The sequence below is a fragment of the Scyliorhinus canicula genome, chromosome 12, assembly GCF_902713615.1.
Source record: "Scyliorhinus canicula chromosome 12, sScyCan1.1, whole genome shotgun sequence".
NCBI classification, from domain to species: Eukaryota; Metazoa; Chordata; class Chondrichthyes; order Carcharhiniformes; family Scyliorhinidae; genus Scyliorhinus; species Scyliorhinus canicula.
The window spans coordinates 160,742,135-160,814,223 of NC_052157.1; the positions used below are offsets into that span (position 1 = coordinate 160,742,135).

Genomic DNA, 72,089 nt, shown 5'->3' on the forward strand with positions numbered 1-72,089 from the left:
GCCAAGGCCCTACCCCTAGTCCTGTCAGCCAGCTACACCTCCATCCCCCTTCCCAAAAACCCCCCAACCACTCCCTCTCAAAACCACCTCTCTGTATATTCCCCCCTGTCCCCCCATTCACACCTCCCATCAAAACCAGTCTCCACATACCCGGCCGACCGTGCCCCCCCCCATCGCTCCCGTTCACCAGGAAACTCCAGTTTGTGAGCGAGGTGGCCCTGCCAGAACCCCGCCCGCCCCCACATACCGAGTACAAAACCAACAGAAACCGCCCCCCCCAACCCCCCCCCCCCATACCCAGCCCCCCCCCCATACCCAGCCCCCCCCCATACCCAGCCCCCCCCCCCATACCCAGCCCCCCCCCCATACCCAGCCCCCCCCATACCCAGCCTTTCTAAACCAACCTAACATGCTAAACTCCAAATAAAAAAGGGGAAAAAACTCCAACACATTATCCCGATGTCCCCAAACCATAACTTCCCAACCACAACACACGAAAACAAAGTCCAAACTCAGTTCAATCCCAATCCTTCGGCCTGGCGAATGCTTCTGCCTCCTCCGCTATCTCAGCTTTGCCGGGTAGACCACCACGAACCGCACATTGTAAAACACGATGTTTGGGAGCTCTCTGGATTGGCTGCTGAGGGGGCTCTCTGGATTGGGTGCTGAGGGGTGGGGCTCTCTGGATTGGGTGCTGGGGGGGGCTCTCTGGATTGGGTGCTGGGGGGGCTCTCTGGATTGGGTGCTGGGGGAGGGCTCTCTGGATTGGGTGCTGGGGTGCTCTCTGGATTGGGTGCTGGGGGGCTCTCTGGATTGGGTGCTCTGGGGGGGGTGGGCTCTCTGGATTGGGTGTGGGGGGGCTCTGAGGATTGGGTGCTGGGGGGGGGGGCTCTCTGGATTGGGTGCTGGGAGGGGTGGGCTCTCTGGATTGGGTGCTGGGGGGGCTCTCTGGATTGGGTGCTGGGGGGGGGCTCTCTGGATTGGATGCTCTGGGGGGGCGCAGTCCAGAGAGCACCCCAGCACCCAATCCAGAGAGCCCACCCCCCCCAGAGCACCCAATCCAGAGAGCCCCCCCCCAGAGCACCCAATCCAGAGAGCCCCCCCCCCAGAGCACCCAATCCAGAGAGCCCCCCAGCACCTAATCCAGAGAGCCCCCCAGCACCTAATCCAGAGAGCCCCCCCCTCAGCACCCAATCCAGAGAGCCCCCCCCCCCCAGCACCCAATCCAGAGAGCCCCCCCCCCCCCCAGCACCCAATCCAGAGAGCCCCCCCAGCACCCAATCCAGAGAGCTCCCAAACATCGTGTTTTACAATGTGCGGTTCGTGGTGGTCTACCCGGCAAAGCTGAGATAGCGGAGGAGGCAGAAGCATTCGCCAGGCCGAAGGATTGGGATTGAACTGAGTTTGGACTTTGTTTTCGTGTGTTGTGGTTGGGAAGTTATGGTTTGGGGACATCGGGATAATGTGTTGGAGTTTTTCCCCCTTTTTTATTTGGGGTTTAGCATGTTAGGTTGGTTTAGAAAGGCTGGGTATGGGGGGGGGCTGGGTATGGGGGGGGGGGGGGGGTTGGTGGGGCGGTTTCTGTTGGTTTTGTACTCGGTATGTGGGGGCGGGCGGGGTTCTGGCAGGGCCACCTTGCTCACAAACTGGAGTTCCCTGGTGAACGGGAGCGATGGGGGGGGGGGGGGGGGGGGGCACGGTCGGCCGGGTATGTGGAGACTGGTTTTGATGGGAGGTGTGAATGGGGGGACAGGGGGGAATATACAGAGAGGTGGTTTTGAGAGGGAGTGGTTGGGGGGTTTTTGGGAAGGGGGATGGAGGTGTAGCTGGCTGACAGGACTAGGGGTAGGGCCTTGGCTCGCTCGTGGTGTGGGGCCAGCGGCCATGCTCATGACTGAAAGGAGGGGGAGGGGGAGGTTTGAGAGACCCCCAAGTCCGAATGTTAACGTGAAACATGTGGGGGTTGGGAGGACCGGTGAAGCGGGCAAGAGTTTTTGTGCATTTGAAGAGCTTGAGAGTCGACGTGGTGACGTTGCAGGAGACCCACCTGAGGGTGAAGGACCAGGTTAGGCTTTGAAGGCTTGGGTGAGTCAGGTGTTCCATTTGGGCTTTGATAGTAGAGCCTGGGAGAGAGAGGGGGCGGGGGGGGGGGGGCCGAGCGGTGTAAGAGAGTGAGGTTTCAGATGGAGATGGTGGTGGTGGATCAGGGAGCCAGATACGTTATCGTAACGGGTGCTTTGGAGGGGGGATTGGTGATATTGGTTGTTGTGTATGCCCCGAACTGGGATGGTGTAGTTGTCTCTGGTGGGGCTCTCTGGATTGGGTGCTCTTTCGGGGGGGGGGGGGCTCTCTGGATTGGGTGCTCTTGGGGGGGGGCTCTCTGGATTGGGTGCTCTTGGGGGGGGGGGGCTCTCTGGATTGGGTGCTCTTGGGGGGGGGCTCTCTGGATTGGGTGCTGGGGGGGGCTCTCTGGATTGGGTGCTGGGGGGGGCTCTCTGGATTGGGTGCTGGGGGGGCTCTCTGGATTGGGTGCTGGGGGGGCTCTCTGGATTGGGTGCTGGGGGGGGGCTCTCTGGATTGGGTGCTGGGGTGCTCCCTGGATTGGGTGCTGGGGGGGGGCTCTCTGGATTGGGTGCTGTGGGGGGGCTCTCTGGATTGGGTGCTGGGGTGCTCCCTGGATTGGGTGCTGGGGGGGGGCTCTCTGGATTGGGTGCTGTGGGGGGGGGGGGGGCTCCCAAGCAGCAGCACCCCCCCCCCCCCCGTGGGGAAAAAGCTGCCTCCATGGGTAACACCCTCTCCCCTGCACTTTGAGGAGTGGCCACCGGCGGCGCTGATAGGCTCAGCCCCTGGGTGACACCCTTAAAGGGACAGTCCACCCTCCCGGGGGTGGGGGGGGCAGGGTCCGTGCGCTGCGGGTAAAATGCGGCTCCGGCGCGGGGGGGGTGGGGGATGGGTCAGACCCCGCCCCCCACTCCCCCCCTGGGTGGTCACTGGACCTGGCCACTGTGACGGCAGGGAGGCTGCTAGTTAATCATAACCAGACCAGGTTAACCTGGTCAAAGGGGCAGTCACTGCGAGTGAAAGCTGTGAAGTTTAGAGGAGCGATTAGCCTGCGAACTTGGAGCCAAGTGAAAGTCACTGGAGTGGACAGTCAGGAAGAAGGTCCGGCTACTGACCATCCACAATGTTGCCCATTCTCACCCACCTCCGCAACTACCGAAACCCATTGCTCCTGGCCATCCCTGTGATCATCTTCATGCCTCTCCCAATTGTTGGCCGAAGCACAGTAAGTTGCAGTCCCTGGGCTTGGCTAACCCATTGCTGCAGATTGGGTATTCAAGGTGCTGGGTAGATGTGGGTTGTTGTTGTTGTTGCCAGCAGGAGGTTCCTGTTGACCTGATGTGTGTTTCCCTCTCCCACAGGAAGCCTATTGTGGATTTATTGTCCTTGTGATGGCTGTTTATTGGTGCACTGAAGTCATCCCCCTAGCTGTCACCTCCTTCCTTCCCATTTTGCTCTTCCCGGCGTTTGGGATCATGGAGTCCAGAAAGGTAAGATCCAGTATTTACTCTGTTCTCTCTGAAATCGATTCTCTGAAATTGACCATCAAACATGGAAGAGATACAAGATTACATCAGAGGCTCACTGTCATCTCCATCCTTCCCTAAAACAACGAGGAATAAGGTGATTCCTCTGCCTGCTGATTGGTTAGACTAATGGCCAATAGCCAATAATCCAACATGGGACTGGCCAGCCGAATGACTACATTGGGGGAACTCCAAGAGAAGGTTGATCTAAACCCAAGCCTGCTGCTAAACATGGAACTTACCTGTTCCTCACCTCCCACTGGCCCCAGTGTGAATGGGGATCGCTGACCATAACCCACTGGCCCCAGTGTGAATGGAGATCACTGGCCATAACCCACTGGTCCCAGTGTGAATGGGGATCACTGACCATAACCCACTGGCCCCAGTGTGAATGGGGATCTCTGGCCATAACCCACTGGCCCCAGTGTGAATGGGGATCTCTGACCAGAACCCACTGGTCCCAGTGTGAATGGGGATCACTGACCATAACCTACTGGCCCCAGTGTGAATGGAGATCACTGGCCATAACCCACTGGCCCCAGTGTGAATGGAGATCACTGACCATAATCCACTGGTCCCAGTGTGAATGGAGATCACTGACCATAACCCACTGGTCCCAGTGTGAATGGGGATCACTGACCATAATCCACTGGTCCCTGTGTGAATGGAGATCACTGACCATAACCCACTGGTCCCAGTGTGAATGGAGATCACTGACCATAACCCACTGGTCCCAGTGTGAATGGAGATCATTGACAGTAACCCACTGGCCCCAGTGTAAATGGAGATCACTGACCGTAACCCACTGGTCCCAGTGTGAATGGAGATCACTGGCCCCAGTGTGAATGAAGATCACTGACCATAACCCACTGGTCCCAGTGTGAATGGAGACCACTGACCATAGCCCACTGGCCCCAGTGTGAATGGAGATCACTGACCATAACCCACTGGCCCCAGTGTGAATGGAGATCACTGACCATAATCCACTGGTCCCAGTGTGAATTGGGATCACTGACAGTAGCCCACTGGTCCCAGTGTGAATGGAGATCACTGACCATAACCCACTGGTCCCAGTGTGAATGGAGATCACTGACCATAACCCACTGGTCCCAGTGTGAATGGAGATCACTGGCCATAACCCACTGGTCCCAGTGTGAATGGAGATCACTGACCATAACCCACTGGTCCCAGTGCGAATGGGGATCTCTGACCATAACCCACTGGCCCCAGTGTGAATGGAGATCACTGACAGTAGCCCACTGGCCCCAGTGTGAATGGAGATCACTGGACATAACCCACTGGTCCCAGTGCGAATGGAGATCACTGACCATAACCCACTGGTCCCAGTGCGAATGGGGATCACTGACCATAACCCACTGGTCCCAGTGTGAATGGAGATCACTGACCATAACCCACTGGTCCCAGTGTGAATGGAGATCACTGACCATAACCCACTGGTCCCAGTGTGAATGGAGATCACTGACCATAACCCACTGGTCCCAGTGTGAATGGAGATCACTGACCATAACCCACTGGCCCCAGTGTGAATGGAGATCACTGACCATAACCCACTGGCCCCAGTGTGAATGGAGATCACTGACCATAACCCACTGGCCCCAGTGTGAATGGGGATCACTGACAGCAACCCACTGGTCCCAGTGTGAATGGGGATCACTGACCATAACCCACTGGCCCCAGTGTGAATGGGGATCACTGACAGTAACCCACTGATCCCAGTGTGAATGGAGATCACTGACCATAACCCACTGGTCCCAGTGTGAATGGGGATCACTGACCATAACCCACTGGTCCCAGTGTGAATGGAGATCACCGACAGTAACCCACTGGTCCCAGTGTGAATGGAGATTACTGACCATAACCCACTGGCCCCCGTGTGAATGGAGATTACTGACCATAACCCACTGGTCCCAGTGTGAATGGGGATCACTGACCATAACCCACTGGTCCCAGTGTGAATGGGGATCATTGACCATAACCCACTGGTCCCAGTGTGAATGGGGATTACTGACCGTAACCCACTGGTCCCTGTGTGAATGGAGATTACTGACCATAACCCACTGGTCCCAGTGTGAATGGGGATCATTGACCATAACCCACTGGTCCCAGTGTGAATGGGGATCACTGACCATAACCCACTGGCCCCAGTGTGAATGGGGATCACTGACCATAACCCACTGGCCCCAGTGTGAATGGGGATCACTGACCGTAACCCACTGGCCCCAGTGTGAATGGGGATCACTGACCATAACCTACTGGTCCCAGTGTGAATGGGGATCACTGACCATAACCCACTGGTCCCAGTGTGAATGGGGATCACTGACCATAACCCACTGGCCCCAGTGTGAATGGAGATCGCTGACCATAACCCACTGGCCCCAGTGTGAATGGAGATCACTGACCATAACCCACTGGTCCCAGTGTGAATGGGGATCACTGGCCATAACCCACTGGCCCCAGTGTGAATGGAGATTACTGACCATAACCCACTGGTCCCTGTGTGAATGGAGATTACTGACCATAACCCACTGGTCCCAGTGTGAATGGGGATCACTGACCATAACCCACTGGTCCCAGTATGAATGGAGATTACTGACCGTAACCCACTGGTCCCTGTGTGAATGGAGATTACTGACCATAACCCACTGGTCGCAGTGTGAATGGAGATCACTGACCATAACCCACTGGCCCCAGTGTGAATGGAGATTACTGACCATAACACACTGGCCCCAGTGTGAATGGAGATCACTGACCATAACCCACTGGCCCCAGTGTGAATGGAGATCACTGACAGTAGCCCACTGGCCCCAGTGTGAATGGAGATCACTGACCATAACCCACTGGCCCCAGTGTGAATGGGGATCACTGACCATAGCCCACTGGTCCCAGTGTGAATGGAGATCACTGATCATAGCCCACTGGCCCCAGTGTGAATGGAGATCACTGACCATAACCCACTGGCCCCAGTGTGAATGGGGATCGCTGACCATAACCCACTGGCCCCAGTGTGAATGGGGATCACTGACAGTAACCCACTGGTCCCAGTGTGAATGGAGATCACTGACCATAACCCACTGGTCCCAGTGTGAATGGGGATCACTGACCATAACCCACTGGTCCCAGTGTGAATGGAGATCACCGACAGTAACCCACTGGCCCCAGTGTGAATGGAGATCACTGACCATAACCCACTGGCCCCCGTGTGAATGGAGATTATTGACCATAACCCACTGGTCCCAGTGTGAATGGGGATCATTGACCATAACCCACTGGTCCCAGTGTGAATGGGGATTACTGACCGTAACCCACTGGTCCCAGTGTGAATGGGGATCACTGACCGTAACCCACTGGCCCCAGTGTGAATGGGGATCACTGACCCTAACCCACTGGTCCCAGTGTGAATGGGGATCACTGACCATAACCCACTGGCCCCAGTGTGAATGGAGATCGCTGACCATAACCCACTGGTCCCAGTGTGAATGGGGATCACTGACAGTAACCCACTGGTCCCAGTGTGAATGGAGATCACTGACAGTAACCCACTGGCCCCAGTGTGAATGGGGATCACTGACCATAACCCACTGGTCCCAGTGTGAATGGAGATTACTGACCATAACCCATAGTCCCAGTGTGAATGGAGATCACTGACCATAACCCACTGGCCCCAGTGTGAATGGAGATCACTGACCATAACCCACTGGCCCCAGTGTGAATGGAGATCGCTGACCATAACCCACTGGTCCCAGTGTGAATGGGGATCACTGACCATAACCCACTGGTCCCAGTGTGAATGGAGATCACTGACCATAACCCACTGGTCCCAGTGTGAATGGGGATCACTGGCCATAACCCACTGGTCCCAGTGTGAATGGAGATTACTGACCGTAACCCACTGGTCCCAGTGTGAATGGAGATTACTGACCGTAACTCACTGGTCCCTGTGTGACTGGAGATTACTGACCGTAACCCATCGCAGTCTTGTTTTTAGCAAAAGAAAGTGTTTTTCTTGCCTCAGGATGGTTAGCACTCATCCACATAGCCTCCCTATGATGTCCCTCTGTGTGATTTCTGTTCCAGGTCTGTATGCAGTACATGAAAGACACCAACGTCCTATTTCTTGGTGGGTTGATGGTAGCCGTAGCGATTGAGCATTGGGAGCTCCATAAACGCATCGCACTGCGAGCCCTCCTCGTTGTGGGTGTCAAACCAGCTCTGTAAGACTCCATCTACTGTTTGTGCAATATTGTTAAGGATGGCATCAAGCTCACAGTGAACACTAATGCTTAGAATTAGAGAGGGGGATGATAAGACAAGGAATAGCTCCCTCTGCAAACATTCCAGGAGAATATCAGGCCCTATAAATGTAGATTATTCAAGGTCTGTTGGGGCCGTGGGTTGGGGTGGGGGGGACGGTGCACAATGGTGGGTGGGTCAGTGAGCAGGAGAGATGAGGTTCAGCCTCAGAAACCCCTGAAGCAATGTAGCCTCCAGTCTGTTTGAGATGTTGGGTAAAAACCCAGAACACAAGATATTTACCCACATATGGTCCAGGCTGTTCCCCACATTGATATCAGAGCTGAACTTCAGCAAGGAGTTAATGTCCAGAGGGAGGGGTTTTGATGGGTTAATACTCAGAGGAGGGGCTCCGGTGTCCAAATAAAGGGTCTCCATGGGTTACTAGAAAAAGGGGAGGGCTTTAAGGAGTTGGAAGATATTTTCATATTGTTAACCGTCTTGCTTCTGACCTTTCAGGTTAATGTTGGGGTTCATGGGCGTGACAGCCTTCCTGTCCATGTGGATCAGTAACACAGCCACAACAGCCATGATGGTCCCCATCGCAAAGGCCGTGCTGGACCAACTCAGCTGCACTGAGGAGGAGGCAGAAAAGATGGATTTAGAAATGTCTGAAGATGAAGCGGCTCTGCAAATAAAGGGGTCGACTATTGATGTGGAAGCAGGTCTCTAGCTTATTGAGCACTCATTTAATAAGGTGTCTTGGAGGTTTCTCACTTTGCTCCCACTCCCTCGGCCTAGCCTGCTCTTCAGAGACATTCTGACACCGAGGAGACCATTCAAAGTCAGAGTGGAAGCAGCTCAATCATTGTGTAGATGTCTATCAGTGATGAGCACTATCAGGGCAGTGAGTCAGATTGGGGAAAACGCGCTGTGTAATATAAATGGAAATATTCATGAACCCCCGCCTCCCACTGTCTTCCCTACTGCATCTTGGACGTCCAGTTCAGTCTCAGAGTGAGCGATGGACACACTGGCCACTGGTTCAGTGTTTACTGTTCATTAAGAGTTCAGGGGGACCCACAGGTTATGGAGGGCAGGCAGGAAGGTGGAGTTAGGCTTACAATCAGAACAGATTTTATTGAACGACAGAGTAGGGCCTCACGGTAGCATGGTGGTTAGCATCAATGCTTCACAGCTCCAGGGTCCCAGGTTCGATTCCCGGCTGGGTCACTGTCTGTGTGGAGTCTGCACGTCTTCCCCGTGTGTGCGTGGGTTTCCTCCGGGTGCTCCGGTTTCCTCCCACAGTCCAAAGATGTGCGGGTTAGGTGGATTGGCCATGCTAAATTGCCCGTAGTGTAAGGTTAATGGGGGGATTGTTGGGTTACGGGTATACGGGTTACGTGGGTTTAAGTGGGGTGATCATTGCTTGGCGCAACATCGAGGGCCGAAGGGCCTGTTCTGTGCTGTACTGTTCTATGTTCTAGACTCGAGGGGCCGAATGGCCTCATCTGCTCCTATTTCTTCCTGGTCCCCTGGCCATGATAGTGTGTTGCGCCCCCCCCCCCCGGTGGTGCTATCGCATCATCTGCCCAAATCGTGTTTGACTCGAGAGTTTGTTCCGCTCTGGGGTCATGGCTGTGACTATTTTTTTGTTCTCTCCACCCTGCAGAAGATGAGTCTCCGGATGAAGAGATGCAAATCCCAGAGAAGAAACCAAATGCTTCCACAATCACGATAGAACCCCATAACAAACGTGAGGCCAACATGTACAAAGGGCTGACTCTGTGCGTCTGCTACGCAGCCAGTATCGGTGGTACGGCAACTCTGACTGGCACGGGTCCCAACCTGGTGCTGAAAGGGCAAATCAACCAGTGAGTGCTTCATTTTACGTTGTGAAAACAATTCCATTCGGGTTGTACTCCTGTGGAATGACCTGTTAGTCACTAAGCTGTGCCCCCGATTGAATCAGTCCAAATTCATATGATTTCTCTGAAAATGAATTTCCTGAATGACTGGTGTCAGTGTGACTCAGGGTTCAAATCTCACTCCAGAATCCAGGCCGACACTCCCACATGTCATGAATGTAGGAATTGGTATATCTTGTATTCTATATCTATTGCAGCAAGAGTTTGAAAATGCTGAGTTACGGTATTTGTTGCAGTAATATTGCCAAACGACCTAGAATATGGCATCCAGACTGTGTGCCTGCTAAAGCTGTAATTAACAGGTCATAAAATATGAGGTCATGATTGATTCGAACCATTTACTTGTTTACATATAGATGGCTAAAGGAATAATGTTATGGGGTGCAATGTCATTTCATTCACTTGCCTCGTTGCCGCTGACGAGGTATCACGACGAGGCTGTTGAATCTTACGAGGCCTCTTGCAAGATTCGTGACGTTTGAGATGTCTCCCAACTTTCAACCCAACCGTGCGAGATGTCACAATCTGGTTCTCGCTCACACAGATCGGCATATTTCAGTGATCCATTGGGCTGCCGGGATGCCCAAATGGCACTGCCAGGGCGGCAGGCACTGTTGCGTGCCCTTGGAAGGGGGGTGAGGGGGTTATGAAGGGCAGGTATGAAGGGGCCTCATAATGGTTGGGAGGGTGAAGGGCGGGGCCCTGAAAAGGGGGGTTCCCCTCCGCAACACCATAGCAGGGTAGCCTCACTTGGAAGGATTATCATAGATTATCATAGAATTTACAGTGCAGAAGGAGGCCACTCGGCCCATCGAGTCTGCACCGGCTCTTAGAAAGAGCACCCTACCCAAGGTCAACACCTCCACCCTATCCCCGTAACCCAGCAACCCCACCCAACACTAAGGGCAATTTTGGACACTAAGGGCAATTTATCATGGCCAATCCACCTAACCTGCACATCTTAGGACTGTGGGAGGAAATGCTACCGTGCTGCCCTTGTGGGGTAATGTCCATTTGTGCGGGCGGTACCATTGTCCATGGATTGGGGGGTGGGAGAGACGACCCTGAAGCTCATTTAGAGATTGGAGCACCCTTTCAAAATGGCGGCCGGAACTCTGAGCAGCCGGTCTCTAAGAGTGGCCTCGACCGCGGAGAAACTCCCCAAGACTCAAAATGACTAAGTGGGCACGATTTTCTGGCCTTGTCATGCTTGGGCGAGAGAGCGACAAGACAAGGCTGTTAGATTGTGGGAGAGGCTGGAATGGGAATCGCCCAGGGCACCGATCTGTTTGCGATCTAACCTGCCTTCTTTTTGCGAAATCAGGATCCCACCGTGGCAGGGCAAGAACCAAGAATCACCACGTAATGCCACTCTGCACCCAATTACCGGGAGTGACCCCCTATCTAATGGCCTCCCCAGCACGTGGTCATGTAGGCACCAATTAGTACTCTGTAAAAATGTGAAACTGGTGGAGGGGCTGCTGTGGGGATCTGAGGATGTAAGTAACCATCTTCACTCACAGGCAATGAACCCAGGGGCAGTGGGGTTGCTGGCCCAGGGCTCGGAAGGCAGGGGGGCTGCCATCAGGGGGAGGGGTGAGTCTCGCGTGGGGGTGTTGGTGTCTCAGCACCAGCTGGTCCGCCATGCCATCCCATGGATTGTGTGTACCCATCATGGGGGCAACCCCAGCCCCTTGCCTGTCCGTCCCATTGACCACCCATAACCCCACTGACCGCAGAGGCCTCTGGCTGCGCGGCGATAGGCTGTCGCTCATTGGGAATTGGCAATCGTAGCTAAGTGAGCACTTCCCACCTCCCAAATGGGGCCGCATGGGTGGGCGGGCCATGTAGCCCAGCATCCCAATCAGACCATGATCCTGAACAACTGCGGGAGGGAAAACCATAGACTCAGCAGCCAACATGCCAACACCCAGGGGCTGGGCGCCAGCACCGGGGACATTTCCGCGAGCAGAGGGTGGGTGTGTGCACTGGGGGGGGGGGGGGGGGGGACCAGCGACCGGTACAGATAACGTTACGTGCAGGTGTCTGGGGTACAGGGTCTGGGGTACAGGGTCTGGGGTACAGGGTCTGGGGTACAGGGTCTGGGGTACAGGTGTCTGGGGTACAGGGTCTGCGGTACAGGGTCTGGGGTACAGGTGTCTGGGGTACAGGGCCTGGGGTACAGGGGTCTGGGGTATAGGGTCTGGGGTACAGGTGTCTGGGGTACAGGGGTCTGGGGTACAGGGGTCTGGGGTACAGGGGTCTGGGGTACAGGGTCTGGGGTACAGGGGTCTGGGGTACAGGTGTCTGGGGTACAGGGTCTGGGGTACAGGGTCTGGGGTACAGGGGTCTGAGGTACAGGGTCTGGGGTACAGGTGTCGGGTACAGGGTCTGGGGTACAGGTGTCTGGGGTACAGGTGTCTGGGGTACAGGGTCTGGGGTACAGGGGTCTGGGGTACAGGGGTCTGGGGTACAGGTGTCTGGGGTACAGGTGTCTGGGGTACAGGTGTCTGGGGTACAGGTGTCTGGGGTACAGGGTCGGGTACAGGGGTCTGGGGTACAGGGTCTGGGGTACAGGGGTCTGGGGTACAGGGGTCTGGGGTACAGGTGTCTGGGGTACAGGTGTCTGGGGTACAGGGTCTGGGGTACAGGGGTCTGGGGTACAGGTGTCTGGGGTACAGGTGTCTGGGGTACAGGTGTCTGGGGTACAGGTGTCTGGGGTACAGGGTCGGGTACAGGGGTCTGGGGTACAGGGGTCTGGGGTACAGGGGTCTGGGGTACAGGGTCTGGGGTACAGGGGTCTGGGGTACAGGGGTCTGGGGTACAGGGGTCTGGGGTACAGGGGTCTGGGGTACAGGGGTCTGGGGTACAGGTGTCTGGGGTACAGGGGTCTGGGGTACAGGGGTCTGGGGTACAGGTGTCTGGGGTACAGGTGTCTGGGGTACAGGTGTCTGGGGTACAGGGTCTGGGGTACAGGGGTCTGGGGTACAGGTGTCTGGGGTACAGGGGTCTGGGGTACAGGGGTCTGGGGTACAGGGGTCTGGGGTACAGGTGTCTGGGGTACAGGGGTCTGGGGTACAGGGTCTGGGGTACAGGGGTCTGGGGTACAGGGGCCTGGGGTACAGGGGTCTGGGGTACAGGGGTCTGGGGTACAGGGGTCTGGGGTCCGGTGACCAAAGGCTGCAGCCGGGGGTTGCGTGGACCGGGCATGTCGGATGGCAGGGGATGTGAGGTGGGCGCGTGGGGGAAGCAATGGGGGGTCCGGGTTGGGAGCTATCGCTGCCTATCAGTCTGTCACCCTCTCTAATGCCTGACAGATATTGAATGAGATGGACGATATCTTGGACCCCGGAGAGGTTGCCCTTGTGGCGCTGTTGGCAGGCCAGGTGGCCAGACACTGGCGAAGGTGGCAGCAGCAGCCGCATCGACAGAGGTTTGGGGCGGTGACCCAAGTGTGGGGGCCGGCCTCACACCCTGAGGACCCTGCTGTCCATCAGGCAAGGGAAGGACCCAGAGGGCAAGGCCAGCCATGGCCCAAGGTATACGGGCATCGCCGGTCTTTCGAACAGCGGGTGCCGCTGGAGGCTCCGCCTCGACAAGGGAATGGTGCAGCACCTGTGCCATGTCCTTGAGGAGTTGGCACCACGTGGAGGAGGAGGATACCCGCTCCCGGTGGCCGTCAAGGTCGCCGCAGCCCTGAGGACCATTCCAGGGCTCAAGCGGGATTTGTGCAGCATCGCACAGCCCACCAGAGCATCTGTGAGATCACGGTGCCCTGTATGCCCAGGCAACAAACTAGGTCCAACAAGACGGCCGGGCAACAGAATTCTCTGCCATCGACGGGATGCCCCCTGGTCCAGGGGGCAATAGGTGGCACACAAGGGGTCCCACTCGCTGAACATTCAGCTCGTGTGCGACCACCACATGAAGATCATGCACGCGTGTGCCCGCTTCGCGGGACAGTCAGGCATCCCCGGGACCACTCCAGGATGGCCAGTTGGGGGATAAGGGATACCTGCTGAGGATCTGGCTAATGATGCCAGTGCGGAGACCGATGTGGAGACCTGATACAACGAGGCCCAGGTGGCCACGTGGGCTGTCACTGAGCGGTGCACGGACTCCTCAAAATGCGGTTCCGATGCCTCAACCCCAGTACACCCTGAAGAGGGTCACACACTTCGTGGTGTCTGCTGTGCCCTCCACAACCTGGCACAGCAGCGGGGCAACGTGCTGGGGGCGGAGGAGGAGGAACATGTGGCCACCTCGGAGGAGGAGGAGGAGGACGAGCAGGCGCCGGACCCGGAGGGGCTGGAGGACGAGGCCGGGGGGGGGGGGGAACCTGAGGGCCAGCCGGAGGCTGCAGGACCGGTGGCAGTGGGGAGAGTACGACAAACCCAGAGGCCGGGGTGACCCTCATCCTCACCCACTTCACATAGGGCGTGGCTTCATCCATCATCTGACGTCCCCCCCCCCATCACCCTGCTCCACCCTCCCGGGGCCTGTGTGATATCACTCCAGGGTGTTGGCACCATCAGTGGATCACTGGCGAGGTCAGGGGTGGGTGATGAGAACCCGCAGAGAGATGAGCATTGGTGCTCCTCAATCTATGCCAGTGTGCTGAGTGCCCGCTCACCCCATCACCTGCTGACGGTGTGTCAGGGCTGCCATACCCAGGCAGCTGGATCAGCCAACCTGCCAGAGGCATCATATTCCCCGGGTGGGACGTTTCTCAATGCTGTGTGTGTGTGTGTCTCCAACTGTCCCGAGCCCCTGATGGTGCTGCCCCCACCCCCCCACCGCCTCTCAAACCCTCCCCCCATGCCTACAGCCCCTCTCATCCCACCCTCGACCCCCTCCCTCCCTCAGTGCCCTCTCAGTGACCTTCGACAGCCACGTCTAGGTGTGTCACCAGGAGGCAGAGTCACGGTGGCGGCTACATCCCGTGGCCTTCGCTGCCCCTGGAGGGCTTCCTCCGCGGGGTATTTGGGGAGGCTGGCGGCAACCACCTCCAGTCCTTATGGGTGGCTCTGGTCCCAGTGCCCCATTCTCCCGGTCGGTACCCATGGGGCCCTGGGGACCACCTCGGTAGGAAGGGGCAGCTGGATTGAGCCCTGGCTGCCCCTGTATCGTGTGGCCCTGGCGGCCCCCCCTGATAGTGTCAATGCCCTCGGTGATGGTCCTCAGTGACTGGGACACGTTCTGGAGTGCCCCGGGAATGGCCACCTAGGTCTGGGTCACGACCCCAGAGAGCTGGACATGCTGCCGATGACATAGCCAGCGCACGCCTCGGACGCTATCGCTGATGCTGCCGGCATCGTGCACCAGGTCGCCACCCTGGCAGTGTTGGCTGCCGTGTCACGCACTGCCAGCGCTATCTCCTGCGTCCCGTAGCCTCTGGGATGCCTCCAATCGGCTATCTATCTGCTGGAGTGTTGCTGGCACCCCCCCCCCCCCCCCCTCTGAATATCATATACGCCCCCGATCGACTGCAACAGCTCTGGGTAAACCTGGTTGGCAGCAGGGGTGGACCACGTTGGATGGAGTTCCTGCAGATAATGGACATGTGGCCAGTGAGCAGGATGGGTGGGTAGGCAGGCGTGGGCAGCACTGCTGGACATGGGTAGGTCAGGGCACGTTATGGTGTTGGGAAGGAGTGCTGCCAACCCACCTATATGGCCCAGCGGAGGTTGTTGATCTTACGGCACTGGGTGATGCTCCCAAAACTGACTGCCACTTCCTCCCAGGTGGCACTGGCTGCCCTCCTGCACCATCGGGGGAACAGGGCATCCAGTCTACACCCGACCCTGTCCAACAATCTGGCCATATCGGCATCCCATAATCAGGGGGCTGATCTCCTCAGTAGCAATGCTGCCAGCTGTGTGCTGCTCCCCTTTGTTGGTAGGGAGCTTGGTGGGTGCAGTCCCAGCCATTACTGAGGGAGCCCCGCACTGTCAGAGGGTCAGTACTGAGGGAGTGCCGCACTGTCAGAGGGTCAGTACTGAGGGAGTGCCGCACTGTCAGAGGGTCAGTACTGAGGGAGTGCTGCACTGTCAGAGGGTCAGTACTGAGGGAGTGCCGCACTGTCAGAGGGTCAGTACTGAGGGAGCGCCGCACTGTCAGAGGGTCAGTACTGAGGGAGTGCTGCACTGTCAGAGGGTCAGTACTGAGGGAGTGCCGCACTGTCAGAGGGTCAGTACTGAGGGAGCCCCACACTGTCAGAGGGTCAGTACTGAGGGAGTGCCGCACTGTCAGAGGGTCAGTACTGAGGGAGTGCCGCGCTGTCAGAGGGTCAGTACTGAGGGAGTGCCGCACTGTCAGAGGGTCAGTACTGAGGGAGTGCTGCACTGTCAGAGGGTCAGTACTGAGGGAGTGCCGCACTGTCAGAGGGTCAGTACTGAGGGAGTGCCGCACTGTCAGTCAGTACTGAGGGAGTGCCGCACTGTCAGTCAGTACTGAGGGAGCGCTGCACTGTCAGAGGGTCAGTACTGAGGGAGTGCTGCATTGTCAGAGGGTCAGTACTGAGGGAGTGCCGCACTGTCAGAGGGTCAGTACTGAGGGAGTGCCGCACTGTCAGAGGGTCAGTACTGAGGGAGTGCCGCACTGTCAGTCAGTACTGAGGGAGTGCCGCACTGTCAGTCAGTACTGAGGGAGTGCCGCACTGTCAGTCAGTACTGAGGGAGTGCCGCACTGTCAGAGGGTCAGTACTGAGGGAGTGCCGCACTGTCAGTCAGTACTGAGGGAGTGCCGCACTGTCAGTCAGTACTGAGGGAGCGCTGCACTGTCAGAGGGTCAGTACTGAGGGAGTGCTGCATTGTCAGAGGGTCAGTACTGAGGGAGTGCCGCACTGTCAGAGGGTCAGTACTGAGGGAGTGCCGCACTGTCAGAGGGTCAGTACTGAGGGAGTGCCGCACTGTCAGTCAGTACTGAGGGAGTGCCGCACTGTCAGTCAGTACTGAGGGAGCGCTGCACTGTCAGAGGGTCAGTACTGAGGGAGTGCTGCATTGTCAGAGGGTCAGTTCTGAGGGAGTGCCGCACTGTCAGAGGGTCAGTACTGAGGGTGTGCCGCACTGTCAGAGGGTCAGTACTGAGGGAGTGCCGCACTGTCAGAGGGTCAGTACTGAGGGAGCGCTGCACTGTCAGAGGGTCAATACTGAGGGAGTGCCGCACTGTCAGAGGGTCAGTACTGAGGGAGTGCCGCACTGTCAGAGGGCCAGTACTGAGGGAGGGCTGCACTGTCAGAGGGTCAGTACTGAGGGAGTGCTGCACTGTCAGAGGGTCAGTGCTGAGGGAGCGCCGCACTGTCAGAGGGTCAGTACTGAGGGAGTGCCGCACTGTCAGAGGGTCAGTGCTGAGGGAGCGCCGCACTGTCAGAGGGTCAGTACTGAGGGAGCGCCGCACTGTCAGAGGGTCAGTACTGAGGGAGTGCCGCACTGTCAGAGGGTCAGTGCTGAGGGAGCGCCGCACTGTCAGAGGGTCAGTACTGAGGGAGTGCCGCACTGTCAGAGGGTCAGTACTGAGGGAGTGCCGCACTGTCAGGGGGTCAGTACTGAGGGAGTGCCGCACTGTCAGAGGGTCAGTGCTGAGGGAGCGCCGCACTGTCAGAGGGTCAGTACTGAGGGAGTGCCGCACTGTCAGAGGGTCAGTACTGAGGGAGTGCTGCACTGTCAGAGGGTCAGTACTGAGGGAGTGCTGCACTGTCAGAGGGTCAGTACTGAGGGAGTGCCGCACTGTCAGAGGGTCAGTACTGAGGGAGTGCCGCACTGTCAGAGGGTCAGTACTGAGGGAGTGCCGCACTGTCAGAGGGTCAGTACTGAGGGAGTGCCGCACTGTCAGAGGGTCAGTACTGAGGGAGTGCCGCACTGTCAGAGGGTCAGTACTGAGGGAGTGCCGCACTGTCAGAGGGTCAGTACTGAGGGAGTGCCGCACTGTCAGAGGGTCAGTGCTGAGGGAGTGCTGCACTGTCAGAGGGTCAGTACTGAGGGAGTGCCGCACTGTCAGAGGGTCAGTGCTGAGGGAGATTCCCAACAATATAAAAGAAAAGACTTGATAATCTCAGCAGTGCAACACACTCTATTCATCTGCCTTACCCGTTAGACTCCTTGCATTAAAATAAATGCCATCCAGCTTTGCCGTTTTGCCTTGTACCTTAAACTGTCCATCTCCGCTCTGCCTTCCAGACTGACGTGCTTTTTCTTCTGTATTCGGCTGTGCATCCCCCCCACTACTGCGTCTCCACCCAGTATCCCTTCCTGCTGCCAAAATAGTTTAATGTGCCCCCCCCCCCCCCCCCAAAACAGCACGACTGCCATGTTGGAAATCTACCGTCCTTACCCGGTCTGGCCTACACGTGACTCCAGTCCCACAGCAACGTGGCTGATTGTGAACCTGCCTCGGGAATGGCCAAGCGAGGCCTTCAGCTGTATCCAGGAAGGTGATTCACTGTCACCGTCTCAAGGGCAATTAGGGATGGGCAATAAATGCTGGTCTCAATGCTCCTGAACAAAGAATGAATGAAGAGAAAGTTATTGGGTTTTCACAGTAACTTCATCTCCGTGTTAATGTGAGCCTGCTTGTGACTGTAATAAAGATTATTATGATCATTATTGTATGAAACAATATTTTTAAAGATTTTGTATTGACCTTGTGTTTGTGGTTTTCAAGGATATATCCGGATAACGGAGATGTGATTAATTTTGCCTCGTGGTTCGGATTCTCGTTCCCCCACATGCTGATCGTTTTTGTTCTCTGCTGGCTGTGGCTGCAGGTTTTATTCCTGGGAGTCAAGTAAGTGGCTGTTTTTTTTGAAGGACATAGAACATAGAACATAGAACAGAACAGGCCCTTCGGCCCTCGATGTTGTGCCGAGCAATGATCACCCTTCTCAAACCCACGTATCCACCCTATACCCTTAACCCCCCCCCCCCCCCCTCTCCCCCTCTAACCTTACTTGACACTGAAGGGTTTTTAATGCTGCTGTGGCTCTGAGGGTGAATCAGCCCGACATAGCCAGTTACAGAAATGTATAAGTAAATTGCAACAACAACTTGCATTTATATCACACCCAGAATGTTGGATCACATCCCAAGATGCTTCACTGCAGTGATTATCAAACAGAATTTTGCACCAAGCCCCCCCTTAGGGGAAATACGTTAGGACATGTGACCAAAAGTTTGGTTATAGAGGCGGAGTTTATGAAGTTCCTGTAAAGGACTAGAGTGAGAGAGAGGGTTGGGGGGGGGGGGGGGGGGGGGGTGGAGTGTGGAAATTCCAGAGTTTAGGGTTAAACACAAAGCAGGGTGGAATGCACAGCGTAGTGATTATAGTCGGGGCCTTGGGCAAGAGGTCAGGGTTAGAGCAGCTCAGAGATCTGTGTGGGAGGTAGAGGTGAAGGATATAGAGGTGACGACACAATGGTATGAAGGAAGCACATTCCAGCAGCACCTACTACAGCTGCCCCCTCAGGCAGCAACTTGGGAAGTGATCCACATTTATTCCCACCACATTCAAAGCAAGAGGACCATCAAATCCCAGCCTGAGAGAGATCTCCCATCCCAGCTGCAAAGATCCTTGGAAAATCTCCCATTGTACCATTGATGCACTATCAATTACGACGAGACGAGAGTCGAGAGTAATTGAGGCTTTATTACGCAGAGATGTGTTGCCTCCCGCAGCTGCTGCTGAAATGGCTACAGCTCGGTGAACACACACATTTATACTCCGCCTACTGGGCGGAGCCAGCAGGCAGGGATCTACCCCGTACCTGTAGTACAGGAGCCTTACCGTATTACATCTCGTATGTGATATATACAACAGTGGTGACTACCACAGTACCATGGCCAGAAATCCTGGAAACAGCAGTAATGACCCGTTTGCACCATTTTCCTGGGAAATAAATAAACCATCCAATGGGAGGCCCTGAAACTATCAATGAAATGAAAGATGCCAACATGAGGTTTTAGGGACAGGGTTTCCGGCCTCGTGGTGGGAATGGACTGAACACAAAGTTCCGTCTTCAGACTAACTAAATGAGACAAAGTCAGAAAACATTTATTCAGATTCCCGGGAAATTAAAGCTTCTAATCCCGGGCTGTACCTGTCCTGGGAGTGTTTGATGGGGACAGTGTAGAGGGAGCTTTACTCTGTATCTAACCCCGTGCTGTACCTGTCCTGGGAGTGTTTGATGGGGACAGTGTAGAGGGAGCTTTACTCTGTATCTAACCCCGTGCTGTACCTGTCCTGGGAGTGTTTGATGGGGACAGTGTAGAGGGAGCTTTACTCTGTATCTAACCCCGTGCTGTACCTGTCCTGGGAGTGTTTGAAGGGGACAGTGTAGAGGGAGCTTTACTCTGTATCTAACCCCGTGCTGTACCTGTCCTGGGAGTGTTTGATGGGGACAGTGTAGAGGGAGCGTTACTCTGTATCTAACCCCGTGCTGTACCTGTCCTGGGAGTGTTTGATGGGGACAGTGTAGAGGGAGCTTTACTCTGTATCTAACCCCGTGCTGTACCTGTCCTGGGAGTGTTTGATGGGGACAGTGTAGAGGGAGCTTTACTCTGTATCTAACACCGTGCTGTTCCTGTCCTGGGTGTGTTTGATGGGAACAGTGTAGAGGGAGCTTTACTCTGTATCTAACCCCATCCTGTCCCTGTCCTGGGAGTGTTTGATGGGGACAGTGTAGAGGGAGCGTTACTCTGTATCTAACCCCGTGCTGTACCTGTCCTGGGAGTGTTTGATGGGGACAGTGTAGAGGGAGCTTTACTCTGTATCTAACCCCGTGCTGTACCTGTCCTGGGAGTTAAAGACGGACAGGAGCTGGTGTCTCCACAGGCTGTGTCTCTTCCAGCTGCCCTGACAACCACGAGGATCTCCTTGAGAATCCTCAAGGAAATCTTTGGGTCCCTCCGGCTGTGATTCCCTCCTTCACACACAGGCCTTTGATAACAGGCATCTCCAACACCCTGGGAATATTGGGAATGAGGGCTCTCCGAGGGAATCTAATGCTGCCGAGAGATTTTTAAGGGTGAGGAGATCAGATCCATCAGATTGCGGTCTGAGTAATGAGTATGATGTCTGTACAAGTGGCACATTTACGATCCGCGGCCTGACGTCCATGAACAGGCCGCCATCCTTCCCCATAGAGATTTAGAAACCAATAATGTCAATGGGATGGAACTGATAAAATGATTTTGTTTTGAATCAGTTTTCGGGAGATGTGGGGATGCGGAATTCCCCGCACCTCGAAGGAGAAGAGAGCTTACAGTGTCATTCAGAAAGAATACAGCAAGCTGGGGTCCATGAGCTTTGCTGAGAAAGCTGTCCTCATCCTGTTCGTCTCATTGGTGGTCCTGTGGTTCACTCGAGAACCTGGCTTTGTCACAGGTTGGGGAGAAGTCCTTTTCGACAAAGGTGGCAAAGAGTGAGTATTGAAGACAGTGCAACAGAACCTAAGGTTGGATTGTAAACAGGTAACCACATCTTCACTGTGTTTGCAGCGTGAATTTCTATCGCACCTTTCCCCAACTTAGAAAGTGCAGTCACTGTTCAAATTTGCAAACAGGGCAGCCTATTTGTACACAGCAAGATCCCATAAACAGCAACATGATAATGACTCAGACAATCTGCTTTTAGTGCGTTGTCCACGAATAAATACTGACCTGAGACACTGGACAGAATTCCCCTTCCTCTTGTTCCAAGAGTGGCCATTGGATCTTTTACTTCCAGTTACCAGGTCAGACAGAGAAAATAGTTTAACGTCTTGTTCAAAAGACGGCACCTCCGACAGTGCGTCACTCCCTCAGTACTAACCCTCTGACAGTGCGGCACTCCCTCAGTACTGACCCTCTGACAGTGCGGCACTCCCTCAGTACTGACCCTCTGACAGTGCGGCACTCCCTCAGTACTGACCCTCTGACAGTGCAGCACTCCCTCAGTACTGACCCTCTGACAGTGCAGCACTCCCTCAGTACTGACCCTCTGACAGTGCAGCACTCCCTCAGTACTGACCCTCTGACAGTGCGGCACTCCCTCAGTACTGACCCTCTGACAGTGCGGCACTCCCTCAGTACTGACCCTCTGACAGTGCAGCACTCCCTCAGTACTGACCCTCTGACAGTGCAGCACTCCCTCAGTACTGATCCTCTGACAGTGCGGCATTCCCTCAGTACTGACCCTCTGACAGTGCAGCACTCCCTCAGTACTGACCCTCTGACAGTGCAGCACTCCCTCAGTACTGACCCTCTGACAGTGCAGCACTCCCTCAGTACTGACCCTCTGACAGTGCAGCACTCCCTCAGTACTGACCCTCTGACAGTGCGGCACTCCCTCAGTACTGACCCTCTGACAGTGCGGCATCCCTCAGTACTGACCCTCTGACAGTGCAGCACTCCCTCAGAACTGACCCTCTGACAGTGCAGTGCTCCCTCAGTACTGACCCTCTGACAGTGCAGCACTCCCTCAGTACTGACCCTCCAACAGTGCAGCACTCCCTCAGTACTGACCCTCTGACAGTGCAGCACTCCCTCAGTACTGACCCACTGACAGTGCGGCACTCCCTCAGTACTGACCCTCTGACAGTGCGGCACTCCCTCAGTACTGACCCTCTGACAGTGCAGCACTCCCTCAGTACTGACCCTCTGACAGTGCAGCACTCCCTCAGTACTGACCCTCTGACAGTGTAGCACTCCCTCAGTACTGACCCTCTGACAGTGCGGCACTCCCTCAGTACTGACCCTCTGACAGTGCGGCACTCCCTCAGTACTGACCCTCTGATAGTGCGGCACTCCCTCAATACTGACCCTCTGACAGTGCGGCACTCCCTCAGTACTGACCCTCTGACAGTGCGGCGCTCCCTCAGTATTGACCCTCTGACAGTGCGGCACTCCCTCAGTACTGACCCTCTGACAGTGCGGCACTCCCTCAGTACTGACCCTCTGACAGTGTGGCGTTCCCTCAGTACTGAACTCTGACAGTGCGGCACTCCCTCAGTACTGACCCTCTGACAGTGCAACACTCCCTCAGTACTGATCCTCTGACAGTGCGGCACTCCCTCAGTACTGACCCTCTGACAGTGCAGCACTCCCTCAGTACTGACCCTCTGACAGTGCTGCACTCCCTCAGTACTGACCCTCTGACAGTGCAGCACTCCCTCAGCACTGACCCTCTGACAGTGCAGCACTCCCTCAGTACTGACCCTCTGACAGTGCGGCACTCCCTCAGTACTGACCCTCTGACAGTGCAGCACTCCCTCAGTACTGACCCTCTGACAGTGCGGCACTCACTCAGTACTGACCCTCTGACAGTGCAGCACTCCCTCAGTACTGACCCTCTGACAGTGCAGCGCTCCCTCAGTACTGACCCTCTGACAGTGCAGCACTCCCTCAGTACTGACCCTCTGACAGTGCAGCGCTCCCTCAGTACTGACCCTCTGACAGTGCGGCACTCCCTCAGTACTGACCCTCTGACAGTGCAGCACTCCCTCAGTACTGACCCTCTGACAGTGCGGCACTCCCTCAGTACTGACCCTCTGACAGTGCAGCACTCCCTCAGTACTGACCCTCTGACAGTGCGGCACTCCCTCAGTACTGACCCTCTGACAGTGCGGCACTCCCTCAGTACTGACCCTCTGACAGTGCGGCACTCCCTCAGTACTGACCCTCTGACAGTGCGGCACTCCCTCAGTACTGACCCTCTGACAGTGCGGCACTCCCTCAGTACTGACCCTCTGATAGTGCGGCACTCCCTCAGTACTGACGCTCTGACAGTGCGGCACTCCCTCAGTACTGACCCTCTGACAGTGCGGCACTCCCTCAGTACTGACCCTCTGACAGTGCAGCACTCCCTCAGTACTGACCCTCTGACAGTGCAGCACTCCCTCAGTACTGACCCTCTGACAGTGCAGCATCCTGGTAAATCTCTTCTGCACCCTCTCTAAAGCCTCCACATCCTTCTGGTAGTGTGGTGACCAGAATTGAACACTGTACCCCAAGTGTGGCCTAACTAAGGTTCTGTGCAGCTGCAACATGACTTGCCAATTCTTATACTCAATGCCCCGGCCAATGAAGGCAAGCATGCCCTGCATCTGTCAATCTCAGCCTTGAACAGCACGGTAGCATTGTGGATAGCACAATCGCTTCACAGCTCCAGGGTCCCAGGTTCGATTCCGGCTTGGGTCACTGTCTGTGCGGAGTCTGCACATCCTCCCCGTGTGTGCGTGGGTTTCCTCCGGGTGCTCCGGTTTCCTCCCACAGTCCAAAGATGTGCAGGTTAGGAGGATTGGCCATGATAAATTGCCCTTAGTGTCCAAAATTGCCCTTAGTGTTGGGTGGGGTTACTGGGTTATGGGGATAGGGTGGAGGTGTTGACCTTGGGTAGGGTGCTCTTTCCAGGAGCCGGTGCAGACTCGATGGGCCGAATGGCCTCCTTCTGCACTTTAAATTCTATGTAAACTATCTATGTAACATGCTTAACGACCCAGCTTCTACACCTCTCTGCGGTAAAGAATTCCACAGATTCACTGCCCTCTGAGAGAACGCGAAAGTTGTAACAGCTTTGGAGGAGTTTCTGGGAGACATACAGCCCATTGTTTCACAGGGAAATCCAGCCAAGAACAGATTTGGAGAATGAAGCTGAAACCAATCTGTTGCCTGGGCAAACATGAAGGCATGAAAAAGCTAGCCTTAGTGAACTGGCAATTTCGGTTAAGGGATAGATCAATAGAGATGCAATGGCAAACATTTAAGGGAATATTTCAGAACACACAAAATAGATACATTCCTGCAAGCAAGGAAAATTTCAAGGGGAGAAGCCACTATCTGTGGTGAACTAAAAAAGTTAAAGATAGTATCAGACTTGAAGAGAAATCGTATAATTGCGAAATGCTGGTGGCAGGTCAGAAAATGGACAGAATATTCAAAAATCAAAGAACAAGTAACAGATTAACAAGGAGAGAAAGCTAGCTGAAAATATAAAGACAGATAGTTAAGGCTTTCTAACCTTATTTCAAAATGAAATGAGTTAACAATGTGAGTGTTGGCCCTGTATAAAGTGAGCCTGGGGAAGTAATAATGGAAAGTAAGGAGATAGAACATGCAGTGCAGAAGGAGGCCAATCGGCCCATCGAGTCCACACCGATCCACTTCAGCCCTCACTTCCACCCGATCCCCGTAACCCAATAACTCCTCCTAACCTTTTTGGTCACTTAGGGCAATTTATCACGGCCAATCCACCTAACCTGCACGTCTTTGGACTGTGGGAGGAAACCGGAGCACCCGGAGGAAACCCATGCACACACGGGGAGAACGTGCAGACTCCACACAGACAGTGACCCAGCGGGGAATTGAACCTGGGACCCTGGCGCTGTGAAGCCACAGTGCTATCCACTTGTGCTAGCGTGCTGCCCGAGATGGTAGATGAACTGAACAGTTATCTTGCATCAGTCGGTCCCAGGGTTCGATTCCCGGCTTGGGTCGCTGTCTGTGCGGAGTCTGCACGTTCTCCCCGTGTCTGCGTGGGTTTCCTCCGGGTGCTCCGGTTTCCTCCCACAAGTCCCGAAAGACGTGCTTGTTAAGGGATTTGGACATTCTGAATTCTCCCTCTGTGTACCCGAACAGGCACCGGAATGTGGCGATTAGGGGCTTTTCACAGTAACTTCATTGCAGTGTTAATGTAAGCCTACTTTTGACACTAAAGATTATTATTAAAGATTATTCTTGGAGGATACAAGTAACATCCCAGAAATAGCTGTAAATCAGGAAATAGAAGGGGGGGGGAAGGAATTCAGGAAAGTTACCATCACCAGGAAAGTGGTACTGAGTAAATTGTTGGAGCTGGGGTTGACAAGTTCCTGATGAACTTCATGCTGGGGTCTTGAAAGAAGTGGCGAATGAGGTAGTTGCTACATTGGTTCCAAAATTTACAATATTCGGGGAAGGTCCCATTAGATTGGAAAATAGTGAGTGGAACTCCTTTATTCAGAAAAGGGAGAGGGAGATGGACAGCAGGAAACTATAGGCCAGTTACCCTAACACCGCGTTCTTCAAACTTTTTTTTTTCCGGGGACCCATTTTTACCAACCCGGCCAACCTTCGGGACCCACGCCGGCCGACCCTCGCGACCCACGCTGACCGACCTTCGGGACCCACGTTGGCCGACCTTCGGGACCCAACCCGGCCGACCTTCCCGACCCAACCCGGCCGACCTTCGGGACCCAAGCCGGCCGACCTTCGGGACCCACGCCGGCCGACCTTCGGGACCCACGCCGGCCGACCTTCGGGACCCAAGCCGGCCGACCTTCGGGACCCACGCCGGCCGACCTTCGGGACCCACGCCGGCCGACCTTCGGGACCCACGCCGGCCGACCTTCGGGACCCACGCCGGCCGACCCTCGCGACCCACGCCGGCCGACCTTCGGGACCCACGCTGACCGACCTTCGGGACCCACGCTGGCCAACCTTCGGGACCCACGCTGACCGACCCTCGCGACCCACGCCGGCCGACCTTCGGGACCCACGCTGACCGACCTTCGGGACCCACGTTGACCGACCTACGGGACCCACGCCGGCCGACCTTCGGGACCCACGCCGGCCGACCTTCGGGACCAACACCGGCCGACCTTCGGGACCCACGCTGACCGACCTTCGGGACCCACGCCGGCCGACCTTCGGGACCCACGCCGGCCGACCTTCGGGACTCACGCTGACCGACCTTCGGGACCCACGCCGGCCGACCTTCGGGACCCACGCTGACCGACCTTCGGGACCCACGCTGGCCAACCTTCGGGACCCACGCTGACCGACCTTCGGGACCCACACCGGCCGACCTTCGGGACCCACGCCGGCCGACCTTCGGGACTCACGCTGACCGACCTTCGGGGCCCACGCCGGCCGACCTTCGGGACCCAATCCGGCCGACCTTCGGGACCCACGCCGGCCGACCTTCGGGACCCACGCCGGCCGACCTTCGCGACCCACGCCGGCTGACCTGCGCGACGCACACGGCTGGCCTGCGCGACCCACCATTTTCTCTTACCTTGTTTGCTGCTGACAAAAATGGAGGAAATGGTTTTGGGCCCCTTTGGCCCTGGTACAGGCCCCTCCAATGGAACCTGGTGGATGAAGGTGAAGCCTTCCGGTGTCGGAAAGTCTGGAGTCTCCATCCGTCCAAAGTTCTGCATTTTTTCCTGTAAAATTTCATCAAATAAAACCCCCCCGAACTTGTAAAAAAAAATGAGTAAAATAAATCAAAAAAATAAAAATTAAATGAATTAAATAAATGAATAAAAACCACTACAGAACTTGTAAAACAAAAAGCTGCAACCGTTTTTTAAAAATGCGGCCGCTATTTGTTTAACATGTTCGCGGAATGCGCATGCATTTTGCAATGCAGGCAAATTTTTTTTTTTAACATGTTGGCGGCCCCTTGCAGCCGCCGTTGTGCGGGGATTTGCGCGATCGGAAGCGCCGCGGACAATGGCTCCGCGACCCTCCCCCCGACTTTGAAGAACACTGCCCTAACACCACCTCTCATAGGAAAAATGGGAGAATCCGTTATAAAGGATGTTATAGCAGAGCATCCAAATAAATTCACGGTAATCGGCCGGTTATCAGGTTTTGTGAAAGGGAAATCATGTTTAAACATTTATTTAAATTTGTTCATAGAATCATAGAATCCCTACAGCGTGGAGGGAGGCCATTCGGCCCTTCAAGTCTGCACTGACCCTTTGAAAGAGCACTCTACCTAGGCGCAAATCACCTACCTTATCCTTGTAACCCCACCAACCTTTGGAAACTAAGGGGCAATTTAGCATGGCCAATCCACCTAACCTGCACATCTTTTTTGACTGTGGGAGGAAACTGGAGCACCCGGAGGAAACCCACGTAGACACGGGGAGAACGTGCAAATTCCAAATGACAGTCACCCAAGGCCGGAATTGAACCTGGGTCCCTGGCGCAGTGAGGCAGCAGTGCTCCCGGAGGTTGAAAAAGTGACGTGCTGGGGATAAAGAGGAACAAGCAGCAGTTGTACAAAACTCTAGTACGGCCGCATTTGGAGTATTGCGTACAGTTCTGGTCGCCTCATTATCACCGACATGGAAAAAACTAAAGGCCATCTAACCTACACTATGCCCTTATCATCCATATGCTTATCCAATAAATTTTTAAATGCCCTCAATGTTGGCGAGTTCACTACTGTTGCAGGTAGGGCATTCCACGGCCTCACCACTCTTTGCGTAAAAAACCCACCTCTGACCTCTGTCCTATATCTATTACCCCTCAATTTAAGGCTATGTCCCCTCGTGCTAGCCACCTCCATCCGCGGGAGAAGGCTCTCGCTGTCCACCCTATCTAACCCTCTGATCATTTTGTATGCCTCTATTAAGTCACCTCTTAACCTTCTTCTCTCTAACGAAAACAACCTCAAGTCCATCAGCCTTTCCTCATAAAATTTTCCCTCCATACCAGGCAACATCCTGGTAAATCTCCTCTGCACCCGTTCCAAAGCTTCCACGTCCTTCCTATAATGAGGCGACCAGAACTGTACGCAATACTCCAAATGCGGCCGTACTAGAGTTTTGTACAACTGCAACATGACCTCATGGCTTGATCATTTTAAATCTGAGATTGAGAGATTTTTGTTAATCCAGATCGAAAGGAAATGGGGAAACGGTAGGGAGATGGAGTTCGATCATAGACGAGCCACGATTGCATTGAAAGGCAGATTAGTGTCTCCCTGTCCTGGTGTTCTTCATTAATGTGCTCTGAGGTCAGGGACAAGGGTCTGTACTCGATACCAAGTGAGTGGGGGAAATTGAAAGGGAAAAAAAAAATAAAGGACAAGAGTTAACTCAACAAGGCCAGAATAATGAGAATTCCTGATAACAAGGCAGCCACAAATGTCACACGATCCAGAGAGAGAGGTTGTGGGAAATGAATGAGTGATACCTGGACGCATCTTACAGCAGCATCACTGAGCTCAAAGACTGGGTGTAAGGGACAGAATGTGGAGGAGATCAGATGTGACTGGGTGTCTACAAGCGAAGCCGTGTATTAAGAACTAACTAATGTCTGCTTCTCTGCTGGCGGAGCAGATACAGCCTGCAGCCTGCCTCACACTTTGCATCCAGGGGATTTTTTTATTCATTCATTTGCAGGATGTGGGCTTCACTGGCGAGGCCAGCATTTATTGCCCATTGCTGACTGCGCTCGAGACCACTGCAGTCCCCGTGGTGTAGGTACACCCACAGTGCTGTTAGCGAGGGAGTACCAGGATTTTGTCCCAGCGACGGTGAAGGAACGGACGATATATGGTGGGGTTCCGGGGGGGGGGGGGGTCCCCAGGTGATGGGGTTCCGGGGGGGGGGTGGGGGGGGGGGGGGGGGGGGGGGGGGGGGGGGGGGGGGGGGGGTCCCAGGTGGTGGGGTTCCAGGTGTTTGCTGCTCTTGTCCTTCTCGGTGGTGGAGGTCATGGGTTCGGGAGGACCCTTGGTGAGTTCCCGCAGTGCATTTTTTGATGGTGCACACGGCTGCCAGTGTGCACCAGTGGTGGAGGGAGTGAATGTTGAAGTTAGTGGGTGTGGTGTCAGTTAAGCGGGGCTGCTTTGTCCTGGATGGTGTCGACCTTCTTGAGTGTTGGAGCTACACTGATCCAGGCAAGTGGAGAGTATTCCATCACACTCCTGGCTTGTGCCTTGTAGATGATGGACAGACTTTGAGGGGTCAGGAGGTGAGTTACTCGCCGCAGGATTCCTAACCTCTGACCTGCCCTGGTAGCCACAGTGTTAATGTGGCTGGTGCAGTTGAGTTTCTGATCAATGGTAACTCCCCCCAGGGTGTTGATAGTGGAAGATGCAGTGAGGGTAATGCTATTGAATGTCTCTCCTGTTGGAGATGGTCATTGCCTGGCATTTGTGTGGCATGAATGTTACTTGATGCCCAATACAGGATATCCACCCCAAAATCTGCCCCAGGTGCAGTCTCGAAATGACCAATAATGATGGGACCCTGTTTAGTTTCCACCACACATTTCCCGCTGGAGGCACGACCTGAGATAGGGATTCAATACCTTGGGCACTTGTCATGTCAACTAAGTGGTCATTGTTCTTGTGTGAATCCAGTTGAGGGATCACAGCTAAGTGCTGTGTGGGCAGTCACAGGGTTACTGAGCTCATTGCCGATCTTGTCTGGGAACTTGATGCTGAGTGAAGCCTCAGCCAGCTTCCTCTGGAGGCACTGGGGGGAAATCAGCAAAAAGATTCCGGAGATAACAGTCAAAGTCTCTGTTGAGCTGGAAGGACACTTGGTTGATTTGGACGAGGTGCCTTGTTCCAGAATGTGCTGCCTGGCCCTGAACCTCGGCCTGTTCCTTCAAACCGTCTTTCGCTCTTCTGAGCCTAATTGACACGCAGCTCTAGGCTGTGGCCCAAGGCACTGATGGCCAAATGGACCTCGGCCAGGATGCAGCAGAAAGCCGGAGGGGGGGGGGGGGGGGGGGGGGGGGGGGGAGGAGAGCAGGACTGAAGCAAGAAGTGACTGAGGCTGAGAGTGTCAAATAGATCCGCTCTGATGAAGTTCAGAGTGAAACAAAAAAAATCTAAAACTCTGGAGGTTGAATGAATTTGGAACGAGCTTTGTTTTGTGCCTGTTTCTCTTCTTGAGACCGGCTTACTGTTGTGGACTGTGCCAATGCACTGGCTGCTGTCCAGGACCGTACCCATGTGTGTGCTTGGAGGCTGGCAGGGAGGCAAACTCTTCATGTTTCTGTGCTTTTGGAAGCTTTGACTATTTACATTCCCGGTGCAAAAGCAGATTGTACAGAGCGTGGGAACAGAACGTTTACTCTGTGGCACTGGGACAGATATATCCCACACGGAGTGCAACTCATCAACCCACTCCCCCCATAATCCGCACTTCAGTCACAGATACTGTTAATGATCAGGGCAGCGAACATTTTATTGATTCTTTAATGCTCCACATTACGCTCAGTGACTCGGCCAGTTGTATTTCTCATCCACCTGTCATAAACCTGTTAGTTCCAACAAATCTGACGTCAATAACTTCCTTATTTCAGGTACGTCACTGATGCCACTGTGGTACTTTTCATCGCTTTCCTCATGTTCATCATTCCATCACAGAGGCCAAACTTAACACCCTGGAGACGGTCCAAGACAATCTCGAGCGAGGGCATGAAAGGTACGTGCCCGTGACAGGGACAGCACGGGGTTAGATACAGAGTAAAGCTCCCTCTACACCGTCCCCATCAAACACTCCCAGGACAGGTACTGCACGGGGTTAGATACAGAGTAAAGCTCCCTCTACACTGTCCCCATCAAACACTCCCAGGACAGATACAGCACGGGGTTAGATACAGAGTAAAGCTCCCTCCACACCGTCCCCATCAAACACTCCAGGACAGGTACAGCACGGGGTTAGATACAGAGTAAAGCTCCCTCCACACCGTCCCCATCAAACACTCCCAGGACAGGTACAGCACGGGGTTAGATACAGAGTAAAGCTCCCTCCACACTGTCCCCATCAAACATTCCCAGGACAGGTAAAGCACGGGGTTAGATACAGAGTAACGCTGCCTCTACACCGTCCCCATCAAACACTCCCAGGACAGGTACTGCACGGGGTTAGATACAGAGTAAAGCTCCCTCTACACTGTCCCCATCAAACACACCCAGGACAGGTACAGCACGGGGTTAGATACAGAGTAAATGTCCCTCTACACTGTCCCCATCAAACACTCCCAGGACAGGTACAGCATGGGGTTAGATACAGAGTAAAGTTCCCTCTACACCGTCCCCATCAAAACACTCCCAGGACAGGTACTGCACGGGGTTAGATACAGAGTAAAGCTCCCTCTACACTGTCCCCATCAAACACTCCCAGGACAGGTACAGCACGGGGTTAGATACAGAGTAAAGCTCCCTCTACACTGTCCCCATCAAACACTCCCAGGACAGGTACAGCACGGGGTTAGATACAGAGTAAAGCTCCCTCTACACTGTCCCCATCAAACACTCCCAGGGACAGGTACAGCACGGGGTTAGATACAGAGTAAAGCTCCCTCTACACTGTCCCCATCAAACATTCCCAGGACAGGTACAGCACGGGGTTAGATACAGAGTAACGCTGCCTCTACACCGTCCCCATCAAACACTCGCAGGACAGGTACTGCACGGGGTTAGATTCAGAGTAAAGCTCCCTCTACACTGTCCCCATCAAACACTCCCAGGACAGGTACAGCACGGGGTTAGATACAGAGTAAAGCTCCCTCTACACTGTCCCCATCAAACACTCCCAGGACAGGTACAGCACGGGGTTAGATACAGAGTAAAGCTCCCTCTACACTGTCCTCATCAAACACTCCCAGGACAGGTACAGCACGGGGTTAGATACAGAGTAAAGCTCCCTCTACACTGTCCCCATCAAACACTCCCAGGGCAGGTACAGCACGGGGTTAGATACAGAGTAAAGCTCCCTCTACACCGTCCCCATCAAACACTCCCAGGACAGGTACAGCACGGGGCTAGATACAGAGTAAAGCTCCATCTACACTGTCCCCATCAAACACTCCCAGGACAGGTACAGCATGGGGTTAGATACAGAGTAAAGCTCCCTCTACACTGTCCCCATCAAACACTCCCAGGACAGGTACAGCACGGGGTTAGATACAGAGTAAAGTTCCCTCTACACTGTCCCCATCAAACACTCCCAGGACAGGTACAGCACGGGGTTAGTTACCGCTCTGATACCGGTGTGGCCATTCTGCATGAATTACAGGCAGTTCTGTGTTTTCGGTGCTTTGAGGGTGGATTAAAACGGCACCAATTAGCTTCAGCCTTCCGCAGCTGACAGAAAGTGGTTGCCATGCCTCCTCTATCCTGCTCTGCATTTGAACCCACATTGTTGAAGTGAAAATACTCCTGCCCAGTGCCCCATCCATCTCCCTTTAACCTGAACACCAGGATCTTTGTTGCTAACTTAACAATCTGATGTCAAATACATTTCAGCCGATTGCTGTGTCGAAATGATTGTGTTGGAGGAGAATGTTAATGAGATTCTTTCTCTCTGGTCAGTTAAGGAAACGACAGAGATCAGGAAACTCCTGAACTGGACTACTGTCCAACATAAGCTTCCCTGGAGCGTGGTGTTATTGCTGGGTGGTGGATTTGCTTTGGCTAAGGGCTGTGAGGTAAGTACCTGACTATTAGAGCTGTCCGCTGCCAGGAATCTGGAAAGTCAGGAGTGAAGAGAGAGAAGCCAATACTGCGGCTGAACTGATGACATTAGTGACCAGGGGCTGGTTTAGCACACTGGGCTAAATCGCTGGCTTTTAATGCAGACCAAGCAGGCCAGCAGCACGGTTCAATTCCCGTATCTGCCTCCCCGAACAGGCGCCGGAATGTGGCGACTAGGGGCTTTTCACAGTAACTCCATTGAAGCCTACTCCTGACAATAAGCCATTATTATTTCATTTTTCAGTTCAATCAAGTCTCATCCGGATCATTTTGGAACTTTTCCCCCCCGAGAGATAAAACTGATAAATCTCAAAATGATGAGGTGTCTGATTGTGTAGAATCACACACTACAGGAGGAGGCCATTCAGCCCCACTGTGTCTGTGCTGGCCCTTTGAAAGAGCTGTCCAATTAATCCCACCCCCTCCCTGCTAATCCTCCAATTGTTTTCTTGCCCAGTATTTCCCTTTGGAATGTTCCGGTTGAGTCAGCTTCCGTTGCCCCTTCAGGCAGCCCCCACCAGATCACAACGGCTCGGAATCTCCGCATTAGGGGCTGGTTTAGCTCACTGGGCTAAATCGCTGGCTTTTAAAGCAGGCCAGCAGCACGGTTCGATTCCTGTACCAGCCTCCCCGAACAGGCGCCGGAATGTGGCGACTAGGAACGTTTCACAGTAACTTCATTTGAAGCCTACTCCTGACAATAAGTGATTATTATTTTTCCTTTTCATTTCATTCTCTGCTCTCGCTGGTAATGGCCCCCCCCTCGCGGTGTTCCCGGCGGCTGAGGGGGGCGGGGGGGGGGGGGGGGGTTGGGGGCGTCAATGACCATGGCAGGAGCAGAGAATCGCCGGTGAACGAGACGCGGTTGGGAGGCCAGAGAATCGCGCTCAACAAGTCGCTGTGTAAATGGTTCTGTCACCAGCCACTGTCTCACAACCTGATGACCTATCGCTGAACAGAATTGTCATTTTCCTTTAAAGTTGTTTTTCTGGCACAGGAACAATATGGGACCACCTGAGTGGGCAACATGGAGAAAAAATGTTTTTGGACCTTGAGCTTGGGAATGGGATGAGGAATTGAAGTGGCCACAAACTCAGGGTGGTCACCGTTACGGACTGGACAATAACAGAAATACTGTCAGAGATAAAACCTTCCCACTTTTCTTTCCAGGTCTCCGGTCTATCCCGATGGCTGGGCCTTCAGTTAATGCCACTACAGAAAATCCCACAATGGGCCATTGTGGTTATCCTGTGTTTGGTGATTGCAATCTTCACAGAGTGTACCAGCAACGTAGCTACAGCCACACTCTTCCTCCCTATCCTGGCTTCAATGGTACGTCTTTGCCTCCTTTATGTTGCTGTGTGCTATTGAGGGTGGAATGGGGAGGGCGGGGTTGTTGTGTTATGTCCTCTGGGATAACACAGGCTGTAACCAAAAGATACTCCGGGCCTTGAAGTTAGTTCAATCTGATTTATTGAACCAGTAGCACAGTTAGCACAGTTCTCTATGAGTTCGACTCTCTGCTAACCTCAGTGTGATTACTCTGCCTGACTGAACCAGACTAGCTCTTAGCCACGTGCAGGAGGTGTGATACTGTACATACACCCTGACTCACTCTGTAGATGTTTATCAGTGGAAAGAGGTGGAGCGTGAGGGCCTCGTGCCTTTTATAGTGAGATACCACCCCTCAGTGTCCTGCCTGCTCATTGGTCATGTCCTGTTCTCTGTGTTCATTAGCTGCCTGTCTGTATATCATTATCTGCATGTCGTGACAGGGGTGCGAGATTCCTCTTATTTGGGATCACCAAGTTGTGGGGTTGAGTTCCACACCAGAGCTGGAGCACGTAACGCAGACTCCAGTGTACCGGGGGAGTGAGTGCTGCATCGTCAGACCTGCCGTCCTTTCGAGATGGACCCATCAGTCTCTTCAAGTGGATATTGAAGTCTAGAAAAGGTGGGGTTGTTTTCCTTGAAGGTGAGGATTGAATGGGCCGAATGGCCTCATTTAATCTAAATCCATCTGAAGCACAAATCAAACTTCTAATCCAATGTTCTTTTTGTTTTTGGAATGTGGGCCTTGCCGGCTGGGCCAGTACTTATTACCCTCGAGAGTCTGAGCTGCCTCCTTGAGCCGCTGCAGTCCCCGAGATGTAGGTACACCTACTGTGCTGTTAGGGAGGGAGTTCCAGGATGTTGCCCCAGCGACGGTGAAGGAACGGGGATGAGTGACTTGGAGGGGAACCTCCTGGTGATGGGGTTCCCAGGTATCTGCTGTCCCCATCCTTTGGAAGCTGAGTTGCTGAAGTGCATGGGTACGCGGTGCACATGCTGGCATTTTGTGACAATGCTGGAGAAAGTAAACGTTGAAGGCGATTGTTTGGGTGCCAGTCAAGTGGTTGCTTTGCCCTGGATGGTGTGGAGCTTCTTGAGTGTTGTTGGAGCTGCGCTCATCCAGGCAAGTGGAGAGTATTCCATCACATTAAGGAAACTGTAAAATGGCACATATAGTAATGACATAGACACCAGAATTAATGTGGTCTCAAGGAGCCAGGAAAGAAGCAAGAAGGAGCAAAGTTGCATCTTTCCAATGTCGGGAGCAAAGCACCAAATTCACCTGGCAGTCGGAGTGGGAGTGGGCCAGCATCCAGAGGGACTGGGATCCGGACAGCATCCAGAGGGACTGGGATCCGGACAGCCACCGGAGGGACTGGGATCCGGACAGCAGCCGGAGGGACTGGGATCCGGACAGCAGCCGGAGGGACTGGGATCCGGACAGCAGCCGGAGGGACTGGGATCCGGACAGCAGCGAGAGGGACTGGGATCCGGACAGCAGCCGGAGGGACTGGGATCCGGACAGCATCCAGAGGGACTGGGATCCGGACAGCATCCAGAGGGACTGGGATCCGGACAGCATCCAGAGGGACTGGGATCCGGACAGCATCCAGAGGGACTGGGATCCGGACAGCATCCAGAGGGACTGGGATCCGGACAGCATCCAGAGGGACTGGGATCCGGACAGCATCCAGAGGGACTGGGATCCGGACAGCAGCCGGAGGGACTGGGATCCGGACAGCAGCCGGAGGGACTGGGATCCGGACATCAGCCGGAGGGACTGGGATCCGGACAGCAGCCGGAGGGACTGGGATCCGGACAGCAGCCGGAGGGACTGGGATCCGGACAGCTTGCAGAGGGGACTGGGATCCGGACAGCAGCCGGAGGGACTGGGATCCGGACAGCAGCGGAGGGACTGGGATCCGGACAGCAGCCGGAGGGACTGGGATCCGGACAGCAGCGGAGGGACTGGGATCCGGACAGCAAGCCGGAGGGACTGGATCCGGACAGCAACCGGAGGGGACTGGGATCCGGACAGCAGCCGGAGGGACTGGGATCCGGACAGCAGCCGGAGGGACTGGGATCCGGACAGCCAGCCGGAGGGACTGGGATCCGGTCAGCAGCCGGAGGGACTGGGATCCGGACAGCAGCCGGAGGGACTGGGATCCGGACAGCAACCGGAGGGACGGGATCCGGACAGCAGCCGGAGGGACTGGGATCCGGACAGCAGCGGAGGGACTGGGATCCGGACAGCAGCGGAGGGACTGGGTTCCGGACAGCTAGCCGGAGGGACTGGGATACGGACAGCAGCCGGAGGGGACTGGGATCCGGACAGCAGCGGAGGGGACTGGGATCCGGACATCAGCCGGAGGGACTGGGATCCGGACATCAGCCGGAGGGACTGGGATCCGGACAGCAGCCGGAGGGACTGGGATCCGGACAGCAGCCGGAGGGACTGGAATCCGGACAGCAGCCGGAGGGACTGGGATCCTGACAGCAGCCGGAGGGACTGGGATCCGGACAGCAGCCGGAGGGACTGGGATCCGGACAGCAGCCGGAGGGACTGGGATCCGGACAGCAGCCGGAGGGACTGGGATCCGGACAGCAGCCGGAGGGACTAGGATCCGGACAGCTCGCAGAGGGACTGGGATCCGGACAGCAGCCGGAGGGACTGGGATCCGGACAGCAGCCGGAGGGACTGGGATCCGGACAGCAGCCGGAGGGACTGGGATCCGGACAGCAGCCGGAGGGACTGGGATCCGGACAGCAGCCGGAGGGACTGGGATCCGGACAGCAGCCGGAGGGACTGGGATCCGGACAGCAGCCGGAGGGACTGGGATCCGGACAGCAGCCGGAGGGACTGGGATCCGGACAGCTCGCAAAGGGACTGGGATCCGGACAGCAGCCGGAGGGACTGGGATCCGGACAGCAGCCGGAGGGACTGGGATCCGGACAGCAACCGGAGGGACTGGGATCCGGACAGCAACCGGAGGGACTGGGATCCAGACAGCAGCCGGAGGGACTGGGATCCGGGCAGCAGCCGGAGGGACAGGGATCCGGACAGCAGCCGGAGGGACTGGGATCCGGACAGCACCGGAGGGACTGGGATCCGGACAGCAGCCGGAGGGACTGGGATCCGGACAGCTCGCAGAGGGACTGGGATACGGACAGCAGCCGGAGGGACTGGGATCCGGACAGCTCGCAGAGGGACTGGGATCCGGACAGCTCGCAGAGGGACTGGGATACGGACAGCAGCCGGAGGGACTGGGATCCGGACAGCTCGCAGAGGGACTGGGATCCGGACAGCAGCCGGAGGGACTGGGATCCGGACAGCAGCCGGAGGGACTGGGATCCGGACAGCAGCCGGAGGGACTGGGATCCGGACAGCAGCCGGAGGGACTGGGATCCGGACAGCAGCCGGAGGGACTGGGATCCGGACAGCAGCCGGAGGGACTGGGATCCGGACAGCAGTCGGAGGGACTGGGATCCGGACAGCAGCCGGAGGGACTGGGATCCGGACAGCAGCGGAGGGACTGGGATCGTACAGCAGCCGGAGGGACTGGGATCCGGACAGCAGCCGGAGGGACTGGGATCCGGACAGCAGCCGGAGGGACTGGGATCCGGACAGCAGCCGGAGGGACTGGGATCCGGACAGAAGCCGGAGGGACTGGGATCCGGACAGCAGCCGGAGGGACTGGGATCCGGACATCAGCCGGAGGGACTGGGATCCGGACATCAGCCGGAGGGACTGGGATCCGGACATCAGCCGGAGGGACTGGGATCCGGACATCAGCGGAGGGACTGGGATCGGACAGCAGCCGGAGGGACTGGGATCCGGACAGCAGCCGGAGGGACTGGGATCCGGACAGCAGCCGGAGGGACTGGGATCCGGACAGCAGCCGGAGGGACTGGGATCCGGACAGCAGCCGGAGGGACTGGGATCCGGACAGCAGCCGGAGGGACTGGGATCCGGACAGCAGCCGGAGGGACTGGGATCCGGACAGCAGCCGGAGGGACTGGGATCCGGACAGCTCGCAGAGGGACTGGGATCCGGACAGCAGCCGGAGGGACTGGGATCCGGACAGCAGCCGGAGGGACTGGGATCCGGACAGCAACCGGAGGGACTGGGATCCGGACAGCAGCCGGAGGGACTGGGATCCGGACAGCAGCCGGAGGGACTGGGATCCGGACAGCAGCCGGAGGGACTGGGATCCGGACAGCAGCCGGAGGGACTGGGATCCGGACAGCAGCCGGAGGGACTGGGATCCGGACAGCTCGCAGAGGGACTGGGATCCGGACAGCAGCCGGAGGGACTGGGATCCGGACAGCAGCCGGAGGGACTGGGATACGGACAGCAGCCGGAGGGACTGGGATCCGGACAGCTCGCAGAGGGACTGGGATCCGGACAGCAGCCGGAGGGACTGGGATCCAAACAGCAGCCGGAGGGACTGGGATCCGGACAGCTCGCAGAGGGACTGGGATCCGGACAGCAGCCGGAGGGACTGGGATCCGGACAGCAGCCGGAGGGACTGGGATCCGGACAGCAGCCGGAGGGACTGGGATCCGGACAGCAGCCGGAGGGACTGGGATCCGGGCAGCAGCCGGAGGGACTGGGATCCGGACAGCAGCCGGAGGGACTGGGATCCGGACAGCAGCCGGAGGGACTGGGATCCGGACAGCAGCCGGAGGGACTGGGATCCGGACAGCAGCCGGAGGGACTGGGATCCGGACAGCAGCCGGAGGGACTGGGATCCGGACAGCAGCCGGAGGGACTGGGATCCGGACAGCAGCCGGAGGGACTGGGATCCGGACAGCTCGCAGATCATGAACAAGGATTCCCAAGTCCCTTTGTGTTTCTTCTTTCTGAAGCGTTTCCCCATTTAGAAAATAGTCTATGCCTAGAATCCTCCTTCCAAAGTGCATAACCTCACACTTTTCCGCACTGTATTTAATCTGCCACTTCATTGCCCGCTCTCCTAGCTTGTCCAAGTCCTTCTGCAGCCCCCCTGCTTCCTCAATATTACCTGTTCCTCTACAGATCCATGTATCATCTGGAAACTTAGCAACAGTGCCTTCAGTTCCTTCTTCCAGATCATTAATGTACATTGTGATAAGTTGTGGTCCCAGCACCGACCCCTGAGACACACCACTAGTCACCGGCTGCCATCCTGAAAAAGATCCCTTTATCCCCACTCTCTGCCTTCTATCAGTCAGCCAATCCTCTATCCATGCCAGGATCGTACCCTGAACACCATGGGCTTTTAACTTATTTAACAGTCTATTATGTGGCACCTTGTTAAAGGCCTTCTGGAAATCTAAATAAATCACATCCACTGGTTCTCCTTTGTCTAACTTTCTTGTTACCTCCTCAAAGAACTCTAACAGATTTGTCAGACATGACCTCCCCTTGACGAAGCCATGCTGACTCAGTCCTATTTTACCATGCACTTCCATGTACTCCGCAATCTCTTCTGTAATAATGGACTCTAAAATCTTACCAATGACCAAAGTCAGGCTAACCGGCCTATCGTTTCCCGTCTTCTGCCTCCCTCCCTTCTTAAACAGGGGTGTTACATTAGCCACTTTCCAGTCCTCTGGGACCCTTCCTGCCTCCAGTGATTCCTGAAAGATCATCACCAATGCCTCCACAATCTCCTCAACTATCTATTTTAGGACCCTGGGGTGTAGTCCATCCGGTCCAGGTGATTTATCCACCTTCAGACCTTTCAGTTTCCCCAGAACCTTCTCCTTAGTGATGGCCACTGCACTCACCTCTGCCCCCTGGTTCTCCTGGAGCTCTGGCATCCCACTGGTGTCTTCCATCGTGAAGACAGTAACTATTCAATTCGCCAGCCATTTCTTTGTTTCCTAATATTACTTCTCCAGCCACATTTTCCAGTGGTCCATTTGCCTCTCTTACCTTTTATATATCAAAAAAACCTTTTCCTCGCTTCCTTTATATTACCAGCTAGCTTGCACTCATATTTCATCTTCTCCCCCCTTATTGCTTTTTTGGTTGTCCTCTGCTCACTTTTAAAGGCTTCCCAATCCTCTGACTTCCCAATAATTCTCGCCATTTTGTATGCTTTTTCTTTAGCCTTTATGCTGTCCTTGACATCCCTCGTCAGCCATGGATGCCTTGTCCTCCCCTTAGCATGTCTCCTCCTCCTTGGGATGAATTTCTGTTGTGCCTCCCGAATAACCCCCAGAAACTCCTGCCATTGCTGTTCTACTGTCTTCCCTGCTCGGCTCCTTCTCCAATCACTCTGGCCAGCTCCTCCCTCATGTCTTTGCAGTTACCCTTATTTAATTGTAATAACTGTCATAATATACACCAGTATATCATGGTGCAGACACACACTGATGGACACACACAGGGACAAATCAACATGTACAAACACCGCAGCCAATCACCAGTTAGAATACACACACTATAAAGGCAGAGGGCACCACGGTTCCCGCTCATTCTGGGTGCTGCCTCTCTGAGTAACAGGAACTCATCCAGCCCAGCACAGACTCACACCACGTGCTGAGAGAATCAACTGGTTCGGACAAGGCTTAGGTCTCTAGGTTAAGTTAGCATTATTTAGACCCACAGTCATCGTGGGTTAGTTAGTTAGAAGTAGTTAATAAAATTGAGTTGAACCTTCAGCAGTGTTGGAAATGTCTGTTCATCTCTCAAGTCTACACTAGCCAACACTTGAATACCGTTACATCTGATTTCAGCTTCTCCCTCTCAAACTGCAGGGTAAATTCTATCATATTGTGGTCACTGCTCCCTAAGGGTCCCTTCACCTTAAGTTCCCGAATCAAGTCTGCCTCATTACACATCATCAAATCCAGAATTGCCTGTTCCCTAGTCGGCTCGTCACAAGCTGCTCCCAAAAAAAATGTTGACATTCCACAAATTCCTTTTCTTGGGATCCACTACCAACCTGATTTTCCCAGTCCACCTGCATATTGAAGTCCCCCATGATTATTGTAACGTTGCCTTTTTTACATGCTTTCTCTATCTCCTGATTCTGCCCCACATTCTGATTGCTGCTAGGGGGCCTGTACCAGGAGAAGAGTTTGAAATCTTGGAGGTGAATCCTTGGTGAAAGATCCAAGAGAAAGCATTGTTTGGGAGATGATACCAAGATGTGTTCCTCAAGAGCGCAGAACCCCCCACGCCCCCCCCCCCCCCCCCCCCCCCCGAGGACTCTACTAGACAGCGTACCAGCCACGCCCCGCTATGTGGGACCATTTCCATTTCACGCCAGCGGGACTGGTCAGAAACCGACGGCTACTCGGCCCATTGGGGCCGGAGAATTGCCGGGGGGGGGGGGGGGGGGGCTGCCAACGGCCCCTGACCGGCGTGACGTGATCCTGCCCTCGCCTGAAAATCGCCGTCGGAGAATACAGCAGCTGGAGTTGAAGCGGCAGGGCGGGATTCACGCTGCCCCCCCCCCCCAGGGATTCTCCGACCCGGTTAGATCGGTTGGCTCACAGTGTGACAAGTGTCTTGGTGGAATTAAGGAGCAGTGGGTAGAGGTTGTTTGGGGGTGGCATCTGTCACTTGGTCTCAGAGTGTGGGGTGTCTGACCACAGTTTTACATGGACTGCATATTTACTGAGAACATTAGAGTGTAAGTTGGTTTTGTAACTTGTGCTATCCTTACTAATCTATAAACATCGGGAAAGATCTAGTTGGTGTGGTGTAGTGTATTATAGTTGATCTTTTCTTGTTTAACGTTTTATTATGTTGTTAAAAGAACACTGGCAGATTCCTGTGACTCTGTTTAGTAGCTGCCGTCCACATTTCTAAACAAAAATGCAGCATTGAACCTTTCTACTTGCAGCTCCCTCCTGTATTCTGTGGTGAATTATGTGCGGCATCTCGCAGGCAGCTGCACATCGCTCATCACAGACGCCACAAATGCACTGTTCAGGAGAGAGTACACAGGAATACAGGGATTAGGGGCAGGTCGGCAATTCAGCCCTTCGAGCCCGCTCCGCCATTCAATCAGATCCTGGCTGATCTCTTCCTGGTCTCAAATCCACCTCCCTACCTGTTCCCCATTTTCCTTTAACCTGTTTATTATCAGAAATATATCTATCTCCTTACTGAAACTATTTAATGATTCGGACTCCACCGCACTATGGGGCAGCGAGTTCCACAAATTCACCACCCTCTGCAAGAAGTAGTTCCTCCTCATCTCAGTTTTAAATCTACCACCTCTCAACCTATACCTGTGACCTCTCGTCCTCGATTGCCCCACGTGGGGAAACATTTGATCCATGTTTACTTTATCAATCCCTATTAGCATTTTATACACCTCAATCAGATTCCCTCTCATTCTTCTAAACTCCAGAGTGTATAAGCCCAAACTGTTTAATCTCTCCTCATACGTTAACCCCTTCATGAGGGAGAGATTGTTGTCGTTACACCACTCCACTAGGTTCTCTATCTCCCTCCTGTATTCTGACTCGTCGTTGTTTGAGATCCGACCCACTACTGCTCTGTTATCAGCAAACTTGTAGATGGAGCTGGATCCAAATTTTGCCACATAGTCGTGTGTGTACAGGGAGTAGAGTAGGGGGCTAAGTACGCAGCCTTGCGGGGCACCGGTATTGGGGACTATTGTGGAGGAAATGTTGTTGTTTATTCTTGCTGATTGAGGTCTGTGGGTCAGGAAGTCAAGGACCCAGTTGCAGAGGGAGGAGCCAAGTCCGAGGTTTTGGAGTTTTGATATGAGCTTGGCTGGGATTATGGTGTTGAAGGCAGAGCTGTAGTCAATAAATAGGAGTCTGATGTAGGAATCCTTGTTGTTGAGATGCTCCAGGGATGAATGTAGGGCCAGGGAAATGGCGTCTGCCTGGACCGGTTGTGGTGGTATGCGCATTGCGGTGGATCAAGGCAGTCTGGAGTATGGAGTTGATGTGTCTCATGATCAATCTCTTGGAGCACTTCATAATGATCAATGTCAAGGCCACCCGGATGGTAGTCATGCCTGGTTCTTCTTTGGCACTGGTATGAAGGTGGTCTTCTTGAAGCAGGTGGGAACCTCTGAATGGAATGGGGAGAGGTTGAAAATGTCCACAAACAGATCCACCAGTTGGTCCACTCAGGATCTAAGTGCTTGACCAGGGACTCCATCAGGACCCTTGCTTTCCGACGGTTCACTTTCAACAAAGCCGATCTGACTTCGGAGGCTGTGACGGTGGGTATGGGTGTGTCCGAGGTTGCTGGGGCAGTTGATAAGTTTGTTGGTTTCCTGCTTGAAACGAGCATCGAATACATTGAGTTCATCGGGGAGGGTGCTCTGTTGCCGGAGATTCTACTCAGCTTTGCTTTTATGCAGCACTTTGTCTAACATCTTCTGGAAGTCTAGATATACCACATCCACCGGTTCCCCATCATCCACCTAACTGGTCACATCCTCAAAGAACTCAAGCAAGTTTGTCAAGCATGGCTTACCCTTCATAAAACCACGCTGATAGATTCAGGGAGACAGGCTGAAGGGTCTGTACACACAACCAGGGTTATTGACTGCAGATATACATCAATGAGAGTTCCCTGGGATCAGCATGAAAATTTCATCAATAGAAAAGCGTTCAAACCCACTGATGTGTAATTGATCTGTGACCACAGGAGACCGATCCTTCATAGGAATGTTAGAAATGCAGATCCCGTTAAGACTAAAGCAGGACTAGCTTCAGAGTGAATTGAGATCAAGTGATGCTCATTGAAACTTGTATTTAAGATCTGGATTTTCCCCCAGTTGGTGGTTGTTTCTGGATGGTGCGGGGACCCAGAAGGGAAGAGTGGAATCCAGTGCTTGTATCGCACTAATAGTATCAGAATAAAACAGCTTTGAACCATCAGAATGTTTCCTGCTGCCTAATTCAGTAAATGGATGTTTACCTATTAAAAATAATCGTTATTATTGTCGCAAGTAGGCTTACATTAACACTGCAATGAAGTTACTGTGAAAGCCCCTGGTCGCCACATTCCGGCACCTGTTCAGGTACACAGAGGGAGAATTCAGAATGTCCAATTCACCTGACAGCACGTCTTTCGGGACTTGTGGGAGGAAACCGGAGCACCCGGAGGAAACCCACGCAGGCACGGGGAGAACGTGCAGATTCCGCACAGACAGTGACCCAAGCCGGGAATCGAACCTGGGACCCTGGCGCTGTGAAGTCACAGTGCTAACCACTGTGTCGCCCCATGTATTAAACATGGTGGCAGAAGATTAACCTGGAGTTCCATCAAGAAGTTTTTTTTTGAAAAGCTATTTTATTCCAAATCTGTTCAACATATTAACACAGTCTTAACATGCCACAGAGTATACTGAATGTACATTTACAAACTCAGCTGGTTCCCCACACAGCTGCAATAATCCATGTATAACTCTTAATGAATTCCCTCTCAACTGTTCCAATTCAATAACAAAATCAAAGTAAAACCAGAAACCCCCTTTCAATGGTGTGGCCCAGCACACGGCATTCTTACTGGTAAAAGACTTGTTATTGATACTCTGTTCCCCTTTTCAAACAGCAGGTTTGAATTCCTTCCAGAAAGAATTATCTCTTTTAAGTTACCAAGTGGTCTGGGAACAGCTTTTAAAATGAAGATAGAGAGAGACACTTCTTTCAACCTGTGCAGTTCAAACCAGCCCAAAACTCAGAGTAAAAACTCACAGCCACAGCCCAGCTCCACCCACACAATGAAATCACTGAAGCCATGTGATAAACAAAAACTTTTCTTAAAGGGACACTCATGTGACAAGCCAGAGATCTGTACAATTCTCTCTGGGTGGTATATCCTGCTTCTGTGATCAGCGTCAGGATCTGGATTATTTCTTCAGTTCAGGATGTCACTAACAAACCCCGTGCATCCTTTAACATTCTCTCAGTGAACCCGGACGTACAGTCTCCTCCAGCCCTACAAGCCCCAATGCCCACTCATTCCACTTTTGAATTGTCTCTCCACTTCGGGGCTTTTGTCCTTCAAGAACGTTCCCTTTTTTCATCACCTCCCCTGCCACTATCCACCCTCTCTTCCCAGGTACTCGTCCCCAAACATCCGTCTCTTCCCTGTAGCTACATGGACTCCATCACTGAATCGGTTCCTCCACAGCAAGGACTCTTACCTTTATCGAGACTTCAATTGTTCGCCAAGGATGAGATTAGCTGGCGATTAAACTCCGCTCATGTATCCAGGAGCCGGTGAAATGTTGTGGGTGTATGGATGGAATGCGTCTGCACGTTTTGCACATTGGTCGGCTGAGCTGTGCCCAGCATTGTTTGGTTTTAAGCATGTTTTCAGTTTGTTACCTAATTGCCTGGGAAACGGTACTGGCAGGCGTCCAGTCGCATTCTGCCTGACCGTGTTTTTAGTTCAGCCGTTAGGGCTCCTGTTTCTGAAGTGCAAGTTTTGAGTTTAATTTCCTATCCGAGGTTGTGGTAGGTTTTGAACGCGTGAACATGACGTTGTTAAAACTGCAATTTTGAGCCTGTTAATCTTTCCAGCGCGTGCACACAATTCCCCAAATGCAAATAATGGGTGTGAAGATATAAAATAATTAAATATTGCTGAGTTGCACCCTTTAGCAAGGTGTCAGGGTGGAGCTGTCGTTCAAGGTGACACAGCACCTGTTTACAAATTTACAGTTAACAATGCAGATGTGCCAACAAGGAATGTGAGGTTTTTAAGAGTCACTATGGAAAATCTTGTTTGAACGTGGCGTGGGTCACGATGGTCGTCCACTCTGTAAACCAGTGCTACGGAATAAAAGTTTGAAAAACACTTTTTTTTTAAATCCATTCCTTTATCAGAGTTACAAAGGCAGAGCTCAGAGTGTGGATCAGGGGGCAAACCCCTAATCCAGCTCCTTGCCTGCTCCAAAAAACAATTCAAATTGAATCCAATTCATGGTCCCCACAAGAGAGAGAAACCAGATCCAGGCATTACACCTGACCTCACGCTCATCCGAGCCAAAGGTCAAGAATGAGGGGCGAAATTCTCCGACCCCCACGACGGGTCGGAGAATAGCGGGAGGGCCTTCCCGACATTTTCCCCGCCCTCCCGCTATTCTCCCCCCGCCCAACTCCCGACACGAATCGCTGCCGCCGTTTTTTTACGGCCGGCAGCGATTCACAGCTGTTCGATGGGCCGAAGTCCCAGCCCTTTACGCTGTTTTTACGAACGGCAAACACACCTGGTCTTGCCGTTCGTAAAAACGGCGGGAACAACTCGCTTTTTATAACCATGGCACCGATTGGCACGCCAGTACCACGGCCGTGCCAAGGGTGCCATGGGCCCGCGATCGGTGGGCACCGATCGCGGGCAGCGGGCCCGATGCCCGCGCACTATTTGTCCTTCCGCCGCCCCGCAGTATCCATTCGCGGGGCGGCTGAGGGGCATCCCAGCCCGCGCATGCGCGGGTTTCACGCAAATACGCGATGACGTCATCCGCGCATGCGCGGGTTGGAGTCTTCCAATCCGCGCATGCGCGGCTGACGTCATATGACGCGTCAGCCGGCGCTAACTCCGGCAAGCGGGCTTAACGAAATTCATTAAGCCCGTGATGCCGGAGCTTACGGCGTCGGGCTGCTAGCCCCAACCGGGGACCAGAATCATTTCCCGGTCGGGAAGGGGCGCGCTGGCGTCAAACCCGCCCGGGTTTGACGCCAGCCTTACGATTTCTCCCGTTTTGGGAGAATCGCGCCCGAGGTGTTGTTTTACAGTGACCTGACAGCAGGTGATGGTCATTGAAACTTGTATTTAAGAGCTGTTTTTCCACCCAGTTGGGTGTTTTTTTACAGGGAGGAGATCCAGAAGGGAAGAGTGGACACTAATGCTGAATTATAGTATTGCAATGAAACCATTGTCTTCTGTTGCCTAATTTGGTCAATGGCTATTCACTTAGCTCCAGATGTGTCTGTGTGCCTCCCAGGAAGCTCTCATGAAGCAGACATTTTTCACAACTCCCAGGTGTTAACATCTGCTTGAGGCCTTCACACAACTGCAGGGATAGATTCTGGGTGCTAGGGGCTCTCTCTTCAATATGGCTACCATCTAGAAGGACAAGAGCAGCAGATACCTGGGAACCCCACCACCTGGCGGTTCCCCTCCAAGTCACTCACCACCCTGACTGGGAAATATATCGGCCGCTCCTTCACTGTTGCTGGGGCAACATCCTGGAACTCCCTCCCTAACAGCACAGTGGGTGTACCTACACCACATAGACTGCAGCGGTTCAAGAAGGTACCTCATTGAGGGCATTTAGGGATGGTTAATAAATACGGGGCTTGGCCAGCGGCTCCCACAGCCTGAGAATTAGTGTTTTGGAAGAAGAAATCCTTAATTTAAATCTGAACATAACCTTGAATCTCCCCCTTTGGATGAAGCTGATGACCTGACTAGCAATCTACCGAAAGATACAACCGGATCCCTTTAAAGGGAGGGGAAGCTTTTGGTTTGTGACCCGACCACAATTCCTCCCTGAATCGGAAACTCCACCAACCAAATGAAGTGGAGAATTCACCCCTTTGGGGCAACGTTTACCTAAAATAGCTGCTGTGGTTCCCTACGTAAGGACAGTCAGTGCGCCTCCAAGTAGCCCATCCTTCCTCAGAGTAGCTGATGGTTGGCATGAATGTGATGGGCTGAAGGGCCTCTTTCCATGCTGTAAAACTCAATAGGGTTGGATTGTCCGCCCCGCCACCTTTCTCTATTACCCCGCTAGCGGGTTACTGCATTACGCCGGCCGGTCAATGGGGTTTCCCATTGTGGGGCAGCCCCTCGCCATCGGGAAACCCCCCCCCCCCCCCCCCCCCCCCCCCCCGGGCTGCCGGCAAAATGGAGCATCCGGCCAGCGGAGAATCCAGCCCCCATGTCCCGAGCCTGTTTCTCCTCAGACTCTGAATAAGGTGCTGCAGAAATACAAGATTGAAGGATTCTATTTCGAAAGCTCCTTCGTGACCTCGGGATGTTCCAAAGCAGATCTTAGCCAATGGAATACTTTTGAAATGTGTGTGTGGTGTATGATGTAAGAAACGCCAATTTGCCCACAGCAAGCTCCCAGAAACACAGTAAATGACCCAGCTCATCGATTTCTCCCCTGACCTGGGTGGAATGTTGGCCGGGATACCGGGATTTACTGCCCGGGATACCGGGATTTACTGCCCGGGATACCGGGATTTACTGCCCAAGACACCGGGATTTACTGCCCGGGATACCGGGATTTACTGCCCGGGGCACTGGGATACCGGGATTACTGCCCGGGGCACCGGGATACCGGGATTTACTGCCCGGGGCACCGGGATTTACTGCCCGGGATACCGGGATTTACTGCCCGGGACACCGGGATACCGGGATTTACTGCCCGGGATACCGGGATTTACTGCCCGGGACACCGGGATACCGGGATTTACTGCCCGGGGCACCGGGATTTACTGCCCGGGGCACCGGGATACCGGGATTTACTGCCCGGGGCACCGGGATACCGGGATTTACTGCCCGGGGCACCGGGATACCGGGATTTACTGCCCGGGGCACCGGGGATACCGGGATTTACTGCCCGGGACACCGGGATACCGGGATTTACTGCCCGGGGCACCGGGATACCGGGATTTACTGCCCGGGGCACCGGGATTTACTGCCCGGGATACCGGGATTTACTGCCTGGGGCACCGGGATACCGGGATTTACTGCCCGGGGCACCGGGATACCGGGATTTACTGCCCGGGGCACCGGGATTTACTGCCCGGGATACCGGGATTTACTGCCCGGGACACCGGGATACCGGGATTTACTGCCCGGGGCACCGGGATACCGGGATTTACTGCCCGGGACACCGGGATACCGGGATTTACTGCCCGGGACACCGGGATACCGGGATCTACTGCCCGGGACACCGGGATACCGGGATTTACTGCCCGGGACACCGGGATACCGGGATTTACTGCCCGGGACACCAGGATACCGGGATTTACTGCCCTGCTCCTTTTCATAGTGAAGCGCTGCAGCATCTCTTACACACCCGCCCGAGAGCAATTGTAACAAAATCTGCCGCAAGGTAACCATTAACTCCCACCGTTCAATAATGACCCCAATGTAACTTGGGTTAAATTGTGCTACATTCATCAACATTGCTAATCCCAGCCAATCAAAACAGATCAGAAATGTCACCCTCTCTTGCTAACTTGTTTTGCTTTTCCTTTCTGATCCAGGCTACTTCAATCCACATGAACCCTCTCTATGTGATGATTCCAACCACTTTAAGCACCTCCTTCGCCTTCATGTTGCCAGTTGCCACTCCCCCCAATGCCATTGTGTTCTCCTTTGGCCACCTCAAGGTCTCCGACATGGTAAGTGTTATTGACTGAGAATGGAGTCAAGGATGGGTTTTTGGTGGATGTGGAAGGGGTGTGGGGGTCAAGGAGAGGGATGTGGGGCTGCAAAGGAGGTTTGGGGGGGTCACGTTGAGGGATGTGGGGCTGCGGAAGAGGGGTGGGCATGGCAGAGAGGGATGTGTGGGGCACGGAGCTGGGGTGAGCGGGGTGTAGAGGGATGTGGGGGGGGGGGGGACAAAGGGGGATATGAGAGACAGAGGGTATTGAGTGGGGATGTGGGAGGGCCAAGTGGGGATATGGGGGGCACGATGAGGGGATGTGGGGGGTGCGGAGGTGGGGTGAAGGGGTGTGGCGGAGGGTTTGGGGGTGCATGGAGGGGGGATGTTCGGAGCAGTGGGGCAGATAGGAAGCAGAGTTAAGGCCATGATCTGATCAGCCCTGATCTAATTAAATGAACAGACTCATGGTAAACTATCATTGATAAGACAATGGTCAGAGCTAGTGTTCAATTCTGGGCACCGCACCTTAGTGAGGCTTAGGGGAGGATGAAGAAATTTACCAAAATGATTCAAGTGATGGGAGACACTGGTGAAGAAGCTGCCTCCCATCTCCTGAGAACAGAGAGACTCGTGAGGAGACTTGGTGGCAAGTGGTCCAAATCCTGAACAATATTGATGGATTAAACAGGGAGAAACTGTTTCCATTTGTAGGAGGGTCAGTAACCAGAGGGACATCGATGTGAGGTATTCGGCAAAAGATCCAATGGTGACGAGGAAACATTTTTATTTACACAGCGAGCTCTTATGGTCTGGAACGCTTTGACTGAAAAGGTGGTAGCAGTAGATTCAATAATAACTTTCAAAAGAAAACAGGATAGATCATTGAATAAAATTAAAGAAAAATACAGCCGAGAGTGTGGCCATTTGGCCCATTGAGCCTGTGTGTGGCGGCCATTTTGAAAAGAAATCCAGTCACTGCCACGTCCCCACTCTCTTCCCATTTCACCACAATGCTTTCTCCTTCATGTATTTATCAGATTCTCGGTTTCTTGGCCAGTCACCTTCAGTCTATGCCTTCTTATGACTGACTTCAGCCATTGGAAAGATTATTCATTTATATGTAAATACTTGAAGAAAAATAATTTGTGAGACTATGGGGAGAGATTAGAGAAATGGAGTAATCTACTGGCACAGGGGTGATGGGCTGAATAGACTGCTGTGCTGTATGTTTCTAACAAATTGGAGAGGCTGAATGGCCTCCTGTGTATTAGACTAGAGGGGCTGAATGTCCTCCTCCTGTCCTTGTGTGTGTGCAATGTTATCGTCTATTGGGCTCCAGGGCTCGAACTGATACCAGCCACCTCAATGCTTCACAATATCAGGAGTGTATCTGCTCGACCCCCAGCTTTGAGAGGGCAGACTTTACTTCAGTTTGAATGAATCTATGTTCTGTCATTCCACAGGCCAGGGCTGGATGTTTGCTCAATTTAATCGGAGTGGTCACTGTTACTGTCGCTATCAACACCTGGGGTTATGCAATGTTCGACCTCGGCACCTTCCCGCAGTGGGCTAATACAACCCATGTCACCCATAAGTAGACTGGGGGCTGCACGGCCATGTCGTGTGGAAGTTGGAGGCTATTGAAATGACAAACGGAGAAAATTGAGCGACTTAATCATTGAAAGGTGCAAACTCGAATTCCAGAGGAATGTGACAGGACTGAGTGTGATGTGCGGGAAAAACACCAATATGATCTCCAGAAATATGAGTGCGCTGATTAAAAGATGAAAGTATCTGTGATTGCTGTCCCCTCTAGTTGCATTCCTTGTTTTCAAATTCCTCCATGGCCTTGACCCCCCCCGAATGGGGATGAGAAAGTATCAGCCATGATTGAATGGCGGAGCAGACTTGATGGGCCGAGTGGCCTAATTCTGCTCCTATGTCTTCTGGTCTTCTGATCTCTCTAACCTCCTCCAGCCCTACACAGGCTCTGCGATCTCGCTGCTCCCCCACTTTTGGCCTCTCCAGCATTGTTGATTTCAGCCGTTCCACCATCGGTGACCGTCCAGTTGGTGAGGCCTCAGTGGGTGAAATTCCCTCCCTAAACCTCTCCATCTCTCTCTCTCTCTCTCCCGCTCTCCGACACGTGTTAAACCTCCCTAAACCTCTCCATCTCTCTCTCTCTCTCTCCCGCTCTCCGACACGTGTTACACCTCCCTAAACCTCTCCATCTCTCTCTCTCTCTCTCCCGCTCTCCGACACGTGTTAAACCTCCCTAAACCTCTCCATCTCTCTCTCTCTCTCTCCCGCTCTCCGACACGTGTTAAACCTCCCTAAACCTCTCCATCTCTCTCTCTCTCTCTCCCGCTCTCCGACACGTGTTAAACCTCCCTAAACCTCTCCATCTCTCTCTCTCTCTCTCCCGCTCTCCGACACGTGTTAAACCTCCCTAAACCTCTCCATCTCTCTCTCTCTCTCTCCCGCTCTCCGACACGTGTTAAACCTCCCTAAACCTCTCCATCTCTCTCTCTCTCTCTCTCTCCCGCTCTCCGACACGTGTTAAACTTCCCTAAACCTCTCCATCTCTCTCTCTCTCTCTCCCGCTCTCCGACACGTGTTAAACCTCCCTAAACCTCTCCATCTCTCTCTCTCTCTCTCCCGCTCTCTGACACGTGTTAAACCTCCCTAAACCTCTCCATCTCTCTCTCTCTCTCTCCCACTCTCCGACACGTGTTAAACCTCCCTAAACCTCTCCATCTCTCTCTCTCTCTCTCCCGCTCTCCGACACGTGTTAAAACCGCGCTCCCTGACCAAGTTAGGGGTTATCATTTCCTAACGTAGCTTGCCGTCAGGTTTTGTTTGTGAACTGCGATGGAATGTTTTACCATGTCAAAGGCGCTATAGAAATGTAAGTTGTTATTGCCCAAGTGATGAATGAAGTTTAACGAGGTGTCTCAGTTGGGACTGATCACCGCCCAACATTCCGATTCTGTAGCTATTGTCAGATTGGGATTGAGTCCAGAATCGGCCCTCACTGTTTCAGCAGCTCAACACAACAAAATAAACCAATTCACCAACACGGGGCAAATAAACAGTGTTCAGTTCACCCTCAATCTATTGATTTGCTCGTGTCCAATCAGTATATCCTCTGAGATATGTATCTATTTCTCCTGTAATGATTTAAGGCTTTTTCAATAAATCTGACTTTGAAAAATGTTCATTGGTTTGAAAGTTGTTTTCTCTGTTGAACAATCCTTGGATTATTCCACAGTTGCGCTGTAACAGTTTCAGGCAAGGCAGGACCTTCAGCGCATGGACTGTTTAGCACAGGGCTAAATCGCTGGCTTTGAAAGCAGATCAAGCAGTCCAGCAGCACGGTTCGATTCCCGTAACAGCCTCCCCGAACAGGCGGCGGAATGTGGCAACTAGGGGCTTTTCACAGTAACTTCATTTGAAGCCTACTCGTGACAATAAGCCATTTTCATTTCATTTCATTTTGCCACCTTCCCAAGTATCCTCTTCGGCTCGCCAACTGCGTTTGGACGTATTACTGGAGGTTTCATAACATGACATCTCCCCCCCCCCCCTCCCCTCCCCTCCCGCACTGATACTCCTTCCCATCTTTGATATTTGAAAAGCATAAGGAAAACAGGGGGAGGGGGAGGTCACTCAGCCCATCCAACCTGCTCTGCTGCTGTTCAATAGGATCATGGGTGACCCTGTCCCTCAACTCCATCCTTCCACACCTTTCCCATATCCCTTCATTCCTTAGTGTCCATAGATCTGTGTCCTCTGGAAATATTTTGTTGTCTTCAGTCGTTCAACAGTAAGTATTAACGACTAGAAACTATACACATCAGTACAGGAAAGGGTTCAACAAAATTGCCAACTCGGAAAATCTGTTTGAATAGGGGAATATGATTTCTAGCATTGAAATAGGCAAAAGGAGAGTTGATTGGCAAGCTGCCTCCCGAAATGCTTCATTTGGTTTCTTTGTCGACAGAACCCCCCGCAACAGCCCCTCCCCTCTCCGCCCCACACACTAACAGCGCGTCAGGTGATCCTGACCTTCGCACGGTCTCGCACATGAGGTATCGAGGTGGCTGTATTTTACGACTGGGATTAAACAAAAATCACGTCGAGGGGTGAAGCAATCACCTAGATCATCTCCATCATCATCGAAGGCCTGTAGCATTGGGAGTTGTATGGGATGATACAGTGAGGCAATTTTCAAATGTCTCCAACTTAATAATTTAAAAACACAGGTAGAGGGGTCATTTAAACCCTGCTGAATTTGTGCTCTGTGCAGTATGATAGAATAGGTTTTCTAGTGCTTTCGATTACCATTTCCAGTTGTTTCTGTTTTGACTTCGTCAAGTGGGGAAGGAGCCAGCCACAGCAGGGCTGTTTGTGCAGGAGTTACCACAAGGCCTCAGTTCAAGCCTGTTAGTCTCTTGTATTGACGGCGTAGTCAGGTTGGAAGAATAAAACAAATATTAAGTAGCGATCATGATTTCGTCTGGTGCTAAATCTAGAAAACAGACTTTCAAGAAGGACTATATATCAAGATGGTCCTTTATTGAACAATCCATAAAGGGTGGATACTCTGTGCAATGTAAGTTCTGCTCATCGGACTTCAGCATTACTCACAGGAGAGCAAATGACACACGGGCACATATGCGATCCAAGGAACATCCTGCTGTGGCACAAGTTTCTGAAAGCACCCGCGACATCAAACCTTTCATGCAACAGAAAGACTACTCAGCCATAAGAGCAGAAACTTTGATGATACATTTCCTGATTGAGCACAATGTGACCTTTCCGGCTGCCGATCATTTGGCTGATCTTGTGAAAGTTTTGTTTCCAGACAATTCGATTTGCTTCCAGGTTTGCTTGACGCCGGACCAAGACAACAGCAATGCCAAGGGATGAAAGGTGACATCCTTGGGAAAATCAGGCAAATCCTGTTCTCTATCTGAACCGATTCGAGTTCTGACCATGGTGCGGAGGAACAACTCTATTCTATCATTGTTCGGTTCTCTGACGCAGATGTGAACAGGGCGATCAGTGCGCTACTCGAAATAGCGACAACGAAGAGAGATCCAACGGCAAAAAACATTTTCCAAATTCTGGACAATGTTCTTAAGGAAAACAACATTCCTTGGAAAAGTGGGATCTGCTTTCCTGCAGACAGTGCAGCAGGGATGATGGGAGACCACAATGGTGCTGCTTCCTTTGTGAAGAAAGTAAAGCCAGATATTTTCATTTTTGGATGTCCATGCCACCTTCTTCATCCTGCTGCAGAGGAAGGGGCAAGTCAGCTGCCGTTATATAGAATTTACAGTGCAGAAGGAGGCCACTCGGCCCATCGAGTCTTTACCGGCTCTTGGAAAGAGCACCCTACCCAAGCCCACACCCCCACCCTATCCCCATAACCCAACACTAAGGGCAATTTTGGACATGAAGGGCAATTTATCATGGCCGATCCACCTAACCGGCACATCTTTGGACAGTGGGAGGAAACCGTAGCACCCGGAGGAAACCCACGCACACACGGGGAGGACGTGCAGACTCCACACTGACAGTGACCCAAGCCGGGAATCGAACCTGGGACCCTGGAGCTGTGAAGCAATTGTGCTAACCACTATGCTACCGTGCCGCTACCGTGTTCTCTTCAGTGGACCTGCTTGTACCGCTCTATTACCACCTTGAGAAGTCTAGCAAGCGCCACAAAGGGTTCAAGGAAATACAAAGATTGAACAATCTAGAAAATCACAGAATTCTCAAACGTGTCTGCACGAGAAGGTTGTCCTTAGAAAGAGCACCAGACAGATTTCTGGAACAATGGTCTGCGTTACAAGAATACTTCTCCCAAGAAGCAGAATCTGAGACAGGAGAAAGAAAGAATGAAGGGGACTTGAGAGACGCTAAGCGACTGAGGTTGACACTTCTGGAAAGACGTCTACCAAGCCTCAAGCGGCAGAGACCACCACCTAGGAGATTGCTCAACGTGCACACACACACACACACACACACACAGAGTAGTGTTACATGTTGCACATTATCTACAACAAGGACATTGTCTGCAGGAACAAAAACCAGCATTCATGTTGTGAAAGCAATGAGTGGTTGCCTGGTTTCAGTGAGACCCAAAAAGACCAGTGCAGGATCTGTTCAGACAACTGTTGTTCTTGTGCATGGACGCACAATAGTAAGAGAGATGGAAAAAGCAGCAGTGCTGGAAGCAAGAAGGAGTCTCCCACAGCCAGCAACCCTGTTGCTAATACAACAGTACAGCCAACTCGAGGCAAAGCTGCTGGGAATTCTGCAAAGCTTTGTGACAGAAACAAGCTGTATTGTATCTTTCTTCAATATACACTTGCTGTGTTCAACAGCTTCAATCTGGAGCTCCAAAATGAAGCACCCAAAAAACAGACTCGAACAGGCTGCATAAAAGTCACTTGGCTTTTTTCAGGACCTGTTGCTTCGCTTTGTGAAACTTGCTGCATTTGACAGCGTTCCTGTGAGCTGCATGTACCAGGACAACTGCAATCAGATGTTCGATGAAAATCTCGTTGTTGGTGAACAAACTGTCATGATGTGCAGACACACACAATGATATACAGGCAGACACACACAATGTTATACAGGCAGACACAGACCAGCAGCTAATGGACACAGAGAACAGGACATGACCAATAAGCAGGCAGGACACTCAGGGGTGGGATCTGACTGTAAAAGGCACGAGGCATTGACACTCCGCCTCTTTCCACTGATGAACATCTAGAGAGTTAATCAAGGGTGTTGTTACAATCTCACACCTCCACCACGTGGCTAAGAGCTAGTCTGGTTCAGTCAGACAGAGTAACCACACTTAAGTTAGCAGAGTCAAACTTACAGAGAACTGTGCTAACTGTGCTATTATTTCAATAAACCTGATTGAACTAACTTCAAGGTCTGGAGTATCTTTCTGATCTAAGCTGCATCCAGTTGCAGCCAGTGTTAGACCAGTGTACCTAACACGACATCATACCACGAGACTACTAATTTAAGGTGGCTTACCTCAGTCCGTTCCGTGACGACCAGCAACAGTATCTCGGCACCAGGGAGAAGATCCAGGCTCCTCACCAGCTCAGGACCTCCGGCAATCTCAGTGCCAACTGGCGGATATTCAAGCAAAAGTTTCTGCTGTACATCGCAGCCTCGGACCTTGAGGGTGTGTCTGATACAAGAAAGATCGCGCATCTCCTCTCAACAGCGGGTGATCAAGCCATCCAACCCTTCAACTCGTTTAACTTCACCGAAGGCCAGGACAAGACAAAGTTTCAGACCATCCTGTACAAGTTTGATAGACATTGTAAAGTGGACACCAATGAAATCTTCGAGCGATATATATTCCAACAACGCCTACAAGGTAAAGATGAATCTTTCAATGCCTTCTTAACTACCCTCCGCCTGCTGGCGCTGTCCTGCAACTTTGGTGATATTGCTGACTCCATGATCAGAGACCAAATCGTGTTTGGAGTTCACTCTGATCCTCTGAGAGAGTAGCTCTTAAAAATCAAGCATATGACCCTGCCAGTCGCGATTGAAACACGTACAGTGCATCAGCAAAAAATCGGCATCTCCAATACAAATCGGCTGAAAATGAGAAACTTGCCTCCCGCGAGGCAGAGAGTGTGCAGGCCATCTCCCGGATGCAGCGCCTCAGCCTTGAAGACAGCGGCCATCTCACCCGCTTTTCCCGGAGCCCCACGATGCCAACGGGATAATGAAGCGTCCGACACCCACACTGCGTAGGTGCAGATGTCTGCCGACCGCACTGCGTATGTGCGATGACGTACACCGGGTCACGACACCGACAACATGACGTGTCCGAACTGTGGCAACGGCCACTTAAAGGGACACCGCCCTGCAAGAGGCAGGCGATGTTTAAACTGCGGGAAGCCTGGACACTATACAGCCTTGTGCAGGTCTGCACCACCAGTCAGGGGTCAGCGATCCCAATTCCGATGGCAGCGCGTCCAGAATGGGCAACGACGGTTACAGGATTCTGATCCTGGCAGCACAATGGATCCAGAGGACGAGTGCCTGGAGTCCGCCTATCGAGTGGGCATCATTACCACACATGAACATGCCGTACCTAACTCATCTCGCATTCAGTCCATCCTCGCTGTGGATTCGGAGGACGGATGGCGGCGGTGATGCAGGTCAACCGCTGCTCCATCCAGTTCAAGCTGGACATGGATGCTTCTGCCAACCTCCTCTCACAGGCAGACTTCAAACGCATCAAGAAGCCCCCAAGGTCCTTCCAGCAGCCTGCCAGCTCCTGGACTATAATGGTAATGCCATCATGGCACTGGGGTCCTGCCATCTACTCGTCTCCAACCGGAGTACCCATTCACGGCTAAGGTTTGAAGTTGTCAAGCCGGACAGGGCATCCCTACTGGGCGCGCATGCCTGCAAAAAGCTAAACCTGGTGCAGCGGGTTTATTCAACAACATCCTCCAACGTGGATCTTCAAGCCGGCATTGACAACATCCTCGCTCAGTATCCCGATGTGTTTGACGGGATGGGCACTTTGCCATATCGGTACAGGATCCTACTGCGACCTGATGCCAAGCCAGTGGCTCATGCACCACGCCGGGTCCCAGCTCCGCTGAAGGAGCGCCTGAAGGAACAGCTCAAGGAGCTGCAGCACCAGGGGATCATTTCCAGGGTAACGGAACCGACTGACTGGGTCAGCTCGATGGGGGTGGTTAAAAATCCCTCTGGAGACCTGCGCATCTGCATTGATCCCAAGGATCTCAACCGGAATATAATGCGTGAGCACTACCCTAGCCCGAAGTGGGAGGAACTCACCAGTGAGGTGGCACACGCACGGTTTGTCATGAAGTTAGATACATCACATGGATTCTGGCAAATCCAGCTGGATGAGACACACCGTTTGGCAGGTACTGCTATAACCGTATGCCATTCGGCATCGTCTCGGCATCGGAGATATTGCATCGCATCATGGATCAGGTGATGGAGGGCATTGAAGGGGTCCTTGTGACGACGTCACCATATGGTCCACGACCCCCGAGGAGCATGTTTCCCGTCTCCAGCAGGTATTCCGCCGTGTCCAAGCCAATGGCCTGAAGCTGAACAGGGCCAGATGTTGCTTTGGCATGACGACAATCAAGTTCCTAGGAGTCCGGATCTCTCAGGAGGGCGTGCACCCGGACACAGCCAAGGTCAAGGCCATCGCAGCCATGAAGGTCCCAGAAGACAAGAAGGTGGTATTGCGCTTCCTGGGCATGGTCAATTTTCTGGGCAAGTTCATCCCAAACATGGCTTCACACACCATGGCCCTATGAAACCTAGTGAAGAAGTCCACTGCCTTCGAGTGGAAGGTGGCCCATCAGGCAGAGTGGTTGGAGCTGAAAGCCAAGCTCAACACTGCACCCGTATTGGCATTTTTCGACCCAGACAGGGAAACAAATCTCGACAGACGCGAGCCAGGATGGCATCGGTGCGGTCCTGCTGCAAGGCGATGCCACCTCATCCTGGGCACCGGTTGCCTACGCATCAAGGGCAATAACTCCCACCGAACAAAGGTATGCACAAATCGAGACGGAATGCCTGGGCCTTCTCACTGGCATTCTCACGTTTCACGACTATGTCTACGGCCTGCAGACATTCACTGTCGAGACGGATCACAGGCCCCTGGTCCACATTATCCACAAGGACCTGAACGACAGGATGCCTCGGTTGCAGCGCATCCTCCTCAAACTCAAGAGGGTACGACTGACCTGGTCGACACGCCTGGCAAGGAGCTCATCATTGCTGATACACTGTCCCGCTCCATCACATTGCCGAGTGAATCACTAAACGTCATCGGGCACATTGAGTCACAGGTTGAGACACAGGTGCAGCTGTGTGCTAGCATCCTCCCGGCATCTGATGAGAAGATGATTCGTGAGGAGACAGCCAAAGAACCCCTCTTGCAGCGTGTTATGCAACACCTAGCCAATGTCTGGCAAAAAGGGCAGTGCCCTCAATTCTTCAATGTAAAGGGTGACCTGACGGTGGTTGATGGTAGCCTCCTCAAACTGGACCGGATTCCAGACAGTCTCCAGAGCTTGGTGCTCCGTCAAATCCATGAGGGCCACCTGGGTGTGGAAAAGTGCAGATGCAGAGCCAGGCAAGCTGTCTACTGGCGCGGAATCAGCCAGGACATCGCGAACATGGTCCTTAACTGTGCGACCTGTCAATGCTTCCAGCCAGCGCAGAGTAAGGAGACACTTCAGCAGCATGAAATCGAAACCTCTCCGTGGTCCAAGGTTGGCATCGACCCCTTTCATGCAAATGGTCGTGTTAATCATTGATTATTTTTCCAATTACCCTGAAGTCGTGAAGCTCTCAGACCTCACATCTCGGACCATCATCAAGGCCTGTAAGGAGACGTTCTCCAGGCATGGCATCCCACTCACTGTCATCAGTGACAATGGCCCGTGCTTCAGCAGCCATGAATGGTCTCTGTTTACCCAGTCGTATCAGTTCAAACACGTCACTTCCAGCCCTCACTATCCGCAGTCCCTTCCAGCCCACACTATCCGCAGTCCCTTCCAGCCCACACTATCCGCAGTCCCTTCCAGCCCTCACTATCCGCAGTCCCTTCCAGCCCACACTATCCGCAGTCCCTTCCAGCCCACACTATCCGCAGTCCCTTCCAGCCCACACTATCCGCAGTCCCTTCCAGCCCACACTATCTGCAGTCCCTTCCAGCCCACACTATCCGCAGTCCCTTCCAGCCCACACTATCCGCAGTCCCTTCCAGCCCACACTATCCGCAGTCCCTTCCAGCCCTCACTATCCGCAGTCCCTTCCAGCCCACACTATCCGCAGTCCCTTCCAGCCCACACTATCTGCAGTCCCTTCCAGCCCACACTATCCGCAGTCCCTTCCAGCCCACACTATCCGCAGTCCCTTCCAGCCCACACTATCCGCAGTCCAACGGGAGGGTTGAGAAAGGGGGGCACATAGTGAATCAGCTCATCTGCAAGGCTGCAGATTCTGCATCTGACATTCACCTTGCGCTGCTTGCGTACAGGGCGACCCCACTGTCCACTGGCATGTCGCCGGCTCAACTCCTGATGAACAGGGACCTGTGAACGACACTTCCAGCCATACACCTGCCCAACCTGGATCACCTCCCGGTGCTGCAGAAGGTGCAGCAGCTCCGAGACCGGCAAAAACAGGGCTATGCTGCTCATGCCACCGATTTGCCCGTGTTATCCCCGTCAGACACTGTTCGGGTCAAGAACCCTGATGGAGGCTGGTCAGTTCCAGCTGTCGTTGTTCGACAGGCTGCTCCCCCGCTCGTATGTTGTGCGTCTGGCTGATGGTTCTGTTGTGCGACGAAACAGACGGGCACTGCGCATTGTTGCCTGCCCACAACCACATTCTTCTCCGTTTCCTTCTGTTGTTTTGCCACCTCACGAGGCCACCAGTCAGGCTTCAATCCCGCCCGTCAAGGCGCTGTCGTCCCCACCACCATCTCTCCGGCGGTCGACCAGGATCAGACGCAAGCCACAGAGACTGGACTTATGAACATTTGTTCTGTTTGTTATGTTCTGTGTTCTCGCATTAGACAGCTGTTTTCACATGTACATATGTTCACATCCACTGCATGTATATATGTTAATATTGGCCTATTCTTGTAAATACGTTCACATATGTCATCCAAACATAAAAAAAGGGGAGATGTCATGATGTGCAGACACACACAATGATATACAGACAGGCACAGGTAAGCAGCTAATGGACACAGAGAACACGACATGACCAATAAGCAGGCAGGACACTCAGGGGTGGGGTCTGACTATAAAAGGCACGAGGCGCTCACACTCCGCCTCTTTCTACTGATGAACATCTAGAGAGTTAATCAAGGGTGTTGTTCCAATCTCACACCTCCACCACGTGGCTAAGAGCTAGTCTGGTTCAGTCAGACAGAGTAACCACACTTAAATTAGCAGAGTCAAACTCACAGAGAACTGTGCTATTAGTTCAATAAACCTGATTGAACTAACTTCAAGGTCTAGAGTATCTTTTTTGATCTAAGCTGCATCCAATTGCAGCCAGTGTTATACCAGTTTACCTAACATGACACAAACCAGGCAGTTTCTCAAGACAGGAAAATCACCTGACAAGATGAGGAGTAACTTCTACTCATCGGTATGAAAGTATTATGTTGAGACTATGTCACCACCAGATTCCCCCTTCAGGATCATTCAGGGTACCGGAGCAATAGGTCAGAAGGTAAAAGCATTGAGGGAGAGCTAGGGAATAGGGCCAGTATGGCTCTGAGGCAGAGCAGACAGGGAGATGTTGCTGAAAACAGCGGGTCTGGTGGCCTGAAGTGCATATGTTTTAATGCAAGAAGTATTACGGGTAAGGCAGATAAACTTAGAGCTTGGATTAGTACTTGGAACTATGATGTTGTTGCTATTACAGAGACCTGGTTGAGGGAAGGACAGGATTGGCAGCTAAATGTTCCAGGATTTAGATGTTTCAGGCGGGATAGAGGGGGATGTAAAAGGGGCGGAGGAGTTGCGCTACTGGTTAGGGAGAATATCACAGCTGTACTGTGGGAGGACACCTCAGAGGGCAGCGAGGCTATATGGGTCGAGATCAGGAATAAGAAGGGTGCAGTCACAATGTTGGGGGTTTACTACAGGCCTCCCAACAGCCAGAGGGAGATAGAGGAGCAGATAGGTAGACAGATTTTGGAAAAGAGTAAAAACAACAGGGTTGTTGCGATGGGAGACTTCAACTTCCCCAATATTGACTGGGACTCACTTAGTGCTGGGGGCTCAGGCGGGGCAGAGTTTGTAAGAAGCATCCAGGAGGGCTTCTTAAAACAATATGTAGACAGTCCAACTAGGGAAGGGGCTGTACTGGACCTCGTATTGGGCAATGAGCCCGGCCAGGTGGTAGAAGTTTCAGTAGGGGAGCATTTCGGGAACAGTGACCACAATTCAGTAAGTTTTAAAGTGCTGGTGGACAAGGATAAGAGTGGTCCTAGGCTGAATGTGCTAAATTGGGGGAAGGCTAATTATAACAATATTAGGCGGGAACTGAAGAACCTAGATTGGGGGAGGATGTTTGAGGGTAAATCAACATCTGACTTGTGGGAGGCTTTCAAGTGTCAGTTGAAAGGAATTCAGGACCGGCATGTTCCTGTGAGGAAGAAGGACAAATATGGCAAATTTCGGGAACCTTGGATGACGAGAGATATTGTAGGCCTCGTCAAAAAGAAAAAGGAGGTATTTGTCAGGGCTAAAAGGCTGGGAACAGACGAAGCCTTTGTGGAATATAAGGAAAGTAGGAAGGAACTTAAGCAAGGAGTCAGGAGGCCTAGAAGGGGTCACGAAAAGTCATTGGCAAATAGGGTGAAGGAAAATCCCAAGGCTTTTTACACGTACATAAAAATCAAGAGGGTAGCCAGGGAAAGGGTTGGCCCACTGAAGGATAGGCAAGGGAATCTATGTGTGGAGCCAGAGGAAATGGGTGAGGTACTAAATGAATACTTCGCATCAGTATTCACCAAAGAGAAGGAATTGGTGGATGTTGAGTCTGGAGAAGGGTGTGTAGATAGCCTGGGTCACACTGAGATCCAAAAAGACGAGGTGTTGGGCATCTTGAAAAATATTAAGGCGGATAAGTGCCCAGGGCCTGCTGGGATCTACCCCAGAATACTGAAGGAGGCTAGAGAGGAAATTGCTGAGGACTTGACAAAAATCTTTGGATCCTCACTGTCTTCAGGTGATGTCCCGGAGGACTGGAGAATAGCCAATGTTGTCCCTTTGTTTAAGAAGGGTAGCAAGGATAATCCAGGGAACTACAGACCGGTCGGTGAGCCTTACGTCAGTGGTAGGAAATTACTGGAGAGAATTCTTCGAGACAGGATCTACTCCCATTTGGAAGCAAATGGACGTATTAGCGAGAGGCAGCACGGTTTTGTGAAGGGAAGGTCGTGTCTCACTAACTTGATGAGTTTTTCAAACAGGTCACAAAGATGATTGATGCAGGTAGGGCAGTGGATGTTTTCTATATGGACTTCAGTAAGGCCTTTGGCAAGGTCCCTCATGGCAGACTGGTACAAAAGGTGAAGTCACACGGGATCAGGGGTGAGCTGGCAAGATGGATACAGAACTGGCTAGGTCATAGAAGGCAGAGAGCAGCAATGGAAGGGTGCTTTTCTAATTGGAGGGCTGTGACTAGTGGTGTTCCGCAGGGATCAGTGCTGGGATCTTTGCTGTTCGTAGTATATATAAATGATTTGGAGGAAAATGTAACAACTAGTCTAATTAGTAAGTTTGCAGACGACACAAAGGTTGGTGGAATTGTGGATAGCGATGAGGACTGTCAGAGGATACCGCATGATTTAGATCGTTTGGAGACTTGGGCAGAGAGATGGCAGATGGAATTTAATCCGGACAAATGTGAGCTAATGCATTTTGGAAGGTCTAATGCAGGTAGGGAATATACAGTGAATGGTAGAACCCTCAAGAATATTGAAAGTCAGAGAGATCTAGGTGTACAGGTCCACAGGTCACTGAAAGGGGCAACACAGGTGGAGAAGGTAGTCAAGAAGCCATACGGCATGTTTGCCTTCATTGGCCGGGGCATTGAGTATAAAAATTGGTAAGTCATGTTGCAGCTGTATAGACCTTAGTTCGGCCACACTTGGAGTATAGTGTTCAATTCTGGTCGCCACACTACCAGAAGGATGTGGAGGCGTTAGAGAGGGTGCAGAGATTTACCAGGATGTTGCCTGGTATGGAGGGCATTAGCTATGAGGAGCAGTTGATAAACTCAGTTTGTTCTCACTGGAACGACAGAGGTTGAGGGGCGACCTGATAGAGGTCTACAAAATTATGAGGGGCATAGAAGAGTGGATAGTCAGAGGCTTTTCCCCAGGGTAGAGGGGTCAATTACTAGGGGGCATAGGTTTAAGGTGCGAGGGGCAAGGTTTAGAGGAGATGTACGAGGCAAGTTTTTTTACACAGAGGGTAGTGGGTGCCTGGAACTCGCTGTCGGAGGAGGTGGTGGAAGCAGGGACGATAGTGACATTTAAGGGGCATCTTGACAAATACATGAATAGGATGGGAATAGAGGGATACGGACCCAGGAAGTGTAGAAGATTTTAGTTTAGACGGGCAGCATAGTCGGCACGGGCTTGGAGGGCCGAAGGGCCTGTTCCTGTGCTGTACGTTTCTTTGTTCTTTGTATTGCTACTACAAGCAAGAGTGGCAAATCCAAGCGGGACGATGGAGGCGAACGTTACACCAGTTTGTTCCTTTGCAAAGCGATTCCATGTCATGGAAAATGTTCCAGATGATTTTGATGTGGAATTTGCTCAATTCCAGGCTGACACATTGGAAGGTGTTGCATTTGACAGGACAATCAGATGAGGTTTGTGTTGATATCTCCCAGCTGAGGGGAAAATCAACCGGTGAGCTGAACCAGCACCATCTTCCAAAAATCATTATATGGCTTATATCTAAGATGGTGCCGGAGCCAGGCGACTTATAGAATAGAATAGAACAGTACAGCACAGAACAGGCCCTTCAGCCCTCAATGTTGTGCCGAGCCATGATCACCCTACTCAAACCCACGTATCCACCCTATACCCGTAACCCAACAACCCCCCCTTAACCTTACTTTTATTAGGACACTACGGGCAATTTAGCATGGCCAATCCACCTAACCCGCACATCTTTGGACTGTGGGAGGAAACCGGAGCACCCGGAGGAAACCCACGCACACAGGGGGAGGACGTGCAGACTCCACACAGACAGTGACCCAGCCGGGAATCGAACCTGGGACCCTGGAGCTGTGAAGCATTTATGCTAACCACCATGCTACCCTGCTGCCTGCTGCCTGACTTCTTGCAAGCTATGCCCAGCATACTCTCTAATTCTATCTTTTACTCTCGTTCTATGCTTCTAAAACGTCATTCTAACTTTTTTTTTTATAAATGTTTTTTTATTCAGTTTTCATGTTTTATATTGAACAAATTACAAATTGTTAGAGAGAGAAAAAAAAAGAACACGCAAAAATTAACATATATATTTACAGGTGAGCATCTTCGTAGTAATAACTGTGGCCTCCCCCTCTTTGCCGGCATACATATTTTACATTCCCCAACATGTTTATTGGCATTTATTTAGTTTGGTTTTGGGCCTTAGCTAGCCATCAAACCCCCGTAACGAGCCCGTAGCCCTCCCCCTCCCGCCGGCTACCTTCCCCCGACTATTCTTCCTCTTGTACGTTGGCCACAAACAGGTCCCGGAACAATTGCATGAATGGCTCCCACGTTCTGTGGAAGCCGTCGTCCGACCCTCGGATGGCGAATTTGATTTTCTCCATTTGGAGAGAATCCGAGAGGTCGCACAGCCAGTCTGCAGCTCTGGGCGGTGCTGCTGACCGCCAGCCAAACAGGATTCTACGGCGGGCGATCAGGGAGGCAAAGGCAAGGGCGTCCGCCCTCCTCCCCAGGAATAGATCTGGCTGGTCTGAAACCCTGAAGACCGCCACTATCGGGCATGGCTCCACCCTCACCCCCACCACTTTGGACATAGCCTCGAAGAAGGCTGTCCAGTACTCCACAAGTCTGGGGCAAGACCAGAACATGTGGGCGTGGTTGGCCGGGCCTCTTTGGCACCGCTCACATCTGTCCTCCACCTCCTGGAAGAACCTACTCATACGGTTTCTCGTTAAGTGGGCTCTATGTACCACTTTTAGTTGCGTCAGGCTGAGCCTTGCGCACGTGGAGGTGGAGTTGACCCTATGCAGTGCTTCGCTCCAGAGTCCCCACCCTATCTCCATCCCCAGGTCGTCCTCCCATTTCCTTCTTGTTGCGTCCAGTACGGTGTCGTCCCTATCTACCAGTCGGCCATACATGTCACTACAGTTCCCTTTCTCTAGGATACTTGCGTCCAGTAGGTCTTCCAGTAGTGTCTGTCGTGGCGGTTGTGGGTACGTCCTTGTCTCCTTTCGTAGGAAGTTTTTGAGCTGCAGGTACCGTAGCTCGTTCCCCCCAGCTAGCTGAAATTTCTCTGTCAGTTCGTCCAGTGTTGCGATCCTGTCGTCCGTGTATAGGTCCCTGACTGTCAGTGTCCCCCCCGTCCTGTCTCCACCTTTTGAAGGTGGCGTCAGTCAGTGCTGGTTTGAACCTATGGTTGTTGCAGATGGGAGCCTTGTCCGACATTTTGTTCAGGCCAAATTGCTGCCGCAGTTGGTTCCAGGATTGGAGGGTGGCTGTCACCACTGGGCTGCTGGAGTGTTTTTTGGGTGGGGATAGGAGTGCTGCCGTGGCGAGGGCCCGGAGGGAGGTTCCCATGCAGGAGGCCTCCTCCGCATGCACCCACTCGGCTTCTGGCTCCTGGATCCATCCCCTTACTCGCTCGGCTGTTGCCGCCCAGTGGTAGAATTGTAGATTCGGGAGGGCTAGCCCCCCCCGGATTTTGTTTTCTGTAGGACCTTCTTTGGGATCCTAGCATTTTTACCCCCCCATACGAACGCCATGATAAGTTTGTCCAGCGCTATGAAGAAGGCTTGGGGATGTAGATCGGAATGGATCTAAACAGGAAGAGGAACCTGGGCAATACGTTCATTTTGATCGTCTGGACTCTTCCTGCGAGGGAGAGTGGGAGTGTGTTCCATCTTTGCAGGTCCTTTTTTACTTCCTCCGCCAGGCTGGTGAGGTTCCATTTGTGGATACCTTTCCAGTCATGGGCTATTTGGATCCCCAGGTAGCGGAATTTATGTCGGGCTTGTTTGAACGGCAGCCCCTTTAGTGCTGCCCCCCCCCCCTTGCTGGTGTACTGGGAAGATCTCGCTTTTGCTCATGTTGAGTTTGTAGCCCGAGAAGGCTCCAAACTCTTTCAGGAGCGCGATGATTCCGTCCATGCTGCTTTGTGGGTCCGAGATGTAGAGGAGCAGATCGTCTGCATAGAGTGAGACTCTGTGCTCTCTGCCTCCCCTTCGGATCCCCCTCCAATTTTTTGCTGCCCTGAGCGCAATTGCTAGCGGTTCGATTGCGAGTGCGAACAGCAGTGGGGACAGTGGGCATCCTTGTCTGGTGCCCCTGTGCAGCTGGAAGTATTGGGAGTTGGTATTGTTGGTCCGTACACTTGCCATGGGGGCGTTGTATAGGAGTTTTACCCACGCGGTGAACCCTGTTCCAAGCCCGAACCGCTCCAGTACCTCTATGAGGTATTTCCATTCGACTCTGTCGAAGGCCTTTTCTGCGTCCAGGGAGACGATCACCTCTTGTGTTCTCTCCCCGGATCTAACTCTTTTAAACTCTCTAACAATGTTCTAATTCAATTGCTTACAGATTTAGCGATCTTTAGGACCCTGCAGACACCTGAAACTGACGACCCGAAATCGACCCGGACAAGCCAACCACGTGTGAGCAGCTGCCGGAGCTGCAGTCCCCGGCCTGGGGATTCCCCTACAGCGGCTGCCAGAGACCAGGAAAACGCCCTGGAAGCCAGGGCCTTCACTCTGCAGGCTCCCAGAGACCCGGGAAACACCACAGAAGCCGGGACCTCCACTCTGCTGCTCTCCCAACGACCAGACCAGCATCACAGACATTACCGTAGTGGGTCGGATTTCAAACAATGAAGAGACAGAGTACAGGAATGAGATAGAGAATCTGGTGAACTGGTGCGACGACAATAATCTCTCTCTCAATGTCAACAAAACGAAGGAGATTGTCATCGACTTCAGGAAGCGTGGAGAACATGCCCCTGTCTAGATCAATGTGAATGAAGTAGAAAGGGTCGAAAACTTCAAGTTTTTATGTGTACAGATCACCTGTCCTGGTCCCCCCATGCCGACACTATAGTTGAGAAAGCCCACCAACGACTCTACTTTCTCAGAAGACTAAGGACATTTGGCATGTCAGCTACGACCCTCACTAACTTGTACAGATACACCATAGAAAGCATTCTTCCTGGTTGTATCACAGCCTGGTATGGAGCCTGCTCTGCCCAAGACCGCAGGAAACTACAAAAGGTTGTGAATGTAGCCCAGTCCATCACGCAAACCAGCCTCCCATCCATTGGCTCTATAATTCCCGCTGCCTCAGAAAGGCAGCCAGCATAATTAAGGACCCCACGCACCCCGGACATACTCTCTTCCACCTCCTTCCTTCAGGACAAAGATACCAAAGTTTGAGGTCACGTACCAACCGACTGAAGAACAGCTTCTTCCCTGCTGCCATCAGACTTTTGACTGGACCTACGTCGTATTAAGTTGATCTTTTCTCTACACCTTGCTATAACTAACATTATATTCTGCAGTCTCTCCTTCCTTCCCTATGTACGGCATGCATTGTTTGTACAGCATGCAAGAAACAATACTTTTCACTGTATACTAATACATGTGACAATAATAAATGAAATCAAAATCAAACTCAAAAATCAAAAATCATGCTGCCGGTCTCATCAATCGCACATAGTAACGCCGAAGATGATTGAATCTTCAGTCTGGTCAGGAAGAACTCCAAGGTGTTTCAGCCCAGTTTAGGAATCGAGACACTTTCTGACTTAATAATAATTTATTATTGTCACAAGTAGGTTTACATTAACACTGCAATGAAGTCACTGTGAAAAGCCCCTAGCTGCCACATTCCGGCGCCTGTTCGGGTACACAGAGGGAGAATTCAGAATGTTCAATTCGCCCAACAGCACGTCTTTCGGGACTTGTGGGAGGAAACCGGAGCACCCGGAGGAAACCCCCGCAGACACGGGAAGAACGTGCAGACTCCGCACAGTCACCCAAGCCGGGAATCGAACCCGGGGCCCTGGAACCGTGAAGCAACTGTGCTAACCACTGTGCTACCATGCCCAGAAAGTCTATGCTCCAGTCAAAGGACAAGTGCTGTCATAAAATGCAATTCAATGCAAAACTGCTTGCTAAGTGTAAATGGGCAGCATGGGCATCCCTCAGTAAAGCCTGAAATGAAGATGGAAGCAGCAGTGTCTTCACAAATGCCTCAGGAAGGTTGAACTGAGTCGGATACTGGTGTAAAGACAGTTTTGAACTTCATGGAAAAAAGGCAAATGTTTTGTTCACATTTTTCATTCTTAGATTTACTGAATGTTTGAAACTTAATTTGAAAACACCCACTCATGATGATGTACGTGTATGAAGCATTGGATTTGCATTTTCCATTTCTGTTTTCGATTTGTCATGTGAGAGTATCCTTTAAGAAATGGGTGTTTAAGAAATGTACCTTTAAGAAATAGAGCTGCTCATGTTACTGGAGTGATGTCAGTGTGTGGGTGGAGCTGAGCTCTACTGCTTTTTTTTTAGTTTCAGTTTGAGAGAAAGCTAGGATGTGTCTGTGAGCTGCACTGCTGTTGATCTCTGTCATGAAGGACTATCTATTAATCATTTGGTGAATTCAGAAGAATTATAAATGTTTTCAGTCTTGAATGTAAACCCTAATGTGCTCCTATTTGAAGGTTTGTTAAGTCATTTGGATGTTAAAAGGACAGCATACAGATTACTTAGTGTTGTATTCTTTGGGGGTTGTATTTGAATTGATGGTTGCTAAGATGTTCACTGTTTGTTTTAAAAAGGTTAACTTGAGTTCAGAGAATAAACATTGTTTTGCTTTAAAAAAAAAACTGGTCCATTTTCTGCTGTATCACACCTGTAGAGTGAGCCGTGTGCTCCCCATACCACAATCTAGTAAAAGTTGTGGGTCAGGTGAACTCATGATACACTTTGGGATTCTCTAAACCCTGGCCCATAACAGATTTGTGCAATAAAGGTATAAAGCCATACTTCAGATTGGTGGGCATTTGTCCTGTGAAATGGAAATCCGATTTTACTGCCAAAATGCTGATTTTACGTATCTGCAATACTGATTTCTGTTGGGAATGGTTGGCGGTTCTGATTCAAGCTGAGAGCTGTCCGTGCTTGCTCCTACACACAGCTCTGTCCAACATGACACTGAGCCCTGGGTGCAGGACGTGTGACCTCTCACATCACTGTGTGGGTGGTATAGTACTCAGTCCCACATTAACTCTTTGTACTGCAAAACCCTCCGAAGAATTTTCGAGATTTCAATGAGATTATTCTCTAAACTCCAGAGCGTATTGGGCCCAATCTATTCAATCGCTGTTCATTGGATCATCGGAACCTATCCATGTACACAAGCTGACGGACACGTTGCAAATACATTGGGGATGGGCGAGCTTCATTTGGTGCACTTTTGCTGACTGCTGAAGATACCAAACTGAGATACCAAACAAAGTGCCACACGGAACGTGGTTCTCGGGTGTTGTTGTGGGTGGTTGCTTTTGGTGTTGGCACTTTGTCAGAAAAGAAAAAGCTGAACTCCAGAGGTGAGATGAGAGGGACTGACATCGACATCAAGGCAGCATTTGACTGCGCATGGCATCAAGGAGCCCTAGCGAAACTGGAGACAATGGGAATGAGGGACATTGGTTGGAGTCATACCCGGCACAAAGGAAGATGGTTCTGGTGGTTGGTCGTCAGTCATCTCAGTTTCTGGACATCACTGCAGGAGCTCCTCAGGGTAGTGTCCTCGGCCCAACCATCTTCAGCTGCTTCATCAATGACCTCCCTCATAAGGTCAGAAGTGGGGATGTTCGCTGATGACTGCACAATGTTCAGCACTATTCACAACTCCTCGGATGATAAAGCAGTCCCAGTCCAAATGCAGCAAGAACTGGAAAATATTCAGGTTTGGGCTGGCCAGTTACATTGACCCAACACAACTGCTAGGCAATGGCCAACTTCATCATCCTTACCACCATCTCTCCTTAATATTCATTGCATTACTAGGTGCTGACTCTCACTGGGACACAGTTCCTGAAGGTGCTGACTCTCACTGGGACACAGTTCCTGAAGGTGCTGACTCTCACTGGGACACAGTTCCTGAAGGTGCTGACTCTCACTGGGGGACGGTTCCTGAAGGTGCTGACTCTCACTGGGACACAGTTCCTGAAGGTGCTGACTCTCACTGGGACACAGTTCCTGAAGGTACCGACTCTCACTGGGACACAGTTCCTGAAGGTGCTGACTCTCACTGGGGGACAGTTCCTGAAGGTGCTGACTCTCACTGGGGGACAGTTGCTGAAGGTGCTGACTCTCACTGGGACACAGTTCCTGAAGGTGCTGACTCTCACTGGGACACAGTTCCTGAAGGTGCAGACTCTCACTGGGACACAGTTCCTGAAGGTGCAGACTCTCACTGGGACACAGTTCCAGAAGGTGCTGATTCTCACTGGGACACAGTTCCTGAAGGTGCTGACTCTCACTGGGACACAGTTCCTGAAGGTGCAGACTCTCACTGGGACACAGTTCCTGAAGGT

At 52.8% G+C, this 72,089-nt stretch overlaps 1 protein-coding gene across 1 annotated transcript; it reads left to right on the forward strand.

Moving 5' to 3' along the window:
• The first annotated feature begins 3,051 nt into the window (after positions 1 to 3,051).
• slc13a5a (solute carrier family 13 member 5a) lies at positions 3,052 to 51,480 on the forward strand. The gene is made up of 12 exons (XM_038814723.1): positions 3,052 to 3,286; positions 3,423 to 3,551; positions 7,683 to 7,819; positions 8,358 to 8,563; positions 9,511 to 9,712; positions 18,428 to 18,550; positions 20,967 to 21,182; positions 30,829 to 30,950; positions 32,843 to 32,958; positions 34,175 to 34,336; positions 49,559 to 49,696; positions 51,144 to 51,480. Exons 1-12 carry the CDS (start codon positions 3,185 to 3,187, stop codon positions 51,276 to 51,278), a joined length of 1,788 nt encoding a protein of 595 aa, XP_038670651.1. The 5' UTR covers positions 3,052 to 3,184; the 3' UTR covers positions 51,279 to 51,480.
• Positions 51,481 to 72,089: the final 20,609 nt, after the last annotated feature.

Excerpts from the sequence above, each read along its gene's own strand:
- slc13a5a (XM_038814723.1), top strand. The coding sequence starts at position 3,185 with ATGTTGCCCATTCTCACCCACCTCCGCAACTACCGAAACCCATTGCTC. Across the intron at positions 3,287-3,422 it reads CAATTGTTGGCCGAAGCACA|GAAGCCTATTGTGGATTTAT; the intron begins GTAAGTTGCAGT and ends CCTCTCCCACAG. Across the intron at positions 49,697-51,143 it reads ACCTCAAGGTCTCCGACATG|GCCAGGGCTGGATGTTTGCT; the intron begins GTAAGTGTTATT and ends GTCATTCCACAG.